Source organism: Cololabis saira, chromosome 15 (assembly GCF_033807715.1).
Source record: "Cololabis saira isolate AMF1-May2022 chromosome 15, fColSai1.1, whole genome shotgun sequence".
NCBI classification, from domain to species: Eukaryota; Metazoa; Chordata; class Actinopteri; order Beloniformes; family Belonidae; genus Cololabis; species Cololabis saira.
In genome coordinates this window covers 46,207,742-46,279,830 of record NC_084601.1, presented here as the reverse complement: position 1 = coordinate 46,279,830, position 72,089 = coordinate 46,207,742, and the positions used below count along the sequence as shown (strand labels likewise).

At 44.1% G+C, this 72,089-nt stretch overlaps 1 protein-coding gene across 3 annotated transcripts; it reads right to left on the bottom strand.

Annotated features, from left to right (window-relative positions):
* Positions 1 to 49,116: 49,116 nt before the first annotated feature.
* On the bottom strand, positions 49,117 to 70,996 carry LOC133461442 (solute carrier family 66 member 2). Of its 3 annotated transcripts, none has more exons than XM_061742354.1 (6): positions 70,874 to 70,996; positions 67,342 to 67,702; positions 66,698 to 66,831; positions 63,409 to 63,459; positions 50,470 to 50,686; positions 49,117 to 49,343 (listed from the first exon to the last, which is right to left on the bottom strand). In XM_061742354.1, exons 2-6 carry the CDS (start codon positions 67,572 to 67,574, stop codon positions 49,133 to 49,135), a joined length of 846 nt encoding a protein of 281 aa, XP_061598338.1. In that variant the 5' UTR covers positions 67,575 to 67,702; positions 70,874 to 70,996; the 3' UTR covers positions 49,117 to 49,132. The 3 variants fall into 3 exon arrangements, with proteins under 3 accessions (XP_061598338.1, XP_061598337.1, XP_061598339.1); XM_061742353.1 differs by having other exon boundaries at positions 67,342 to 67,712; positions 70,874 to 70,990; XM_061742355.1 differs by lacking the exon at positions 63,409 to 63,459 and having other exon boundaries at positions 67,342 to 67,712; positions 70,874 to 70,990.
* Positions 70,997 to 72,089: the final 1,093 nt, after the last annotated feature.

The window sequence follows — 72,089 nt, the reverse complement described above, 5'->3', positions numbered from 1 at the left end:
TTGTGTATGCCATTCATGTTTTCTTCTTGCAGGGTTTCTGTTCCTAAAGCGACGCCGTCTCCACCTCCAGGAACGGGAACAAAGTGACCGCCCTGTCATCATCTGCTTGTCTTGCTTTTCTTTTATTAGAAAACAGTGGACGTTTTTGAATGTGTTGTTGGGCCGCACCCAGTGATCATGTGGACTGTTATAAAGGTTTATGAACATTTTGTGAATGTATACCGTATTCAAACGTTGAAACCCTGGTCAACCCCCCCCCCGGCCTGAAACTGGCTTTAATGTGCCTCATAAAATGGCGACTGCGCCATGAACTACAATCCCAGCATGCCTTGCGGGATGGGGCGGCGCCTGAGAGCGACGCGCACCCAATCCCGAGCGAGGCACTGATGACGTCATCGCAGCGCGCGGAGATACAAAACTCCGTGCTGCACCGAGACTTCTTCTCTTCTCTTCTCTTCAGCCAAGGATCCGGGACGCGCGTTGCTGTCCAGCAGCTTTTAAGAGCTGTGGGGGAGGGGGGTTTCAAGGAGCCGTCGAGGCCCGCACTGACCGGGCGCAAGGTCCGATCCCAGAGCGCTGCGCTGCGCCCTGGACTCTGTCTCCCTGCCTTAACTCCTTTCTTTTTTCCCCGAGCCCTGTCTTCCACTCAGGACGACCGCTTCGGGAGCCAAAAACCCGCCCGGAGCTCCAGCCTTTGGACCGCGAGGCCCTCGCGCAGCCCGGCGACACCACACGGGACGAGCCGACGTTCTGAAGGGAGGAAGCGGCCCCCGTGCGCAACGAGGCGATGTGCTGAGGACGCGGTCAGGACCAGAGAGCCGGTGTGAGGTTTCTCCAGACACTGTTCACTTTTTCTGTGGAGTTAGGAAAGGAGAGAGACCGAGCGGCCGCAGAAACTGAGGATCCCCGTCAGGAAACCCCTTGCAGGACTGAGCCGCCGGCGACGGAGCCTGCAGCCTCAGATCCGGACTCCCGAGGACGCGTGAGCTGCGGTCTGGGCGATCAGTCACTGGTGTAGACCTGAATTTATGTTTAATGAAATTACTGTTTGCATATTACGGTTATTTGTTCATTTGGTGGCGCCGTTTCGCCAGTAGTCACGTTTAAAACACCGGGAGTAACATCCGGTCTAGATTTGCACGTGGCTTAAAGAGGGCGTCCATCTTTAAATACCAGAGTTCTGCCGTCTTTAAACACCGCAGCCATCTTTGTGCAGCCACAATGTTTTAAACCGTAGATGTTCTTTATCATCTTTGTTATTGCTTTGATTCTTTTTTCCATTCCATGCATTTAACTTTCATGTCATATTTTTCTATTGATGTTTTTCTAGTTAATTAATTGTTTTATGATACTTAAGTTCTGCCATCGGGATTTATTGGGTATCCATTTACATCTTCTTTGATACCCGTATGTAAATAAATTCTGATTGATTTTTAATGAGTGGTTGTTATTTCTTGCCAGATTTGGTCACAAATTGATTTGTTTAAGCAGAGCCTAGTGTTCGGATATCACGCCTTCATTGTTATTCTGTAAGATATAGTAAGATTTGCTGTTCTGCAGGATAATTCAAATCATATTGACACTGATTTTCTGCTGTTAAAAGTTATCATTTCCCTAGATTAAGGCCTAGGGTGGTGCCCCGAGGATTTTATTTATCATATTGATCATTCAATTTGATAAATAGTCAACTTTATTAATTATTAATAATTATTAATAAAATTATTAATAACCCTTCGATAACTAATCAGCCAAGCTACCTGAGTTGCACAACAGTGTTTCTCCCTCACAGGTCCAGGTTCTCCAGCCCAAGATTTCTAGTCATTTCAATTCAATAAAATGTATTTGAACAGACAAAAATCAACAGATTATTATAGTCAGTTTTGCAGATTCTCCTTGGGAAGACGAGGATCCTTCTCCATCTCATCCTTGATCTGCAAATAGAAATATCATTTATTTTCCTGCTCCACTATAACAACTAGTCGTCATCATACCATGGTATAATCTGTTCTACATACAATAATAAATGTAAAAAACCTCACCTTGATTACTATTAACATTTCTGATTGACTGAGAGCACTGCAGTTGTTAAATAATAAAATTAAACCTCAAAAATACAACTTGCCTAATAAATTGTGCACACAGTGTAGATGAATACTTTGTAGTGGTGTATATATTTAATAGACACTTTTATTTTGTTGCTATTGATGAATTTATAGACATTAAAGGAGCTGTATGTAAGAGCAATAATAAAAAGAATCATAAAATGAGCCCGATATGTCAACAGACATTTAAAAATCATGTTCATTACAAATAATTATGTCACTGACAACAGCACTCAAGCCAGGATATTCCAGTTTAAAAAGAGGAGTTGCAGCCCTCAACTGATGTTTATGTTGTCATTTTTTGTTTTGGTCTGAAGCTCCACCCTCCACCTATCTCCCAATCACCAAGTCAGTATTGTTTCTGAAGCTCCACCCTCCACCTATCTCCCAATCACCAAGTCAGTATTGTTTCTGAAGCTCCACCCTCCACCTATCTCCCAATCACCAAGTCAGTATTGTTTCTGAAGCTCCACCCTCCACCTATCTCCCAATCACCAAGTCAGTATTGTTTCTGAAGCTCCACCCTCAACCTATCTCCCAATCACCAAGTCAGTATTGTTTCTGAAGCTCCACCCTCCACCTATCTCCCAATCACCAAGTCAGTATTGTTTCTGAAGCTCCACCCTCCACCTATCTCCCAATCACCAAGTCAGTATTGTTTCTGAAGCTCCACCTATCTCCCAATCACCAAGTCAGTATTGTTTCTGAAGCTCCACCCTCCACCTATCTCCCAATCACCAAGTCAGTATTGTTTCTGAAGCTCCACCCTCCACCTATCTCCCAATCACCAAGTCAGTATTGTTTCGGCATCCGGGTTGCCAGCTCGGCTCTAATTATGGCAGCCATGGCAGCCTACGTTCCTGCTGCATTCTGCAGCCTACCTGGCAACCTCTGGTCGGGGGGAGGAGGGGGAGGGTACACGCCGCTCAACAATATTTTGAAAGTGACTGCAGTACCAGTTTTGGACATTTCTTACAGACGGCTCCTTTAAGATAGTGAATGCTCGGATACTAGATTACTTTCTCTCTCTCTTCTTTCTGTTTCCCACAGGTTTGGTTGATATTGCTAGAGGATATTTTAATAAAGCCAAATTTTACACCAGATACGCCTCTTTTTTTCAAATTGTTCCCCTTTGGAGGAGTCAGAGTGGGTCAAACACTACACTGATGAGCAGGACGTGGCGTCAAGCACTTTTCACAGTATTCTAACAAAATATATGCTTATATTCTCTGTAAGTGTGTAAAAGCAGCTTGTGTTCCACTTGTAATGTGAGATATTTCGTAGCCCCACCTTTGTTCTGCTGTCCTAATGCTGGAATACAGTCTCTGTTAAATAAAATTATCCTTCCGTAATGCCAAACATATTTTTCTGTGTTTTAAGAGCCTTCATACATTGTCTTTTAATTAGTTTACTTGTTCTCACAGACAGACACTTGCTCTTATTGTCACATTCATCATTTAAATACATCAGACTGTATTTAAATGCAGCATTAACACACTGACCACAGACTGATAAACATCTGCAGCATCGTACTACAGATAAATACATCTGTATCATCAAATATTTAAGTGAAAACCATAATTTATCATTGTCCAGTGTAAGGGAGTATTAATAAATCACTTACATGAATCTCATGTAGCTACACAAGAGATGCATTACCAGATTACAGTGCAATTGCTAATTTATCTGCAATCCATGAAGCAAAGTTTTCCCTCCCGCCAAAATAACAGAAAAGTTTGTCAAATTACGCTTTTAGTTTAGTCATCCAGCCATTCAATACACGTAACTGACATTTTTGTATTCACAGTGATTCATTATCAGCTGTATAATAGACTAACATGACAGCAGCTTGGTTTGGAACTCGCGGGGCTTCATGAACCACGTGACCGCTCTGTTTTATCCACTAATCTGCTGGAGCCTTTTCACAAATGTTTAACTTTTTTTTAATTTATTTTATTGGTTTATTTGACAGGGACAATGCACATTAATAAACATTGCTGTAAATGTGCCAGAGTCAGCCAAGAGTCTATTTTTCATCTGTAGTCCCTGGACAGATGTTACTGAGTCAAAACAGAAATGTAAGATTAAAAATACAGTTAATTTATAGGCATGCAGAACAATAATAAAAAGAAAAGAAGAAAAACTAAAATAACGTTAACGAAAAAATAAAATGAATATTATTAGCGAGAACATCATTCAGGTCACCTTTGTATTACATTGTCAGGTAAAGTTTAAACATGCAACACGGATGCTCATAATGCAAGACAAGCAAAACAATAAAAATGAGGGGTATTAAATATGCAAAGCAGAAGCTCCAGCATAGTAGGCATGCACAGTATATAATATATACAATACATAAAACATAAAACAGTACATGAGACCAGTGGTAGCAAGACAGCAAGCAGCGATGGAAGTTCAGTAAGGTGTAAAGTACAGAAAGGTGCAATTAAGTTTTAGTGCTGACAGAGCAATGAAGCCAGAGGAACGTGGTACCGCTGCATATCAGTTAAATATCAGTTAAATATCAGTTAAATATCAGTGAAATACCAGTGAAATATCAGTTAAATACCAGTTAAATACCAGTTAAATATCAGTTAAATATCAGTTAAATACCAGTTAAATACCAGTGAAATATCAGTTAAATACCAGTTAAATACCAGTTAAATATCAGTTAAATATCAGTTAAATACCAGTTAAATATCAGTTAAAAATCAGTTAAATACCAGTTAAATACCAGTTAAATATCAGTTAAATATCAGTTAAATGTCAGTTAAATGTCAGTTAAATATAATTTAAATATCAGTTAAATATCAGTTAAATACCAGTTAGATGTCAGTTAAATGTCAGTTAAATATCAGTTAAATATCAGTTAAAAATCAGTTAAATACCAGTTAAATACCAGTTAAAAATCAGTTAAATACCAGTTAAATATCAGTTAAATATCAGTTAAATATGCGTTGTACCATGGTGACAGGACTAACGAAGATCATCAATTCCATCAGCCCCATCAGAACCATGGAGAGCTCCATCAGCTCCATCAGCTCCATCAGAACCATGGAGAGCTCCATCAGAACCATGGAGAGCTCCATCAGAACGCTGGAGAGCTCCATCAGAACCATGGAGAACTCCATCAGAACCATGGAGAGCTCCATCAGAACCATGGAGAGCACCATCAGAACCATGGAGAGCTCCATCAGAACCATGGAGAGCTCCATCAGAACCCTGGAGAGCTCCATCAGAACCATGGAGAGCTCCATCAGAACCATGGAGAGCTCCATCAGAACCATGGAGAGCTCCATTAGAACCTTGGAGAGCTCCATCAGAACGCTGGAGAGCTCCATCAGAACCATGGAGAGCTCCATCAGAACCATGGAGAGCTCCATCAGAACCCTGGAGAGCAAAGACATTGAAGTGGTAAATTAGTTTAAATATTTAGGTGTAACTTTAGATCATCAACTTAAATTTGAAGCACATATAAAGCTGTCTAAAACTGTAAAAACTAGTGTAAATAGTTTCAGACTCATCAGGTCCTGTCTCTCCTTCAGGGCAGCTCATTTATACCTACATGCTATGGTCCTTTCACATATGTCCTACTGCATCACTGCCTGGGGCCACGCCACTGACACAGCAACAACACCTCTATTCTCACTCCACAAACAAGCTTTAAACATTTTAGATCAGAAGATCATGTGGGGGTGACGACATCCACTGCCAATCCAGGAAGCAGGAACACACGGAAACACATGTCAGGCACTGGAAATCTGCAACAAAAAAAAACACAAACAAAACATGAAACCGGCACGGAGCCGACCAAAACATGAACAGCAATCGACCCAAATCTTGAGATCTGATCGCAGTCTGAGCTAAGCTACCGCTACCGCTACCTAACCCCAAAAACTACAGACCAAGCATGCAGGTGAACAAGCCAGTGTGTATGTCTATGTGTGTGTGTGTGTATGTATATGATCATGCGTGTGTGTGTGTGTGTGTGTGTGTGTGTGTGTGTGTGTGTGTGTGTATATATGTGACTGAGTGGCTATATGTGTGTGTGTGTGTGTGTGTGTGTGTGTGTGTGTGTGTGTGTGTGTGTGTGTGTGTGTGTGTATGCGTGTGACTAAGTGACTATGTGTGTGTGTGTGTGTGTGTGTGTGTGTGTGTGTGTGTGTGTATATGCGTGTGACTAAGTGACTAAGTGACTATGTGTGTGTGTGTGTGTGTGTGTGTGTGTGTGTGTGTGTGTGTGTGTGTGTGTGTATATATGTATATGATCATGCATGTGTGTGTGTGTGTGTGTGTGTGTGTGTGTGTGTGTGTGTGTATATGCGTGTGACTAAGTGACTATGTGTGTGTGTGTGTGTGTGTGTGTGTGTGTGTGTGTGTGTGTGTGTGTGTGTATATGCGTGTGACTAAGTGACTATGTGTGTGTGTGTGTGTGTGTGTGTGTGTGTATATGCGTGTGACTAAGTGACTATGTGTGTGTGTGTGTGTGTGTGTGTGTGTGTGTGTGTGTGTGTGTGTGTGTGTGTGTGTGTATGTATGTATATGATCATGCATGTGTGTGTGTGTGTGTGTGTGTGTGTGTGTGTGTGTGTGTGTGTGTGTGTGTAATAAACCAAACAAAGTTCCACCTGAAGTGTATCTATAGTGGGGGGGGGGGGGGGGGGGGGCAACTCCGCCACCCACGAGACCAGAGGCCGACACGGAAGAACCCGGAACCCAGGCCACTGGCAACCCCACAGAGGGGAGAAGCAGGAGGGAGGCAACCCACCGCCTGCGAGCCCCCCCCCCCCCCGGCGGTGGCCGAGGGGGCCCGTGGGCGGGGCCCCCACGGCGCGGGAAGAAGCAGCCAGGGATCCCGCGGCGGCGGACCGCGACCCAGGCAATCCCCGGCCACCCGGTCCGGGCCGGACACACGGCCAGGAGGCCCTCACCCTTCAGGCCAACGACCCCCACCCGGCAGGGGGCCAGCCTGCCCGGAGAGACAGAGCCGCCCCGGCCGCCGACGCGGGCAGGCGCACCCGCCCCCACGAAGTGGCCCTCCAAGACCAGAGGGGCGCCCCCGCCGGGGGGGACCGGAGACGGGCCCGGAGAGAGGGAACCCCTCAACAGGGTGACACCCGCGCAGGCCCGACAACGGAGGGCCCCAGACCCAGGCATCCCATTCATTCATCCATTCACCTATCCGATACCTATACTAATAATGAGATATACTATAATAATAAGTAATAATAATAATAATAATAATAATAATAATAAACATCTTTGTATAATATAATATTGATAAATTATTAAGTTTTGATGTCCTGCCAATGGAGGCCCAAGTCCTCCATGGCAGGACCCTTCCACACCGCATTCTCACCGACACAGACACACAATCACGCACCGTTTCCCCCTCCCCGGGGGGGTCCAGTACCGTTTCCTCCTCCCCGGGGGGGTCCAGCACCGTTTCCCTCCCCGGGGGGGGTCCAGCACCGCCAGAAGGCACCCCAGGCTGCACGGCGAGCCCCGCCGGGCCCGGGTACCCCGACCTACCTATCCCAGGCCGGTGAGGGAACGCGGGTGATGTGGGCCCCCCTCCCGCCCCTGGTGTTGAGTGCATGTGATTAATGCCATAAAAACAGGGAGGGGGAGGGCCAAGTATCGATTTGACACCGACCCCCCCCCTCCCGAACTACGTGTCCTTGTCAAATGTATTTATTAAGTGTTGAATGTGCAGTGTCTACTTTGCTGTTAAAACCGTGAGGCGGGGAGTGCCAGGCCACGCGGGACAATGCCCCCCACGACCCGGGCCCCCCGCCCTTCGCCTATGTGCGTATGAATCGTGTAGGGGGGAAGGAGGGGGAGCGGAGGCCGAAGCCAGGAAGCAGGACCAGCAAAGCCGGCCCTGATAAGACACCCGCGCCCCCCCACCGGCCATCCAGTGGACGGGGGCCGGCCCTCGGAGCCGGGCCAGGGCCCCACCGTACCTCCACGGGCGCCCCCAGACGGAGGGGGGACCGGTCCAACATCCTCCCGCAGGGGCACTCGGCCCGGAGACGCCCAAGCCACAGCCCCCCGCCCGAGCCCCCCCCTATCCACCCCCCCCCCCACCGCCATGAGGTAACTCCCCCCATAGGCCCCCAAGGCCCCCACCGGCCAGGGACAGGGCCCCACGGCCCCACCCACCGCCCCCCAGGGGCCACCAGAGGCCGGCGCCCCAGACCCCCCAAGCCGACCCCCAACCCCAAGGGCTACGAGATCACCACCCCCCCGCCCCCACTAGGTAACGAAGCCAATAATCGGGGACCAGAGAGAGTGCAATTCAGCCGAATGTTGTTCAGTGGAAGCAGACATGGGCCGGGTTTCCCAGATCCGACCTCTCTTAAGGACTTAAGAGAGGTTCAAAGAAGGTTTCACTTAAGAGAGAACCCTAAGATACGGTGTTTCCCAGATGACTTCTTAACACCGTTCTTTAGTTTCGCTCTTTCAGAAGCTCTTTGGAGCAGCTGTCCGGTTCTGAAACCAAATCAATCGATGCCAGGCAAATCGATCACCGATCACTATCAGCGCATTTTCACATGCAGCACTGCTGCCTAACGCACTAATTCACTGCTGCCTGTGCGTTATAATGCAAAATTAAGATGATAAATATAATTCAATGACCCTTTTTCATCCAAACGGTGCGTTACTCCGTTATTTCTGGCTACAGTGAGGCTTTTTTTCCCCACACGCAGAGACCGGGAGGAAACGTGGTGGGCGTGTGTGTGCGTTCAAAAACATGAGCCAAGAGAAGGCGAGTTTCGCAAATCGCAACGTGGAATTACAGCAATCCCTGGTTTTTCGCAGGGGTTATGTTCCAAAAAGAACCCGTGATAAGTGAAATTCTTTTTACAATTATAGAAGGCTTCTAATTGCGGAGATCAGCACCGCCTCGCACGTATTCCTCCTCTTCTGAATGATGCTGCATCCCGACTCGCGCTGCAGGTGGGTTTTTTCAAGAGAAGAAAATAGTTATGGGTCGTTGTCTTCGCTCTTTTTTCTTCTGGGCAAAAAGATTCTTTAATATAAACCGACACCATTGATTATATTTGAGACTGTAATGAACGATTCATCAAAGGCTCCTGTTCTTCAGCTGCTGCTGTCATCACATAGGTGCGCTCGGGCTCGGACTCGGTGCAGGAGGATCGGTGTGAAGGCTGCCATGACAGCCCGGTCCGACAGCACGTCCAGGGGATTGAAGTGCTGATGCACGAATGCGTTCATATAAACAGTTCTGCTTCGCGCACGGTGACGCGGTTGATTTGCAGCGAGAACATGCTGTATAGCAGCCAAATTATCAAATAAATGATATTCATGATGATCGTTTTATTTGTGCGTAATGCATAAAGCATATACAGGAACACACTTGTTATTCCTTATTTTTCTTTTTTTTTCCCCTTTGCTGTCACCAATAAATGCTAAACAATATAAATCTAAAGTATAAAATAGATCAAAATTTGTGCGGGGTGCATTGTTTTAATATCTCATTACTTGGTGTGATATTGATTTGCCTGACGCGGCTGGATCTGTGAGTCTTTGTTCACTAAGATGGTTGTAAAGACTGGGTCAGCAGCATCTTTCATTTCCTTCTTAATGAAAGAGATACTTAAGCTAAGAGCGACTCTGGGAAACGCGATTTTCTTTCACAGGCTCCTTAAGAAGGTTTGAAAGAAGTCTTTCGCTGTTAAGAACTACTTAACGGATCTGGGAAACCCGGCCATTATCTCACTACTAATATGGTCTGATAAAACAGTGATTCTTAACCATAGGGCCGCGGCCCACACTTGGGCCGCGAGCGCCATCTAGTGGGCCGCGAAAAAAAATTCAGTTTTGGACTTGTGGGCCGCGAGGGCCGCGGGACTGCATAGTCTCCCGACCAAATGAGGAGAAAAAGACCCTCAGCTAGTTGTACGTGTAATAGTAAGAGAAATGGTGTGTATTTATAGTGAAAATCCTTCATTCTGCACAGAGTAGGTTTAGATCCGCCAGGATCAGGGATCGATTACTTGGGTCTGCGCCCAGAGCGAGCGAGCGCGGCGTGATCATTCATCCCGACGCGTCCCCGCGGCCGGGGCGGTCGGTGCCGCTCGGGCGGCTCCGTCGTTACTGCTGAAGGATTGTACATGTAGATGTGTGGGCTGGACTGTTGTTCGGGCTCGCAAAAGCATCGGAAAGTGACACGGCTGCAGCGCAGCCAGAGAGCTGCGGGCCCTGCCCGTCTGAGCTGATCAGGCTCGGATGAAATCCGACACGCGCAGTCCTGACAACTTATTAATGTAAATAAAACTTAGTAAGTTACTTAGTAAGTAATTAGCTTGACTCTTACAGAGATGAGAAGCTAAATAAAACTAAATATCGTTCCAGGCTCATCAATGAGCACCTTCTCATGAGAACCTGACACCATCCGGCCCAGATTTAAAGTCCTGACAGGAGAAATTAGAGCTCACTTCTCTCACTGAACGACAGAAAGTGGGGACATATAAGATTATAAGGGGAAGAAAGAAAAACTGCAAAACTGTTAAGATGTGTTTATATTAATTTATTATAAAAATGTGTTGAGACAATTAACAAAGAAAAGGGGAAATTCAAACTGCTGGTAAAGAAATAAAATAAGATAGCATTTGAAAAATAAAATAAAATAATTTTATTTTTAAGAGAAAAAAATATGTGTAATTGAAGTTACACATGTTAATGGGCAAATACCGGTATGTACTTTTTTAATATAACAGTCAGATGCAGATGTTGATACAACTATGAGGTTACTTGAATATATATATACATATATATATATATATACATATATATATATATATATATATATATATATATATATATATATATATATATTTATTGTGATGTTCTGGACCTTCGCTTGAGTACATTTTCTCTAAATGATCCTCTTAAAGTTGAATACCCCTGCTATACAGTGTTAATATTTAACGGGCCCCGGGCCACTCTGTACTGAAAAAATTGGGTCCCAAGGTCAGAAAGGTTAAGAACCCCTGTGATAAAAGATTCCTAAAATGGTTGATACATAAACTAGATTTTTGTTTCCAATTTACTAGAATGGTTTTCTTTGCGATACATAAGGCAGTGAGAACCCGGTGTGTCCAATTAGGTTCTATTTGAGTGTCTCCCAGGTGACCTAATATACATACCGTGGGGCACACTGGGATTCTGTGGTTGATCCATGTGGATAAATCCTCACAAATCTCCTTCCAGAACCTCTGTACCGGTGTACAGAACCATAAAGCATGCATATAATTATCTGGGGTGTTCTCTGTGCACTGTGAACAGATATTAGAGGTGACAAAGCCCATCTGGAACATCCTTTGTCCAGTATAATGTATTCTATGAAGAACTTTGTACTGTATAAGTTGTAAGTTTGGGTTTTTAGTCATAGTAAACGTATTTAAGCATATTTGTGACCAAGAAAACTGGTCGGTATTAAGAGAGAGATCCGCCTCCCACCTGGAGATCGGGAGAGATACTGAATCGTCCAGTTTAGACACTAACCTGTAGAGTTTTGATAACAACTTTAAAGTGCTTAGATTCAATAAATATATTATCTTAGCGGGAAGTTGTAAGTCTAATTGGCTAATTTTGTATGTTTTATTTATTATGGCCTTAAGTTGTTGATACTCTAAAAATGTATTCCTGCTAACTCCGTATTGAACAATAAGTGTATTGAAAGGTACAAACTGTCCTCCTACAATTACGTGCTGTAAATACTGTATTCCTTGATCTCTCCATTGAACGAAATTAACCATCTTTTTATCATTTTTCACGATGTCTGGGTTGTTCCATATGGGTGTACGGTCACATGGGAAAAAATTTTAGCTACTTTAAGAAATTCCCACCAAGCTGATAAAGTTGTGCTAATATTAATGCTTTTGAAACATTGATGATGTTTGATACTTTGACTAATGAATGGTAACTCTGAGTTTTGAATGAAATGAATGAATGAAAATATATTTATTTCGGTCAGGTCATTCATAATGTAGTCACCACTGAAAGCATTAGTTCACATAAAAAAACAAACGAGACCTAACCGAAAAGGAATAGGCTGAAGCTATTGCTTATTTACGCCTACCCTTCTCACATGATCAACTTATTCAGATCAAACATACAAAACATAATATAAAAAAATAAATCATATTGTTTACACAATCCCAAAACATAATTCCGTAATAGTTTCATCTACTGGATCCCTCATATTTTTCAAACACTTTAAACTTAAACAAACGTTTGAAAGCATAAATCGACTGGCACATCTTCAATTTATCATCAAGTGCATTCCATATATTTACTCCCCTTACAGTAATACATTGATCTTTAATTTTAGTCCTAGACTTTGGTTTTTCAATCATACGATTCCCTCGAAGCTCATATCTACTTATCCTTATTTTAAACATGCTTACAATTTTACTAGGTAACAATCTGTTGAACACTTTGTACATTATCAGTGCTATTTTGTATTCCACTAAATCCAAGAATTTAAATGCCCTTAATTTAATAAATAATTCATTTGATGGTTCTCTATAATTTGATTTTGTGATAATCCTTACCGCTCTTTTTTGAAGAATAAAGATCGGTTTAGTATGGGTAAAATATGCACTCCCCCATATTTCTAAACAGTATGTAATGTATGGAAAAAACATGCAATACAAAATATACAAAGCACGCTGGTTCAACATATCTTTTACCTTATATAATATGGCTATCGATTTAGCTAATTTAGATTTGACATGATTAATATGCATCTTCCAATTTAATTTATGGTCCACGATGACACCTAAAAATTTTGTCTCAAACACCCTTTCTATTTCTTTATCTTCTATTCTCAATTTAACTACCTTATCTATTTTACGGTTCCCAAATATCATAAACTTTGTTTTACTTATATTTAAAGATAACTTATTTACATCAAACCATTTCTTTACGAGTTTCATCTCATTTTCAACAGTAGCTATAATTTCAGTTAACTGGTCCCCAGAACAAAAAAAATTTGTATCATCTGCAAAAATGATACAATTCATACTTTTAGACACTTTGCAAAGTTCATTCAGATACAAAATAAATAATTTTGGCCCCAGCACAGACCCTTGCGGGACCCCGCATGTAACCCTTAATGACACAGAATCAGTTTTATCACAAGATACATGTTGCCATCTGTTACTTAGGTAAGAACACAACCAGGAGTAAGCTACCCCTCTGACGCCATACTTATACATCTTTTGCATTAGTAATTCATGATCGATCGTATCAAAGGCCTTTTTAAGGTCAATAAAAATTCCTATCGTGTGTAATTTATTATCAATGGCGGTAGTTATTTCATCCATGAGTTTTATAAGTGCTAATCCAGTAGACTGATTTGCTCTAAAACCGTACTGATTCTCACTCATGATGTTATGCTTTTCTATAAAACTATCCAGTCTTGTGACAAATAATTTCTCCAAAATTTTTGAAAATTGCGGAAGTAAAGACACTGGTCTATAGTTTGACAATAGTTCTTTTCCACCAGACTTATATAAAAGGAATTACTTTTGCCGTTTTCATTTCATTTGGAAATATTCCAGTTCTGAATGTAAGATTAAAAATATAGGTCAGAGGTTTAACCACACCTTCTATAGTGTCCTTCATTAAGGCCATGTCAAAACCATTATTGTCAGTGGACCGTTTTCTTTTAAATGCTCTGACAATCCCCTTAACTTCCGTTTCGTCAGTGGCTGTAAGAAATATACTATTTACATTAGTTTCTGTCAAATTACTTACTAGATCTGTATTAATTGGTGCTGCAATATCACTTGCCAACCTCGGTCCTACATTGACAAAAAAACTATTAAATTCATTTGCAATATTTTCCTTGTCATAAATATGAGTATCTCCCTTTAAGATGGCTTGGGGAAAGCCAGATTTACCTGTGTTCTTTTTAATCAAACTGTTAATTACTTTCCAAGTCTCTCTTATATTGTTTTTACTATCCTCCATTAGTTTACTATAGTAATTCTCCTTACTTATCCTAATTATCTTTGTCAATCTATTCTTGTATAGCTTGTATCTTCTTTCATTTTTATCTGTTCTACTTCTTATAAATTCCCTGTATAGTATGTTTTTTTTCTTGATTGCATTCTGTAGGGATTTGGATATCCATGGCTTATTTTCTTTTTTACTTTTCTCACTACATGCTCTCAGTGGGCAATTTCTATCATAACATTCTTTAAATATACTCAAAAATGAATTATATGCGACATTTACATCTTCAACATAAACAGATTCCCAGGTTTGTCTCATCAAGTCCATTTTTAATGACTCCACTGTTTCTGCATTTCTCAATCTAAATGTTGTTTGCTTCCCTCCCCCAGGATTTCCCCTTAGATTGTACTGAAATGTTGTAAAAATTGGAAAATGGTCACTTATATCTTGGATGAACAATCCCCCAACAGTTGCGTCTATGATGTTAGAATAAATATTGTCAATTAGAGTTGCGCTGGACCTAGTAATTCTACTTGGTTTAGTGATCCTAGGGAAGAGACCAACACTGTACATGGTGTTAATGAAGTCAGTTGTTCCCATATGCCCCTGTGGGTTTAATAAATCAATGTTAAAATCCCCACATACAAAAACAGTCTTCTTATTAATAATTTTTTCATACAGGTCAATCATTTGTTCCTTAAGAATTTCTATTCCACATACAGGAGCTTTATAAACACAACTTATGATTATGTTTTTAGTTTTTTCCATTTCAATTTCTACTGTTATGAATTCCAACATGTCATCCATCCCTTTAGACATGTTGTAGGGGCAAAAACCTAAATATGAGTTTTCCATTAGCTCATTCATTCCTATTTGTTTGCCCCATGAGAAGGCTTTAACAGGTGTCAGACTCCCAGCTGTCCTTTAAACAATCCAAAAGAGCGTGTTGATTTATGCTTATTTATTGCAAAATAACAAAGTTCAAAGAAAAGGTGACATAGAGTCCTTGAGTTCTATCAGCAAATATCAGAGGCCATTCCCCTGCTCATCCTGCAGCCGCAGTCAATGACAGTGTCGCTGCTCTCCGCCTTCTCGCGTCATACGTCACCACCACCAACTTAAAGACTAGCGCCAGCCTCCCCACCTGAAGAGGGAGGAAGGCGCACACTTAATATTTTACTAATAAACAACACAAATTGTAAATAAACTTAAATGCGGCTCCTACACACCGGCCCCTAATTGTTCTTTACAGAATCAATTATTCAAATTAATCACAAAAGGGAGCCGTAAGCTAACAATTAATTACACTAATAAATGAATTAATTAAACTAATTAATGCATTCAGGAAAATAAAGTAAATACATTACACCCCTTGTAGATGTCTTTAATCTTCAAGGTGAAGACTTGTCACTCTTCAGTCTCTAGGAGGCGGCACAACTTGGATATGGGCCTTTCGATGACTGAAGTCTTGGTCCGGAGCTTTACTGAGCGGGTCAGACCTCTTGCGTCAGGTTTGGTCTCCAGTATTCTGCCTAATGGCCACGACCCCCGAGGGGCAGTGGGGTCAACCACCAGAACAATATCCCCAGTGTTGAAGTTCTTCCTCACTTCTGTCCATTTCTGCCTCTCTTGGTGTAGTAGAAGGTATTCCTGTGTCCATCTATGCCAAAAAAGATCGGCCATGTACTGGACCTGTTTCCAGCGGCGTCTGGCATAAAGATCAGATCTGTGAAAGGTTCCAGGGGGTAGGATAGGTTGGGTTCTTTGCAGGAGGATGTGATTTGGAGTTTTTCCGGTCACTATTATGACTTTTCTCTTTCCGTTCTCCTTTCTTCCAGTCCTCCTCTTCCTTTTTCCACAGATCCCACTTGTCTTCCTACCTCTTCCAGTCCTTGTCCTAGTTTTCATTTTTGCTCTTAGAGTCATAACTGTTCCACTGTTTTCTCTGACCAATCTTGTTCTCCATCCTTTCTTTACCATGTGTGCCATCTCCCCAGTGCTTTCTTTCACCCTTTCCTTTTCCTTCTTTACCACGATCTTTGTCATGTTTATGCTTCCACTCATACTTGCTTTTAAATATTTCTTATCCCACTTCTCTTTGCCAACTTCCTTGAGCACATCTCTGCATTTCTTCCATTCTTTCTTTCCCTTCCATTCCTCCCTGCCCTGGTGCCTCTCACCATGATCCTTTCCTTTCTGCCAGTTCTTTTTATCCTCTTTACCCCTCTGTTGAGGTTCTTTTATTTTCTCATGCTTTCCCCTTTTCTTTTTCCTTTGTAGGCTCTGAAGTCGCTGTTCAGCCATTTGGCGGTTGTTTGACATGCTGATATTGGTTAATCTGAAAGGTAGTTTTAAATGATAATGCCCATTCTGCAGAACAGCCTCACTGGCTATTTCCAAAACCCTTTTGTCCTCAATTGATGTTTCGGTCTTTTCCTCTGATGATAACTCGTTGAAATCCTGCTTATACTGTGAAATCAGAAGTTCTTCCAAAGTTGCAACTGATATCCTATTCACAGTCACGCTTGCTGCCGTTCCACCATCACTGCCGTTTCTGAGTGGCCCGTTTACTACCCACCCCAATAGGGTTCGTACTGCGTAAGGGCCCTCGCCTTGGCTATTGATAACCTCCCATGGCTCCAATAGCTTTGGAGCATTTGTGCCAACCAACATCTCCACTTTAGCACTGATACTGGGAAGTTTGACTTTGTTCAGGTACGCCCACTGCTTTACATCATTCTGCTTGGCAACGTTGCTTAGAGTGACTGGCATTTCTTTCTGAGTGAAAACGTCAGGAAGAGGTAAGAAGTTGTCGCTGTCCAGTGCTGAAACTTCAATTCCAGATATAACATGGGATGGAACAAGCTGTTTCTGATTCATTGTGCTTAATAGAATATGCGTTTTTCTACCTTTCAGATTGAGTTGAGACATGAGTGCCTCGGAGCAGAAGGTAGCAGTGGACCCAGGATCCAGGAGGGCATACACTTGCAGGACCTGGCTGCCTTTGGCTGCCTTCACTTGAACTGGGACAATGGAGAGCCCATTCTCTTGTTCTCCGGCCCCTATATGGCCGCATAACTCTGCTGATGCTCCACCTACTACACCAGAGGACCTGTCAGTCTCTTTAGTTGCACCATCTTTACTATAAATGTGCAGGACACTTGGATGGGCTAGCTTGCACACTTTGCAGATGAGACGTCTTTTGCAGTCCCTGCTAATGTGGCCTTTTGAGAGACAGCCAAAGCATATGCCTTTGGTCTTTAAAAAGTTCAGCTTATTCCTGTGTGTCGTCTCCACAAACTGTTTACACAACTCCAAAGTGTGCTTGCAGCTGCAAAGGGGACAGAAGGGGTCAGGTTCTTTTTCCGTTGGAGCAATAGCGACACCTGTGGCGAAACTGCTGCCATACGACTTTGAAATCTGTGATTTTACAGTAGATTTATCCTTTACATCAACCTTTCCTTTAACAGCTGACTGGTCCTGAAGGTCACCAAAAACTGGGTCAGCTGCTATCCGAGCCTGCTTTTCAATAAAAAAGACAAGGTCCAGGATCCTAACTCTACGACCGCGCTCCTCTTGCAGTTCGTAAGCTTTGTTGCGCCATCTCTCCCTGAGCTTGTATGGCAGCTTAAACACAATGCTTCTCATGTTGGACACCGTGTCTAGTTCCTCCATATACTCCATTTCCTCCATAGCATTGCAGCAGCTTCTAAGGAACATGGCATAATCCTGCAGTGATCTTGAATCCTCAGATTTAATTTGGGACCAGGATAGTGCCTTTTCCAGGTAAGCACAGGAGATTTTATATTCGTTTCCAAAGTTTTCCTTTAACAACCTTTTTGCTTTCTGGTAGCCCCTGTCTGGAGACATGTACTCACAGCTTTTAACTAGTTTTTGAGCTTGTCCTTTTGTAAACTGTATAAGGAACTGCAATCTGTCTCTGTTGTTGTCTGTTTTATTTTCAATCATGTTTTTGAAAGAGTGAATAAAGGACTTGTATTCCAGGATTTGTCCATCAAAAGGTGAAATGCTTCCTTGTGGCAGTGTTGACAGAAGTTGCTGTTTTACAAGAATCTGTGTCAAATTGTTTTGATTTTCCAGTATTTTTATCATGTGGTTATCTGGTGCTGAACTGAACGTAGGAGGGATTTGCGTTAATTGTGTGTTTTGGGATGGGGGTATGACAGAGGGAATTCTGTGCACTGAGGTTGGGTGTGGTTGTTGTTGGGAATCACTGCTGGTGTTAGGCAGAACAAAAAACTGATTTTGCTGATCATCCCCAGAATCAAAAAGGGGAAATTGAACCTGGGCTCCTGACTTGCTCCTAGTTACTGGAGCATTCCTATCAAAAATATGACATAAACCTTGTGGCTTTTCATCAAGCTGCACATCTGCGGCTGCTGATGCCCCAGCTACAGTTTCCTCTGGCTCTGCACCTGCATCAGACTGGGCAGGGTTGAGCGTTGACATTTCAGCCTCCTTTAGACAGTTAATTTTGGCTGTAGCGGCTGCTATTTCAGTCTGTAGTTCCAATGTTTCTCTCCTTTTTTTAAGCATTTGTTCCTGTTCTTCAATGGCATGTTTTTCCTGCAACATTGCAGCTTTGGCCAGTAAAGCTGCTCTCTCCGCCTCCGCACCGATACGTAATGAGGATGACGAGGAAGAGGCGCTAGATTTGACTGACTTCTCTGAGTGTGTATCGACATCATCCAGATCACTGTTTGCATTCTCACCCTCCACCTGAGCAACAGAATAAGAGGCTTCAGCCAAGCTGAGGGAAGTGCGGGCTTCCATGCATGAAATCCATTTTGTAACGGTGTCAAGAAAAGCTATTATTTGCGCACATCTGGGTTGATACCATTTATCATCGTCTTCCTTTTTTGCGTCCTCATCCAATATTTCAGTGTAAGAGATATGCAGCATTTTAAAATCATTCAGAAGGTCGTTAAACTTCATCATATTTCCTTTCACTTCCTCAAGATATTTGTCAGCCATTAAACTATTTACAATGTTCATTCTTCTTGTTAGATGCGAAGCTTTTCCTGCTCTAGATGAGCGCAGACGCGCCGCAGCCTCATTCATGTCTTCAACAGGACTCGTTTCTGCCTCGTCGGAACTTGCCATTTTATTCACAAATAAACTTTCAAAAACTTAGTCAAAAGGTTTAGAAAACAGTTCTTATTCTTTCCGATGTCCTTGTATTTAATTATTAAACTCAGGTTCATTCATATAAGTTTGTTCACGCAGGTGGGCGTCGCCCCGCTCCCAATTGTTTGGCCAAGTCGGCGAAAAGTTGATAAACAAAAAGATCACAGTCCATTAACACAAAATTCAGCGGTGAAGTTGGCTTCAGAACACTTCAGGCATTTTTTCCAAACTTATAATCTATCCAAAAAAGTTTGATTTGAAGCACGTACCTCCTCCAACGTGTTTCTTTGTTTGCTCCGCCTGGCTCCGCCGCGTCCGCCGGCGTTTCCTTTGTCTTATGTTTCTCTTAATCCTCAAAACAGTCCTCCAATCCAGACTCACAGCTTGTCATTGACAAATTGTAGGGGCAAAAACCTAAATATGAGTTTTCCATTAGCTCATTCATTCCTATTTGTTTGCCCCATGAGAAGGCTTTAACAGGTGTCAGACTCCCAGCTGTCCTTTAAACAATCCAAAAGAGCGTGTTGATTTATGCTTATTTATTGCAAAATAACAAAGTTCAAAGAAAAGGTGACATAGAGTCCTTGAGTTCTATCAGCAAATATCAGAGGCCATTCCCCTGCTCATCCTGCAGCCGCAGTCAATGACAGTGTCGCTGCTCTCCGCCTTCTCGCGTCATACGTCACCACCACCAACTTAAAGACTAGCGCCAGCCTCCCCACCTGAAGAGGGAGGAAGGCGCACACTTAATATTTTACTAATAAACAACACAAATTGTAAATAAACTTAAATGCGGCTCCTACACATGTTATTCACTTGTTTACACTGAAGTGTCTCATCAACATATAGGACCACACCCCCACCCCTTTTTTTCCTCCTATTTACATAAAACATGCGATACCCCAGCAATTCATAGTCTTTTACTATTTCATCACTTAACCAAGTGTTGGGCTCAGCCCATGTGAAAGTAGGAGGATGAATTCATACTATGTGTGATCTGAGAAAAATTACATTGCCATCAAATTCCAGCAAAGCCAGACCCGGCCTCCCCCCCTGGAGTTTATGGTCCCGCTGCTATCTTCTCGACCAGGCCAATTTATAACCCTGGTGGCCTGGTTCGAGATGGCCTGTATGTGACCCACGATACGGCCCCACATCAAAGGGGCGCCCACGGAAACAGAACTCAGGTTTATGACACCTAGAGGGGGGTCAAAAAAGCGAATCAGCAGGATTTCTGCCAGGTACAGACTCCCCTAGGGTTTATGGCACCTGGGGGGGTCAGACCCCCGGAGCCCGAGCGCCAGGCCTCGATCGGCCAGGAGGATTGGTTGGCACTGCCTGTGATCAGTCCCACCCCCAAAGAGACTACAAAAAGGAGCAACCACCTGATGCTCCTCTGCTTTTTTTTTCCGTCTCGTTCTTATTTAGTTTCTCCGCTTTTTCTTCGTTTTCTGCTTTTTGCGTTTTTCAGTTTGCTCATATTTTTTTGGCATCAGGCCAAAACCTGGAGTGTGGCTCCAAAGTTTTCTTTTTCTTCTTTTTTATTTTTCCCTGTTCACTTTTCCGTCTGCCCGGCCTTTTTGCCTGCTGGCAGAGGTGAGACTTTTCCTAGCCCGACTCCCACATCCAACCAGCGCAGAATCCGCTCCGCGGACCCTGCCAGCCGACTCAGTGGACGCCACCGCGGTGAAACGGTCTTTCCCGGAGCATCCCGACATCGGGGCCCGGCGCCGACCGCGACAAAGGACCACTGGAGATCTCACGCTGGTAATAGGGTCGCCGGTCCTGCAAACCTGCCCTGTGTTCCTTTTCCTCAGAGTCGGACGGGGTGAGACGGAGTCCCCCCCCTCCCGGGTGCGCGCAAGGAGCGTTTATACTGCACCCACGGGCTGGACGAAACCCCCCTCCTCCTCCTCCTCAAACAGAGCGGCTCTCTCACCTACTGCAAAGTAAGAGGCGATTTTAGTGTCTGGGCAGATTAGTTTAAGGTTTATTTCGGTTGTTTTGACCCTGTTTATTGAGTTTATGCATTGTGTGACGTGTTGATTGTATTAAACTCCTGTTTACGTGAGCTTTCACCGCCGAGTGATCGGACCGCGGCTCCCGACGATCTCAGAGCGGGTGGGGGTTACTCCCGACCCGGTTCTCGAGTGGGACCTGCGGCCGTTATCTACTAAACCGGCCGTTAGAGCTCACAAAACCCCTTTGGGTTCCCCCGGCTGCGGTGACCGCCTGCAGCCGCGCGTCTGTGTGAGGCGCCGGAGGTCCCGCAGGCACGTCGGTGCAACGTCCGAGCGCGGTCCGCTGACACGCTCCTCCGCCCCTCCCCTTTCCTTCACTAAACCCGGTTGCGCGTCAGATCCACGTGGTGTTTCACCGTTGTTTAGCCGTGATCTGCTGCGCTTTCCGTTACATTTCCTTCACGGCTGTACGGCCGTGGGTCGCCTTCCGGGAGGCGTGTTCACGGAGCGCGACGTAGCACGCCCCTTCTGGCAACGTGCTCACGTACCGCAGCGTGACCCGCCCCCAGAACGCGTGACGCGCAGCGTAAGCTGCTCTGACGCATACACGCACACACCCACACACACACACCCACACACCCACACACACACACACACACACACCAGTCCCAGCCCGGAGGATCCCAAGAACCCCTTCCTTTCATCGTATGATTTTGTATTTCTTGTTGTGTGATTAAACGATCAGAATTTATGAGTGTTGCTTACCAACTGTTTGACACTGATGTGAATAAATTTCTGATCACAAAAGCCGTCTTGTTTATTCTGTGCATATCTGCCGCCAAGGCTGGGTGACGAAGTGTGTGTTCGGATCTCACCTCCTTCAACTAATAACTAGGTATAATAATTACTCTGAGACTGATTTTCTGTTGTTTTAGTTATCGAATTCCACCGGAAGTAAGGCCCCGGCGGTGGTGCCCCGAGGATTTTTATTTATCATATTGATAATACGATTTGATAAATAGTCAACTTTATTAATTATTAATAATTATTAATAATATTCATCATTAGCCTTGATAACTGGACAGCCAAGCTACCTTGAGTTGCACAACATAAATGGCGCCCCAGCGTGAGGCTCTCGAAACGATATTTGTGACCAGGTTGTATGAAATAACAACATTAATTTTGATCGGGAAAGAAAATATCTTTATTTTTCTTCCCCTCTCATTATCTGATTACTACGGTTATTTTAAGTTGTTCTAATGGCAACCTCGCTTCACTAAGGGTTGGTTGCTTTGTTAAGTTCTTTAATTTTATTAGTTTGAACTTTTATTTTTCATCACACGATTATTAATCTTGTGATTGATTTCCTCTGCAACCTTACTTCACTGAAGGTAATGGTTGGGGTGTTTTAAGTTCGGTTAGTTTTATTAACCTGAACTTTTTCTACCACTCAATTTTTGTGAATCTGTTTGAGTAATTTCCTCTTGCAACCAGGTTCCATGGAAACTAATGGTTGGCTCGCTGTAAATTCCTGATTTTTATTAATCTGAACTTTTATTGAGGGATCACTATTTTATTAATCTCTGATTAATTCCCTTTTGCAACCATACTTAACTGAAGGTAATGGTTGACTTAATTTCTTTAATTCTATTAATTGAACTGTTGCTGATTACCCCATGTGAGTTATTAATCTTCTCAGATTAATCTCTACTGTGTTTTAAATTGAATCTTTAATTTAAAGTTATTTAAAGATTCCTCCCTGTTAACTCACTTTATTAATTCCTTTCAGTTGGTTCTTGCTTCTAAGGTTATAACCAATACCCCAGTCTCTCAGGGTTTGTTATCGGTTTAATTTCTTCTAATCTGGGTGATAACGTGAGCTGACTTCGTTAATAAGTGTAATCTCTTGCCAGAATCCCAAGCGAAGCGCTGGGGCCTGGACTGTGAGCTGAGGTGTGGTTATTAATGGCAGAGAGCTCATCGCAGTGGACGGAGAACCAGCAGAGGTGACCAGGCTGATGGAGATGGACCGACAGGCAAGTCTGTTCTTAGGCTGGACCCAAAAGTGGTGAGCCCGGTCATCTCATCCCCTGAGCCCCCCTGGTCAGACGCCACCATGAGTAAGCCGAGAAATTAATTACCCGAAAGGAGCTGCGGCCCTTCCCAGTTTTCACTGTTACTGACGCTGAAGAAGCAGCTCAGCGTCTTCTTAAAGTAAACCAGAGGAGAACAGATCACGATTAACAACCAAGGCGCAGACGCCGTACCTCAGAGCGAGGGGGGTCCCATGTTTGACCTTTTTTTAGCAAAAGAACACTGAACAGCTGCATTACCTTGTATGCAGCGGCCCCCTCACAATTTTTCTGACCCAGAAGTGGAAGCCCGCTCCACACCTGAAAGGGGGGTAGGATACTTTGGGGCGTTAAAAAAAAATTCACGCCTACAAACAATTTCCAGGCTTCCATAGCCGACATAAGTTAATTTGTGTGTTTTTGTCTCCTAGCAATTAATCAAAGAGTGGTTAAATTGTTGGTTTTTGATTTTAGGTACAGTGTACATACTGAAACCTAACTAACCCCTCCTTTTATCTTTCATCTACCGCACTTTAAGAGTGATATCACTGTGTTAGGTAAATGAATGATGTTATTGCTTTGAATATGTTTTTCTTTTCATATTTTTGTGCATTGCTCGCCTAGTGGACTAACCAGGCTAGCCTCACGCCCCCAACCAGAGTTTATGACCACATGGACTGGTGCACCGTTGTTAGATTCGACAACCAGACCCTGCATTCCGGTTTTCGATTCGAAGGGGGGATGTTGTGCCCGACCATATGCCCATCTGAACTTATAAAATGTATGAACATTTTGTGATTATGAATTCCAGCAAAGCCAGACCCGGCCTCCCCCCTGGAGTTTATGGCCCGGCTGCTATCTTCTCGCTCAGGCCAATTTATGACCCTGGTGGCCTGGTTCGAGATGGCCTGTATGTGACCCACGATACGGCTCCAGATCAAAGCAGGACAGGAAGGTTTCTGCCAGGGAAAACAGACTTCCTTGGGGGTTTTATGACACCTAAGCAGGGGTCGGGATGCAGCGGAGCCAAAACCAGACCTCAAAATGGTACTGCTTCTTTGAACCCCCCTTTTCCGCTTTAATGTGCCTCATAAAATGGCGCCGTTGCCTGAACTACAACCCCCAGCATGCCTTGCGGGGGGGGGGTGGCGCCTACAAGCGCGCGCATCCAATCGCAATGAGGCACCGATGACGTCACTGCAGCGCGCGTAGGATCAAAACCCCTGCCGCTGCTTCTCCTCTTTTCTCTTCCGATCACCCTCTCATCCGAGCTGGATCGTTTGGCTCTGGGCCAAGATCCCATCTCCCTTTCTCCCCCCGGCTGGGGGGAGGTGTAAGGCCCCATCGGGCCGCTCCGTTGGACCTGCAGCCCGTTGAAGCCGCGGTGCACGGAGCCGCCCCCATCAGCTCTCGGTCTCAACTTTTCATCCAGAGTCCTGCTTCACGTGTCCCCGGTCCCTGGGAGCTGGAAAAGGGGGGGAAGCCGCTCCGAAGCTCGGCCCCGCCCCAGGGTGAGACCCGTTCCTCTTTCCTAACTTCTCTCTCTCTGCTCTTAAACTTCACCTGAAAGGACCTGTGGACAGCCTGCCCCGCGCAGAACCGAGACGCATCTCGCCGCCCGTCCCGGGGCCACGCGCTCAGGCCGACGGGCACCAGCACTCAGAAGAAGTAGACTGGCCCCGCGCGCCCCCGAGACGACGTGAAAGCCTTCCGGACCGGGGCTGGAGCGCCGGCTGCTTCAGCTGTACCCCCGTCCTCTCGTGATTCCAGAGTCAGGAGGAGGAGCGGGAGAGGCGGGAGGACTCTCTGGGATCGGACTCCGACCAAAGACCCGGCAGGAACCCCTGATCGGCACCCGGAGACCCGAGGAGGCGTGAGGTTTTGAGACCTGGGTGTATGAGTTTAACTGGGAGTGTTACAGAGCTAAATCTGTGTTCAGAGCTGAGATTACACCACCATCATTATAAGGACTGTTTTCATTAATTTGTAGTCACTACTTTCTGCTAGTCATTCATGTTTTAAAGCGCTGTTTTCTGCAGTTGATCACGGTTTAACACCGGGATCACCATCCGTTCTAATTGCACGTGGCCAAGAGGGCGCGTCCATCTTTAAAAGACCACAGGAGCCCCGTTTGAACTGTAGATGTTCTGTATCTTCGTTATTATTGCTTGATTTCTTTTCTTTTTCATTCCATGCATTTAACGTTTATGTTTCATTTTATTGATTGTTGTTTTTCTAGTTAATTAATTGTTTTATGGATACTTAAGCCATTTCTGCCATCAGATTTATTTGGGTGTTGCGTTTATCATCTTTTGACACCCGTATGTAAATAAATTCTGATTGATTTCTTTATGAGTGGTTGTGTTATTTCATGCAAGATTTGGTCACAAATTGATTTGTTTAAGCAGAGCCTAGTGTTCGGATATCACGCCTTCACTGTTATTCTGTAAGATTTGCTGTTCTGCAGGATAATTCAAATCATAATGAGACTGATTTTCTGCTGTTAGTTATCGAATTCCACCGGAAGTAAGGTCCCGGCGGTGGTGCCCCTACGAGAATTATCATTTTTGATAATACAATTTGATAAATAGTCAACTTTATTAATTATTAATAATTCTTTAATAGAATTATCATTAGCCTTGATAACTGGACAGCCAAGCTACCTATGAGTTGCACAACATAAATGGTGCCCCGTGTGAGGCTTCAATATTACCAGCTGGTGTCAGATTTGTGTAGAATAACCAAAGATTGATTTTTGTTTGAACAGGAAATAACTTTGCTTCTCCTCCAAGCAATATCTGTGTTTCTCTATTGTTGGTTTAAGTTCTGTCCAGCAGCAACCTCGCTCCGCTAGAGGTGATGCGTGGGTGGTGTTATTTAAGCTCTGTGAATGTATTAGACGGACGTGTTGGTGTTATCACTGTACTATTTCACTAATCCATCGGATTAATCAACTTCGATTGGGTCTAATCGGTTTGAACTCTGAGTTTGATTTCTTCGTGATTACTGGTCCAATTAATGCGATTTGTCTCGGTTAAATACCTCCCGTTCGATTTAATTCGATCAGTTTAATCATTTCTATTATCATTATTATTATTAATATTTTTTTTTTTTTAATTAATAATTTTTTTTTTAATTTTAATTTTTTTTTTTTTATATAATTTTTTTTAATAATAATTTTTTTTTTTTTTTTTATAATTTTTTTTTTTTATATAAAATTTTTTTTAATAATTTTTTTTTTTCCTCTCGATTATTTAATTTTTTTTTTTATTAAACTTTTAATTTTTAATTTTTTTTGTGTTTTGGTTCGGGTTCTCTTCATTCCCCCTTCCCTGCTTTGCATTATGGTCAGCGTTGCTGCTTCCACATAGGTCATGCAAAGCTCGTCGATAGTAACCAGGATCTCAACTCCTCTCAGGCATAAATCCGAGTGTGTCCGTCCCCTCATGGTCTGTTGTCAATCCAGTCTTGTCTAAACTGGGTGAGAACGTAAGCTGACTTTGTTACCGAACGGTAATCTCCTGGCAAACTTTTGAGCGTTATCCGGTCTCTCGCGGTCCCTCGTGGTCTGTTGATTGGTCTAAGTTCTTCTAAACTGGTTGAGGACGTGAGCTTGCTTCGTTACTAAGCGTTAATCTGGACTGTGAACTGCCGTGTGGTGTAGAGGTCAAAGGACTCATCGTATTGGACGCAATAGCCGGTTGAGGTAATAAACGGTTGACGAGAAGGAACATTAGGCAAATTCTATATTCGGTCGAATAAGAAGTACTCGCCCGGTTCCCTTCCGTCCCCGAGAACCCCCCCGCTCTAAGACGCCACGATGAGCAACCCAGGTACCCCCGCTACTCCCGGTTGCAGGCACCCAGAGGCGCAAATGATAGTAGCAGGTTTGAGTGAGATATCCAGGGAAGAACTGAGGATTATAAATAACTATGACCTCCCGACCTGCGACGAGAAGATAACGTATTTTCTTAACTTTGCCAAAAACCCAGATAGAAAAGCCCGTATAGCCGACGTTTTGGGTAAACTAGCCTTGCTATGGCAACGTATGGCAGACTTACAGGCTGAGGCTGGGGAAAGCAGTATCAAGTGGCGACAAAAATTCGAGTGGGAAGTGTTGGCACACCGAGATTCAAAACAGGAGAATGAGCGCTTGGTGGGAATGTTAGCAGAGGCCCGGGTACGACTCGAAGATGCTCTTAGAAGCGACTCCGACCACGAAGGGTCGGATCCGGTGGAGGTGGTGGTTGAGACCCCAACGCCCCGCCAGATGACCCCGCGCACCCCGCCGGAGGCTCCAAGGGGAGGTCCGGCTGCAACAGCTGGGCCGCCTCCGAGACCGACCGCTCGCCCGCGATCCCCAGAATACGCTGACGGCCGGCCCGCCGGTCAGCCGGCAGCGGAAACGCGCGGTTCCCAGGGAAGTAGGCGGTCTCCGCTGGACCTCGACGTTGGCCCCTCGACCAGAACGTTCCGACGCACGGTCAGCGCAGAATCGGTCGTTCCGGACCGAATCCGCGCCCAGGTACTGTCCTACCCCGAAGATTTCGAGACACCACCGCGGCTGAGTCAAGGCCGTCGCCGCGTCTCAGACCGCGCGCAGCTCCTCGAGCTGGATCTCAGCCGGGCTCCCCGCTCGCAGTTTCTCGAGCCAGATCCCGGCCGGGCTCCCCGCTCGCAGTTTCTCGAGCCGGATCCCGGCCGGGCTCCCCGCTCGCAGTATCTCGAGCCGGAGCCTGGCCGGGTGCCTCGCCCGCGTTTCGACACACGGCCAAGAACCCCGTCGCCGCCGTACCGGAAGGAGCGCTCCTTCACATCGCACGTGGACCGCCGTCACTGGGATCACTCAGATGATGAGGATGACGCACCTGCTCCGACGTACGGGTACGGCCTCCGCACTCGCCAAATAGAGTCTCTGGCGAGAGATATAGAGCGTTTCGACCCCAATAGTAAGGAATCTAACATCGATGATTACTTACGGGAGATCGAACGGTGTCTGTACGACCTCCCGGGAGCAACCTCCCGGGAGAAAATGAAACTAATCTGGAAGACTACTTCCAGGAGCGTTCACGTATTCCTAGAGACCCTGCCGCCCGGAACCAGAGACCATTATTCCGCTCTCTGTCAGGCTCTGCGGGAGGAATACTCACCGTATACCGATCAGGCGTCCGCTACCTTAGGTGCTTTTGCCATCATGCAAAAGAAGGGAGAATCGCCAAGGGATTATTACTGGAGGCTCCGGGCAGCCTACTTCCAGGGGCGTAACGCGCCTGGGTTGGAGGAGGAACAGGCCTTCAAGTCCCTGTTCCTTCATAACCTTCACGAAAGCCTCAGGTTTGATGTAACTATGTATTGCAAAACCAGGAACTTACCGATGCGAGAAATCAGACGGTTTGCACAACTCGCCTGGGAAGCTAGAGCGCGGCCCGCAAGGGTACCGGAGAACAGCCCCTGGGTGCTGGGGATCCAACGAAATGAGGATAGCCACTTAGCGCTCGAAGGCGACGAAGCCCCCCACTCCGGGTCCAGACCCGAGGCGGGGGCCAGGGACCAGCACCAGACTCGGTCCCAAAACAGGCAGCAAGACCAGGGAGGTAAGCCCTGGCGTCGGTCACCAGATCGGTCGGCGCATCAACCACAGAATAACCGTCGGCAAAATGAAAAAGGGTGGCTGGATCGCACGCCCAAGCACCACACGAGGTATGAGAACCCCGAGTCGAAATATGCAAAAAAAGGGCAATTCCGGGAGAGGAAGGAGGAAATAATTGAGAGTGTGGTAGAAGCCATGAAGAGGTTGAACAAAGAGTCCAGTTCAGCCGCCCCACCTGGGCCCCCTAAGAAGGACCCAGGTGCTGGGCGTCCGCCGGCATGACTAGCCCAGACCGACCCCACGGCCGAGGTCTACCTGGTTGGGTGGGACCGGAGCAAAAGGGAGCCTAGTGGGGGGGTGGAGAAGACAGCACCTGCAGCTGCACGCACCCCTTTTCTGACGTTCCTGGGGGGGTTAGTCCATAAAGGACCCGGTCGGCGTGTCTACTGTTCAACGGTTCTCGGCGGTTGCGTCCGCGTTCTCGCGCTCCTCGACACCGGGTCGGAAATCAGCCTCATTAGCCCCACCACGTTTGCCGAGGTTTCCAGGGCTATGTTAGCCCTCGGTAAACCCCTCCGCGCCGAGCCTTGCGACATGAGCATAACCAGCTTCACGCAGGATAGGTCCCCCATCACGGAAAGGGTCTGGGTGGACATAACCTTCCAGGGTATGGCCCTGGTCCACCCCCTCTACGTCTGCCGCCTGGACACCGAACCCTTTCTGGTAGGTCAGGATCTCCTCGACCGGTTGGCCCCTCTGATCGATTGTAATCAGGGACAGTTGTGGGCCCAGGTCGGGGCACCGAGACCACTGGAAGGTCATGAGGGTTTTCGCCCCTCAAGTGGGCAGGCCGGCACCTTGCCCAAAGTCATGCCCCTCGTAGGACCGAATCCGGGTTTAGAGCGTTCGCCCCCCCCGGGACGAGAGGGGGACCAGGCGCCCAACCTCACCCCCCTGTGCGACCACCCCTCCTTCCTGTGCTCATTGGAAGGGGGGGGGTTGGATCCTTACAGCCCCCGGGTAGTGGAGACCGTGTCGCTCGCAGGGACTGTCATCCCGGAAGCGCGCGTGGCTCTGTGGTCTGAGAAGACGGTGGTCAGCCAAGTGGTGTATGACCAACTGTGCAGAAACGAGACTCCACTCGCGTTCGTGAACCATAACCATCGTATCCGGTCCCCAAACTCACCGCAGGTGTCACTGAAAGCGGTTGGAGTGTGCGCCATATCCGTGCGAGTCGGGAGGAGGCAGACGCCCCACTTCGTCAGTGTGGCCCCTCACCTACACACCCCACTCCTCATAGGCGCTGATTTCCTGGTTCGGTTGGGAGCCAAGCTGGATACCATTAACCAGGTTATATGGTCCCAAGCCCAAGGGGCAGCACATACTCTCGCTGCAACCCCCGAACTCATGCGGTCGGGTCAGACTATTCCCCAGGCGTGCCAGGTAGCTAGCGAGGTCGACGTCACCGTCCCTCCCCGCACAGCGGGGGCGCCTGTCCGCCTCGTAATAGCCAGGGACCAACAACTGGCATCCTCCACGGCTTTCTTTAGCCCCCTGCCCCGTCTCGCGAATCTGAACCTAGCCGTTTGCGGTACGCCCCTCCTGGAGGTGGACAACCGCTCGACTTACGTGCTCGTTCAGAATCTGACACGGGTACCCGTCCTGATTAGGGCCAGACAGGTGCTGGGACTGCTGATAGACAGCTCGTTCCATGATTTCGAGCTGACGATCCCTGTCATAGGAGAGCTGCCAGCCTCCTTGGCCAATGGCCCGGACCCCCAAAAGGTATTGTTCACACACCCCCATCAAATGATCACCGTTAGGCGACACGAGCTGCTCCCAGAGGAAACTGTCTGTAGCGCCGTGCTGGGGGCCGCCGGGGATATGGTAGTGTACGCGCTGGTGGCTGATCCGAAGGATCAAGGCCAGGAGGGGGGGGCAGAGCCCCCGCCCCGAGCGGAGCCGTATCCCGGTTTCGAAGCGGAAATAGAACAGCAACTCGGGAAAGCAGACGCATTGACGAGTGACGTAGAACGACAGGCCCTCCGGAACCTGTTCCTCGAGTTCCAGCCTATCTTCTCCAAAGACGCTCACGATTGCGGCGTAACAAATCTCCATACGGTCCGCATCCCCACAGACCCATCCGCGCCCCCCACGTTCGTGCGCCAATACAAGATTCCTTTAGCCGCGTATGAGTCTATCCAAGGGATCCTCGACCAGCTTCTGGAGAAACGGATCATTCGGGAATGTAATTCAACATACAATTCCCCCATCTGGCCGGTTCTGAAACCCTCCGGTAAGTGGCGTCTCACTATTGATTACCGCCCCCTGAACCGACAGGTGCCACTCTCGCGATGGCCGATGATCCATCTCGACCAGGAGTTAGCCAAGGTTCGGGGCGCCCGGTTCTTTTCAACGGTAGACGTCGCCAACGGGTTCTGGACCATGCGGGTCGACCCCGCCGATCAGTATAAACTGGCGTTCTCTTTCAGTAACCGCCAATACACTTGGAACCGCTGCCCTTTCGGCTACTCCAACTCACCGTCGGAATTTAACATATTCCTACACAAGGCCATGAGCGACGCCGCCGCCCGAGGTAATCTCATTTATGTGGATGACATCTTAATGAGGAGTCATACCTTTGAGGAGCACCTAGTCGAGATCCGACATGTGCTCGGCCAGCTGTCCGCGGCTGGAGCCAAGCTTGCGTTGTCCAAGGGCCAATGGTGCCGCTCGAAAGTCGATTACGTGGGTCTCACGGTTGGTCCGGATGGTATCGAGCCTCAAGCAAATAGGGTGAGAGCCATCCAGGACATCAAGGCCCCGACCAACCTGTCGGAACTTCGCAGCTTTCTGGGGGTTTGTAACTATTCCCGACAGTTTGTCGAGGATTACGCAGAAATAGCAAAACCGCTATACGAACTACTCCGCAAGGACGTGCCGTTTAGCTGGGGACCGCCACAGGAGGGGGCCTTTCGCCTGATGAAGCAGAAACTTTGTGTAGCTCCTTGCCTTGCCTACCCCGACAAGGATAAGGAGTTCTTCCTCGAGGCCGCATTCTCGTCGCAGTCCCTTAGTGCAGCCCTGATGCAGCAACACGACCGAACCAAACGGGTAGTCGCGTACGCAAGCCGGCCCCTCAGGGATGTCGAGCTCAAGTTCTCAGACTGTGAGAAGTCGCTTCTTTCCACCGTTTGGGCGGTGGAACACTTCCGCAGTTACGTCGGGGGCCAAAAGGTGGTCATCGAGACCTGCCACCAGCCAGTCGTGTTTCTGAACAATCAACGGCTGAGAGAGGGTAGGGTGACCAACAGCCGCATTGCCACCTGGATGATGGCACTCCAGGGCTACGATGTAGAAGTAAAATACGCAAAAAGTCACAAAATGCTGTTAGGTCGGGGCCTAGCAGAATGTCAACATTGTGAATGCGAAGACCCGCCAAATGACCTCGCCGTCCAGCTCGCCTCTCCGTCTCTTCCCTCCAACCATCGCTATTACGACGAGAACGTCTGCGTCGGGCTCCCCACGGCGTACATCGATGGGTGCTCGTTCCACCACGAAAACCAGCTCCGGGCAGGAGTGGGCGTGGTCTGGGTTGGGGACCGCATAGGTGAGCCTAAGCACTACCAGTTGGGGCAGAAGTCAAGCCAGTACGCAGAAATCGCCGCAGTACTCATCGTTCTCCAGCAGGCCAGTAACCTGGACTTAAAACAGCTAGTGATCTGCTCGGATTCCAACTACGCGCGCCACAGCTTTGTCTCTCACTTTCCAACGTGGAAAGCGAACGGTATGAAAAATGCGAGGAATAGAGAGGTAAAACACGTCGAACTATTCCTAGCATGCGACCACTTGGTGGAGAAGGTCGGCCTGATGGTGTACTGGAGGAAGGTCAAAGGTCACTCTCAGCTCCAGGGCCCGGATAAGGACGGGAACGACGAAGCCGACCGGTTGGCTAAGCTGGGTGCAGGGAGTGGAACCCCCTGGGTTTTCCAACCTGAATGGTTGCCGACGCCGCAGACCCGAGCGGTAAACGCCGTAACGCGGCGCCAGGCCAGAGAGGGAGCGGAAGATACCTGCACCGCCAAGCAGAGCCTACACTTGGGACGTGAGGTCGGTGACTCGGACCTAGTAACCATGCAGGAACGGGACCCCGATGTCAGCCTTATCCGGGGTCTGGTCGCAGACCCGCTTACGGTGGGGGCCTCACAGTCTGCCCCCACAGAATCCCCACAGCTTAGGACTCTCCGTCGCAGGCTTCCAGCCCTGCGACTGGAGAAAGGGCTGCTAATATACCACCCGGACGATCGGGCACCACCCCGATGGGTGGTCCCGTCAGACCATAGGGGGGTAATGTTGACCCACGCACACGACTCCCCGGTGGGGGGTCATCGGGGCTACAAAGCCACCCTCCAGACCCTCCAACAGGTGGCCTACTGGCCATCGATGGCCCGCGACGCCCGGGATTACGTCAGAGGGTGCCTAACGTGCTGCCAGTTCCAGCCCTCGCACCCACTTGACCGCTCCCCGCTCCAGCGTAAGGGGGTAACATTTCCATGGTCACACCTACAAGTAGATTGGGTGGGACCGGTCCCGAAATCCTCAAAGGGAAACCGCTACCTCCTCACCATCACCTGTGCGTTCACGAAATGGGTCGAGTGCCTCCCGGCGCCCAACGACACTGCAGTCACGACTGCCGTCCTTCTCGTGAACCATGTGTTCAGCCGCTGGGGCCTCCCCCTGGCGGTAGACTCAGACAGAGGCACGCACTTCACCTCTAGCGTCATGACGGCCCTGTTTGATCTTTTAGGAGTGGACGTGAAGTTCCACATCGCGTACCACCCCCAGTCCTCGGGTCAGGTCGAGCGAGCCAATCGAACCATCGTCCATATGCTTAAGAAATACGTCTGCGGCAGTGGGAAAGACTGGGACGTAAAACTCCCCTTGGTCCTGATGGCCATCCGATCCACACCACATCGCTCGAGCGGGGTGACGCCATTCGAGATGATGACTGGCCGACAGATGACGCTACCACTTCATCTGTTGTACCACCCCGAAGATGTCAGCGTCGCTACCGCTTACACCGCGTCTCAATACGTGGCAGACTTACGCGACCACCTTCGGTCAACCTTTGCGTGGGCCCAGAAGAACTTGGAGGCCAGCGCTGAAGGCGCCAAGGCATACCACGATCGCAAAGCAACCGATCGCGAGTACCAAGTAGGGGATAAGATTTTCTACTTCCGGTTCGCTCGGCCAGCAGGGGTTTCGAAGAAGTTCCTTCCAAACTGGGCAGGGCCATTCGAGGTCGTCGGGAAGCTCTCGCCGGTCGCGTATCGGATTAGAGTCTCGAAACCGAAACAGCCTCCGGCCTACAAGTGGGTGCACGCCAACCAAATCAAACCTTACCAGCCAGCTCCTCCTCAGGTTGTGGGAACCAGCCGTATGCCTGAGGGAAGCCAGCAGTAGTAAAGGAATAACCATTAGCTGGCCCTAGCCTCCTCCGTAAAAGCATGTGCCAGCCTATAAGTACCCGTCGTATTTACTCAGGTAACTCAAGGTCTGTTCTGTTACAGATGGAACTCCTCTGGTTTATTTGCCTCCTCAGCCTGCAACCTGCTCAACCCGCCACCGTGATTGGACCTGGTCCTCCTACCGGAATTGTCCTCCAAGACGTCCCGGGATTGCTAATAACAGACTGTGATATATACTCGCAGAGGGTTTACGTGCGCGTAGATCCCTGGGATGTGTACCGCAAACACATCCGGCTTCCCCCTCAGCTGACGGAGGGAAGGCTGAGTGGGACTCGAACAGGCGATACCATAGAACACGCTAAACAAACGAGTATCTACATTCTTGAACAACTGCAAAAGTTCATAGTCACCGAAGAAGATCTGAGCATTAAGAAGCGACCAAAGAGATTCCTGGGCGCCCTCCTAGCCGCAACGTCAGCTTTGGGATCCTTATTCTCGGTAGGCCTTTCAGCTGCGAACACTATCAGTCTGAAGTCACTCCAGAGACACATGGAGGGACTCCAGGACGAGATGCCAGAGATTCAGCAAAAGCTTGGTGTGCAACAACAACAATTGCAGACCTTAAGTAGGACCGTACAGGGCACGATAGTGACGGTAAATGTGCATTCCACGATTATAAACCACACGGTGCATGCCCTCCAGACCCTTACAGAAGTGGTCAAAAACGACATAATGTATGTGCAAGTAGTCCGAGACCTGATGCAAGATCTGGTCAGAGAACTAACCACCTCGGTCAGCAACTTAGGAGAGGGAAGGATCCCCGCCTATCTAGTCCCGCTGGACTTAGTGGAGAAAATCCTAAGGTCCGCCACGACCGGCACCATACAGCGATCACAGGTCCACTTGGCGTATAGTCTCGGTAGTGCAATCCCGATCTCGGTCAACCCCAAAAACCTCGAACTCGGGTTTATCCTTAACCTTCCCATCATCGAACGTAAGAACGTGTACAGGCTCAAATCGGTACTGAACGTAGGGTTCTGGAAGGGTAACACGCACGTCCACCTTCAAACACCGCCCCTTGTGGCTTTCCACGACGATGACCCTTCGCTTTACCTCGTTCCAAATATAGACTTATGCACAAAGAGTAGAGACATCCATTGGGTGTGCCCCAGCAATCCCTTTTTGAAGGATGCAGCGAACTACCTCTGCGGCCTGAGAGCCGGGTCTCCGGAACAGAAATGTGAAGGAAAAATGTCTGCTAAAGACGAAGGGACGGAAACAATTGTAGCCAGAGCCGGGGACCGCTGGTTGGTAAGCACACCTGCAGCAGAGGCTCTCTTAGCGTATAACCGGTATGACACTGCGTCGAGACTTACCCTTCCAAACCAGACCATGTTTTTGAATGTACCCGAAGGGGCCACCATTCACATCGGTAATGTAATCCTCCATCACCTCAGTGCTGACCATCATGAAACAGAGATTGAGGTGATGGACGCCTTCCAGGGTTACAATTTGACTATCGATGACGCCCTAGAGCAACAAATTCTAACTGAGGGAACCCAAGTCGTGAAGTTTAGCATAACCCCAGATGGACTCGACACGATCATCCCGCGCCGCTTTGCCAGGAGATTAGCGAGCAATGACCACCCGGTTAGCATGGCAACCATTACGCTGCTTGTCGGTACTTGGATCGTGATGGTTATCATCACACAAGTGTTGTACAGACGCATTAAGGCCCTGGAGGCCAAGCTGAACTCCATCACCTTTCTGACACCTCGGTTTACGCCAAATGTAGGAAACACCGATCCCTAGAAACCCAACTAACCTCTCCTCCCGTCGTTGGCTACCTCTCGCCCCTTTCTCCACCGACCTCACGTGTCTAGTTATGACACCGCATTACGTAGTTGAACCATTTATTGTTTGAAATGTTTCTCTTTTTCTTTTTTCTTTCATGTTCATTATTATGTTTTAGCCCTACCTAACTCGCGTGTCTAGTCATGACACCGCATTACATAGTTGAACCATTTATTGTTTGAAATGTTTTTTTTCTTCTCCTTTTCATGTTCATTATTATGTCTTAGCCCTACCTACCTCACGTGTCCAGTTACGACACCGAACTACGTAGTCAAATCATTTAGTGTTTAGAAATGTCTTTATGTTCATTGCCATCTTCTATCTCTACCTACCTCCACTTGTTTTAGTAATAACACTGAACGTGTGGTGAATCGCTTATCATTTGAATATGTTGATGTGTGCTGTTATGTTCTTAGCCTCGTATAGCATAGAGTATGTCAGTCTGCCCAGACTCGTGCCTCGATCTGCCCAGACAAGCCTCCAACGCTATGCTAACCTCTGAACTTTTAGGTACTGTACCCCTCTGCCAAACAGACTGCATCACATGGACTGGTGCACCGTTGTTAGATTCGACAACCAGACCCTGCATTCCGGTTGTCGATTCGAAGGGGGGAATGTTGGGCTCAGCCCATGTGAAAGTAGGAGGATGAATTCATACTATGTGTGATCTGAGAAAAATTACATTGCCATCAAATTCCAGCAAAGCCAGACCCGGCCTCCCCCCCTGGAGTTTATGGTCCCGCTGCTATCTTCTCGACCAGGCCAATTTATAACCCTGGTGGCCTGGTTCGAGATGGCCTGTATGTGACCCACGATACGGCCCCACATCAAAGGGGCGCCCACGGAAACAGAACTCAGGTTTATGACACCTAGAGGGGGGTCAAAAAAGCGAATCAGCAGGATTTCTGCCAGGTACAGACTCCCCTAGGGTTTATGGCACCTGGGGGGGTCAGACCCCCGGAGCCCGAGCGCCAGGCCTCGATCGGCCAGGAGGATTGGTTGGCACTGCCTGTGATCAGTCCCACCCCCAAAGAGACTACAAAAAGGAGCAACCACCTGATGCTCCTCTGCTTTTTTTTTCCGTCTCGTTCTTATTTAGTTTCTCCGCTTTTTCTTCGTTTTCTGCTTTTTGCGTTTTTCAGTTTGCTCATATTTTTTTGGCATCAGGCCAAAACCTGGAGTGTGGCTCCAAAGTTTTCTTTTTCTTCTTTTTTATTTTTCCCTGTTCACTTTTCCGTCTGCCCGGCCTTTTTGCCTGCTGGCAGAGGTGAGACTTTTCCTAGCCCGACTCCCACATCCAACCAGCGCAGAATCCGCTCCGCGGACCCTGCCAGCCGACTCAGTGGACGCCACCGCGGTGAAACGGTCTTTCCCGGAGCATCCCGACATCGGGGCCCGGCGCCGACCGCGACAAAGGACCACTGGAGATCTCACGCTGGTAATAGGGTCGCCGGTCCTGCAAACCTGCCCTGTGTTCCTTTTCCTCAGAGTCGGACGGGGTGAGACGGAGTCCCCCCCCTCCCGGGTGCGCGCAAGGAGCGTTTATACTGCACCCACGGGCTGGACGAAACCCCCCTCCTCCTCCTCCTCAAACAGAGCGGCTCTCTCACCTACTGCAAAGTAAGAGGCGATTTTAGTGTCTGGGCAGATTAGTTTAAGGTTTATTTCGGTTGTTTTGACCCTGTTTATTGAGTTTATGCATTGTGTGACGTGTTGATTGTATTAAACTCCTGTTTACGTGAGCTTTCACCGCCGAGTGATCGGACCGCGGCTCCCGACGATCTCAGAGCGGGTGGGGGTTACTCCCGACCCGGTTCTCGAGTGGGACCTGCGGCCGTTATCTACTAAACCGGCCGTTAGAGCTCACAAAACCCCTTTGGGTTCCCCCGGCTGCGGTGACCGCCTGCAGCCGCGCGTCTGTGTGAGGCGCCGGAGGTCCCGCAGGCACGTCGGTGCAACGTCCGAGCGCGGTCCGCTGACACGCTCCTCCGCCCCTCCCCTTTCCTTCACTAAACCCGGTTGCGCGTCAGATCCACGTGGTGTTTCACCGTTGTTTAGCCGTGATCTGCTGCGCTTTCCGTTACATTTCCTTCACGGCTGTACGGCCGTGGGTCGCCTTCCGGGAGGCGTGTTCACGGAGCGCGACGTAGCACGCCCCTTCTGGCAACGTGCTCACGTACCGCAGCGTGACCCGCCCCCAGAACGCGTGACGCGCAGCGTAAGCTGCTCTGACGCATACACGCACACACCCACACACACACACCCACACACCCACACACACACACACACACACACCAGTCCCAGCCCGGAGGATCCCAAGAACCCCTTCCTTTCATCGTATGATTTTGTATTTCTTGTTGTGTGATTAAACGATCAGAATTTATGAGTGTTGCTTACCAACTGTTTGACACTGATGTGAATAAATTTCTGATCACAAAAGCCGTCTTGTTTATTCTGTGCATATCTGCCGCCAAGGCTGGGTGACGAAGTGTGTGTTCGGATCTCACCTCCTTCAACTAATAACTAGGTATAATAATTACTCTGAGACTGATTTTCTGTTGTTTTAGTTATCGAATTCCACCGGAAGTAAGGCCCCGGCGGTGGTGCCCCGAGGATTTTTATTTATCATATTGATAATACGATTTGATAAATAGTCAACTTTATTAATTATTAATAATTATTAATAATATTCATCATTAGCCTTGATAACTGGACAGCCAAGCTACCTTGAGTTGCACAACACAAGTTTCTGATACCGCTACAGCACTGAATTTAGTTTTCAACGCCCCCAAAAAATCATATACCTTTGAAAATTTTTTAATTAAGCTTCTGCTATTAATATGTATAATTGAGAACACACCTATCATTTTAATATCAGCATTGAATTGTTGATCAGTATAATATCTGCATTCATTTTGCATGGTATGAAAAAAATTTGTTTCTGGGTCACAGTCACAGTCCATATCATGTATTTTTTTCCCAGAGTAATCAAATGTTTCATAATTAAAATCTAAATATTTATTTATAAGGGTTGTCCCGTCGTTTTCTTCTTTCATTTCATCTTGATCGTCACTCTCATAGTCCATCATTAATGAAAAAATAAGTCATGAATAGAAAAATAAAAATAGAAAATCCAAAATACAGAAAAAAGTGTTCACTCATGTCCATAGTTCCACTTGATTGTATCTTCATAATGTCCCTGATGTCCCGCATCACAAAAAGAAAAAGGAGAGAAAGGAAAGAAGAAGAAAAAAGAAAAAGAGGGAGAGAGAGTGAGGGAGGAAATGGCAGACCAGAGCACACTTCCTTGTTGTTACTCACGACAGGCCTGCATCTCCAGGTTGCTCCAAGTCCCCAGTTCACCTTCACTGTGCATCTCTCAGTTAGTCCCTTCCATCTCATTGGAATTTTTCCAGGTATCCAATCTCCCGAATAACAATGGATTTCTCCTCCTCTGTGGATGATCCATTCGTGCGTATCCATATTTTACAGTCTCTGGTCCACGTTGATTTAATTTTTTTCTGTTTCCTCAATAAACGCGCACATCTGGCAATGTCCGCGTTCTTTTTAGTTAGATGCTCGTTCATAAAGACATTTGTCCCTTTGAGCTTGCTTCCTTGTCTCAGAAGATCCGTCTTGTGTTTCCGATTTGCAAACCATATGATAATGTTTGGTTCTGTTAGCCCTGCTCTGTTGGAGGCTCGCTTTGGCAATAGGTGACAGGCTGATATACTTTCCTCTTCAATGGCTATTTGTTTACTGTGTAAGAAAAGAATCACCTGTTCTTCAAGAGTCTGCAGCTCGTTCAGCGGAGCGTCCTCTCCTCCTGACTCCCCGCTGGCAACCCGTGCGTAAGAGCGGTGTCTGGTTTTCAATCCACTAATCACCACATTATCCTTGCGTGTATATTGCTCCAAGTCATCCACTCTCCGCTCCAGGGTAGCAATCTTGTCATCTTTTTCCTTTATCAATTTCTTCAGACTCTTCACTTCTTCCTTCACCAGATCTTTCACCTCTTTCAGCAAATTCACTAGTGTTTTATCCTGCATCACGTTGATTTTCCCCGTAAGGGCGTCCAGTGATTTCTTGATCTCATCCATCTCGGCTGTTGCGCTTGCCGTGGGATTTCGTCGTCAATAAAGATATCCCCCCTAACCAACAGGTCATTAAGGGAACTCTAATGTTTTGAAAAGTTTGATCTGAAAGTTTTGATCATCAAACAAAAGGAGTGGAGTCCGCGAGGCATCCACTCAACCGCCATGACAGGTCACAGCTGATCGTGACGTCTTTTTTTTGTTTTATTTTTCCACAGAAATGTTGATACATATGAGTCCAACGATTTAAACCAGGAAAGAGGGGGTTTGCATGGTATCATTGAGAAAAAATAATTTACTTTGGTAAAACCATCATTTTAATGGTGGCTATTCTACCCATGAGCGAAATGGGGAGAGAGCTCCATCTGGAAAGATCATCTTCTATTTTCTTTATAAGCTGAACATGATTTAATTTTATTAACTCTGACAGCCTAGGGGAGATGTTTATGCCTAAATATCTAATGTTCCCTGATTGTAATTGAGTATTGGTTATATTCCTAAAATTGCAGTTAACACACAAAACAGTGGATTTAGACCAATTAATAGAATAATCAGACAGAGATGAAAATCCCTCTATAAGTGCAATTGTCTGTGATAGTGAAGATCGTGAGTTCTGGAGGAAGAGGAGTACGTCATCCGCATAAAGACTTATTTTGTGCTCTAATATTTTGCATTGTATACCTTTAATATTTTGATTTTGTCTAATAGCTGCTGCTAAAGGTTCAATAAATATTGCAAATAATGAGGGAGAGAGAGGGCAACCCTGTCTAGTGCCTCTTTGCAAGGTAAAACTTGTAGAGATTTGATCATTTGTCCTTACACGTGCCTTGGGAGAGCTGTATAATATTTTTATCCAGTCAATGAAAGATTCGCCAAATCCAAATTTATGCAAAGTTGCCAATAGAAACTTCCATATTACCTTATCAAATGCTTTTTCCGCGTCTAAGGATATAATAGTAGTCTCCTGTTTATTGATACTCGAATAGTCTATAATATTTAATAGTCTGCGAATATTAGTAGAGGAATGTCTACCTTTAATGAAGCCTGTTTGATCCGGATGTATAATAGAAGGGGTGACTCTTTTCAGACGTTCAGTAAGGGCCTTGCTAATTATTTTAAGGTTTACATTTATCAATGAAATTGGGCGGTAGCTCGATGGGAGCAAGGGATCTTTGTCCGGTTTTAATAAAAGACTAATATTAGCAGAGTTCATATTTAAGGGTAAGCTTTTATTCTCCCTAGCATTTAGAATCATTTTATAAAATGTTGGTGCTAATATGCTCCAGAATTCCTTATAAAATTCAGCTGGGAAACCATCTGGGCCCGGAGCTTTATTTTTGGGCATATGTTGAAGAGCTTCATGGAGTTCTCCTATTGAGAGCGGTGAGTCTAAATTCGTAACCTGTTCCTGATGTAACTTTGGCAGATTAATGTCTCCAAGAAACTCATTAATGGATTGATCAGATGGTTCAATTTGTGACGAGTATAATTTATAGTAAAAGTCTCTAAAGACTGAATTTATTAAACAGGGATCATGTGTAACTTCCCCTGACTGGTCCTTAATGGATGTTTTTTCTTTGTTTATTTTTAATTAATTGGCTAAGTATTTTCCCGATCTGTTAGCATGTGCAAAGTTTTCCAGGCGAAGCCTTTGTACTAGAAACTGTGTTTTTGCGTCAATTATTTTATTTAATTCTATTTTAGTTTTCCTTATTCTGTTAAGGATATGTTCGTCTGCAGAGGTCTGGAAGGCCTCCTCTAGCGTCTTTATTTCACATTCTAATTCTTTTGTTTTTAAGTTGTCTTTTTTTTTCTTATTTGAGGAAAAGGAAATTATTTTGCCTCGCATTACTGCTTTTCCTGCTTCCCATAGGACGCTCGCTGATATTTCCGGCTGGTCATTATTTTGTAAAAATATATCCCATTCTTTCTTAAAAAAATTAGTAAAGTCGGGGTCTTTGAGCAATGATGTATTAAATCTCCAAATTTTGGAGGATGATACGCTCCCCCTCTTCCCCAGAGTGAAAGAAACAGGTGCCTGATCGCTAATAATGATTGGGTGAATTTGTGATTCTGAGATATCTCTCATCAGAGAGCTACTGACTAAAAAATAATCTAACCTAGAGTATGAGTGATGAACGGCTGAGAAAAAAGTGTAGTTCCTAAGAGTTGGGTGTAAAGAGCGCCATGTATCGCAAAGACCCAGGGGCCTCATCTATAAAGCTTGCTTGCGCAGAAAAAGCGCCTGAAAGTTGCGGAAGCCGCCATCTACGCAAATCCTCGGATCTAAAAAGAAAAAACTAACCGAAAAATCTGCTTATCTTTACAGCAACTCGGACCCTCCCGTAAGAATTTACTTAAGGCACGGGGAACTGGCGACGCAGGCTGTGAGGTGGTGAAATGAAGCCAGATTCATGTCATACTCTTAATAATGTCATCACGTATCACAACATATATCAGACTTAAAATAATAAAATAATAAAATAAAATAAAATAGCGCTGATCGTGTTCCTCTGTGTGAAGCTCAGTCAGTCAGGACTCTGGTGCTGCTGGAGCTGCAGCCTCTTCTTCACCCGCTTTAGGACAGAACTGAGGGGCTGCGTTTAGGGAGCCCCACGGAGCCCCTAAAGGGACTCAGATTTTTTTTCATATATATGAGTTTTGCGCGCGCGTGAAACCTTTAGGTGCTGCTTGTATATGGTGCCTAAATTATGGTCCCGCGTTAAAACGACGCAGACCCTACGGCGTAGGGTACGCGGCGACGCACACCAACGCCGTAGGCTCTGCGTCGGTGACGCAGAACCATAAATCAGCCCTGAGCAGCTCTGAGGGGAGACGGGAGAGGAGGGGGGGAGGGGTGAAGCGGGGCTGCGGAGCCGTTCTCGTATCGCTTTCATACAGTGTCTTGATCATTTGCAATTTAAGGCTGATCCTACCGTTAGTTTTTAAACTGTAAAAAGTAAGGGGAAAAAAAACATGATTTTGAAAAGACGGGGGGACGTGTGTCCCCCCTGTTGCGCCGGGGAACTCACAGCGTTTAGCGCAGCAACGGCGTGCTGCCACTCACTCTCTTTATTTTATTGTATACTATTTATATAGTTATTCTAACATTTACTGTGACCACCAAATAATGTGGTTTTCCTGTCCTCCACATCATCTACAACATCTCTGTCTCCGTGAAAGTCAGTGTCACGGTGGCTGCTACTTCTAATTCATTCTGACGCACAAACAGGCTGCAGGAAGCCACTGCGCATGGCTCATCCATATGCATTTATGGGCGTGTACAGGGCGGGGATTCAGCTACGCAGCCTTCCAGCTGGACTGTGATTCATGAAGGAACGTTGCGTGCAAATCTGCGTGCACATGGTTTTATTGATCCGGATTTTTTTTTGCGCCCGGCATTTTCGGCTTTTGAGCGTACGTGCACTTTTAGTATGAATCCTACGCAGTCCATTTTAAATGAGGCCCCAGATCATTCATGTATTGCTTAACACTACTTGCTGACTGCCAACTCCTGTGTCCGCCTGCATTACTGAGCCTGTCCACTCCAGGGTCCAGAACTATGTTGAAGTCTCCTCCGATGATGACTGTGTTGTCTAGGTGAGCAGAAAGTGAGGTGAAAAAAGAGTGAAAAAACGAGAAGTCATCAACATTTGGACCATATTCATTAGAAATACATAAATTCAAGCTTTGAATTTGCAAGACTAAAATTAAATATCTACCCTATGAGTCAATGTGTGTGTCCTTTACAGTGACATTTACTCTTTTATTAATGAGAATTGCTACCCCTCTTTGTCTGGAGTTGTAACAGGCTGAGAAAACATGCGGAAATTGTGCCGTGGCCAATGCATCTGCTGAAGCTTTAACTAAATGAGTTTCTTGCAGTAGGACAATGTCTGCTTGCAGAGTTTGTATCTGTTTAAGAAGTTTTAATCTCTTTGCCGTGTTCCCGGCTCCGTTTACATTCCAGGTGACAAACTTTAATTTATCCATAATCCAATCATTGAAAGTAACAATATATGTAAGTGGTAATGTTGCATGAGAAGCTGTTGTATGTGTGTGTGCCATGTTATTCTAGATGTGTGAAATGTGTGTTTGTACCAATTTACCAAACCGAGAAAGAAAGTGCAGCAGAGTGGGACATAGAGGGGAAAAAAGAAAAAAAAGGGGAAAGGGAGTGAGGTGGGGGGGAGGGAGATAATTCTAAACATAATAGAAAAAAAATAGAGAAAATAAAAAAAAGAGAGAGAAAGGCAATCACCAGTGTGAGCCTATAACTTACCGAGACTAGCAGAGCAAGAATTATTAGTACATTAATATATACCAAGAATGTTTTATGAAACTATATCTAATCTAATCACCAAGTGTTTATGTAACTATATCTAACCTAATCACCAGTTAGTGAGAAAGAAAGAGAGGAAAAGAAAGTAAATTTTGTACTCATCCTTTTCAGAAGAGCCAGGGCGTGATGTTGGGGTCGCGGTACAATTTTCCGTTCATGAACAGCTTGTCCACGGTGATGACAGCACGAGCTCCCTCCGTCATGAGCCTCCTCCGGACCGGGAAGAGGACTCGGCGATGGTCCAAGATCTCCCGGGGGAACTGGTCGTTCACGGAGAACGGCAATCCGCGTAGCTGTGGCCCCCGTCTTCTCACCTGCTCTATGTGTTTGTAGTGTTCGAATTTAGCAACAATGGGCCTGGGTCTCTGGGCTTCGGATCATCTTCCTCCTAGGCGATGGACGCGGTGAAACGTGATGGAGTTCGCCATATCTTCCGAAAGTTTAAGGTGGTCCCGGATGAAATCCTGGACGGATTGTTCAGGATCTTCATCTGGTTTCTCCGGGATCCCTGAGAATACCAGGTTGTCCCTCATGGACCGCGATTGAAGGTCTAAAACGGCCTCCTTTAAAGATTTATTCTCATTCTGGAGCCGGCTAAAACCCTCTGACTTACGCGTTTGTCGGTAGACCAGTAGACCCCCTCCTCCTATCATGAGGATGATCAAGAGAAATCCTGCTATCATAAATCCAATTATGAAGCATCTTCAACGTCCTCAACAGACAGGATCTAGAGACACAATGGCTTCCAGTATTTGTAGGAATCAATTGTGTATCCAGCAAAAAATGTCCCATCGGGGCAAGCGGGCTCCCTTACCCCCTGTCTTCAGCAGAGGTGGAAAAAGTACAAAAATATTGTACTTAAGTAAAAGTACAAATTTTCTGCTTGAAAATTACTTAAGTAAAAGTAAAAAGTACCCATTAAGAAAATTACTTAAGTAAAAGTATAAAAGTACCTCAAATTAAATATAATAAAGTACCAAAAGTACATGGTGTAAAATCTACTTAAGTACAAAAGTAAAAAGTAAAAAGTACAAAGTACAAAATTCAAAGTACAAAATTATTTTCAAAAGGATTGCAAAGAAATGAAGAATCCAAGAATTTGCTATCGTGAATATATTCTAATAGTATATAAAAAAGCCATTCACAAAGCCAGAACAGCTTATTATTCAACGTTGATAGAGGATAACAAAAGTAACCCACGTATTCTGTTCAGCACTGTAGCCAGGCTGACAAAGTCACAACTCTGTGGAGCTGTGCATTCCTGCAGCTCTCAGTAGTGAGGACTTTATGGGCTTCTTCAACAGTAAAATCACGAGAATTAGAGAAGAAATCAACCAGCCGGTTGTAGGTGTTTCTTCAGCTTTAGCGACTTCCCTAGGCTCTGACTTGTCTCTAGACTGTTTTGATCCTATAGACCTCCCTGAGCTGACCTCACTCATCAATAAGTCAATCAAGCCAGTTATGTGATTATTTGTATAGAAATTATCTGTTTGAAGTCTTTCAGTCAGGGTTCAGAATGCATCATAGCACAGAGACAGCACTGGTTCGAGTCACGAATGACCTCCTTATGGCCTCAGATAAGGGATTAGTGTCCATACTGGTTCTACTGGACCTCAGATAAGGGATTAGTGTCCATACTGGTTCTACTGGACCTCAGTGCTGCTTTTGACACTGTTGATCAGAATTTTACTCTTCCGGCTCTCAGCCTCTCCGGTCACAATCTCCCTGGAGGAATGTAAACAAGACGACTCTGCCCAACCCTCCCCCTCTCCCACGAACACCTGCGGATCTCCCTCCCAGAACTGTACCGAGCTGCCTGATAAAACCAAAGACATTTTGGCTGGGAGCAGCTCTGGGCGAAGGTTCACGGACTTATCGCACACACACACTCACTGACAACCACGCGTTTGCGGCGCTCACTTGGATAAACTGTGCCGGGACCCCCCCCGACTTGCCCACCCCCCCATCACCCACATGCAAGTCCTGACATCTGTGCTTTGTGTGCTGCGAGGGTTTTTTTTGCAACTTGATACTGTGTATTGTATGATATTCAGTGTTAAGATGTATTTCCAAGATTTGATAGAGCCTTATGTTCCTGGCAGAGCTCTCCGCTCTCAGAGTGCAGGTTTACTCGTAGTTCCTAGAGTATCTAAATGTAGATTTGGAGGGCGGGAATTCTCCCACTAGGGAAGTTTTTACCTGCCATTGTTTATGTAATAATTGCTCGGGGGTTTATGTTCATGTTCTGGTTCTGGAAAGATCCTGGAGACAACTATGTTGTATTAGACGCTATACAAATGAAATTGAATTGAATTGATTAAAATCTTGTAACTCTATTGTGGTTATTTCTTTAAAAGTGACGTAGGCCTATTGTTTCTGCACACGCACAAACAAGTAAATCCAGACACAGATGTGTCAAATCAACTCATCAACTCAACTCATCAACGACTTGTTGCTTCTCATTGAATAATTTGTGACAGAGAAAAAGGTCATCAAAATACTTTTATTACAAAACTCCCCGTGTTGAAAATCTCAACCCCCTCAAGTCTCAAGGTCACCGCTGTTTCTGACCAGTTTTATTAAACCGGTTTAGTTCAGTGAGATTCCTCTTCGTCTTGGTTTTCATTCAAAAGGAACTCAGTGTCACATGACCATCATGTTTTTTGGAAACAGTTTCTCCAGCTTGTACAGTTCATTCATACGTATGTAGCAGAAGGTCCATGTTTTAAGGCAGAAGGTCCAGAACAACAGCTCCTTCAGTCTCTACACTTTTACACATTTATTGCATTTTTATATAACACATTCTGTGTTTTCCACATGAACAAACTGATTCAACATCTTTTGAGAGTTTGTGTGCATGCGTTAAGAACAGTAGGATAATAAAAGTGAAAAGTAGATTGTTTGTAACAAGCGTTTTCTCCAGCAGGACGTTAGTGGTGGCTGAGACGCCAGATAGATCGATAAATCCACCGATCGATCGATAGATAGATAGACGGAGAGATAGATGGATAGACAGATATACGAGGGCTGCCATCCTGCATGTTTTAGTCGTTTTTCCAGCTTCATCACTTGATTAAAAACCCGTCACCAAGGTTTGCACAACTCCGTTAATGACACTTATATCACGGTGGTTTAACAGAAGATCTAAACGTAGGTCTGGAGGATTGTGGTTAAACTGAAGATCTATAGATCTGGAGGATTGTGGTTAAACAGAAGATCTAAACGTAGATCTGGAGGATTGTGGTTAAACTGAAGATCTATAGATCTGGAGGATTGTGGTTAAACAGAAGATCTAAACGTAGATCTGGAGGATTGTGGTTAAACAGAAGATCTAAAGATCTGGAGGATTGTGGTTAAACAGAAGATCTAAACGTAGATCTGGAGGATTGTGGTTAAACAGAAGATCTAAACGTAGATCTGGAGGATTGTGGTTGCAAAAACTCACAATCTTAACAAGAATATTTGTCTTATTTCTAGTTAAAATGTCTCATTTTTAGTCAAAAAATCTCATTCCACTTAGAACAAGAGTCATCACTGGAAAAAACAACAATTTTCACCTGTTTCAAGTAAATTTTCACTTAAAATAAGTAGAAAAATCTGCCAGTGGAACAAGATTTTTTAGCTTGTAATGAGAAGATAAATCTTGTTCCACTGGCAGATTTTTCTACTTATTTCAAGTGAAAATTTACTTGAAACAGGTGAAAATTGTCAAATAAGTTATTTTTCTGGTAATGACTCTTGTTTTAAGTGTAATGAGATTTTTTTGACTAAAAACGAGACATTTTAACTAGAAATAAGACAAATATTCCTGGTAAGATTTTGAGTTTTTGCAGTGAAGATCTAGATGTAGATCTGGAGGATTGTGGTTAAACAGAAGATCTAGATGTAGATCTGGAGGATTGTGGTTAAACAGAAGATCTATAGATCTGGAGGATTGTGGTTAAACAGAAGATCTAAACGTAGATCTGGAGGATTGTGGTTAAACAGAAGATCTATAGATCTGGAGGATTGTGGTTAAACTGAAGATCTATAGATCTGGAGGATTGTGGTTAAACAGAAGATCTAGATGTAGATCTGGAGGACGGTCTTCTGTAATCAGGAACCAGAACTGTGGAACCAACTTCCAGTTTGGGTTCAGGAGGCTGAAACCAGTTCCCTGATCCTGATCCTCCAGGTCCAGGTCCAGGTCCTCCAGGTCTCAGAGGGCCTTGGTGCCGGAGCCGTGGGCCACCGTGTGGGGTTTCTGCGGGTAGCGGCCGTAGTAGTAGACCTGGACCAGGATGGTGAGGTCCACCAGGACCTGCAGGTCCAGGTCCAGGTCCAGGTCCAGGTCCAGGTCCTCCAGGTCTCAGAGGGCCTTGGTACCAGAGCCGTGGGCCACCGTGTGGGACAGCGGTTTCTGCGGGTAGCGGCCGTAGTAGTAGACCTGGACCAGGATGGTGAGGTCCACCAGGACCAGGTCCTCCAGGTCCAGGTCCTGCAGGTCCAGGTCCAGGTCCTCCAGGTCTCAGAGGGCCTTGGTACCAGAGCCGTGGGCCACCGTGTGGGACAGCGGTTTCTGCGGGTAGCGGCCGTAGTAGTAGACCTGGACCAGGATGGTGAGGTCCACCAGGACCTGCAGGAGACCACAGGTCCAGAACTGGACCGGGGCCTGAGTCAGCAGGAAGTAACCGGTCTTAAAGGTGTCGCCGCTGGTCCACATGAGGACCATCTTGATGCTGCAAGAACCAGAGAGAACCGGTTACACAAACTATTATTATTATTATTATTATTATTATTATTAAACCAGAGAGAACCGGTTACACAAACCATTATTATTATTATTATTATTATTATTATTATTATTATTAAACCAGAGAGAACCGGTTACACAAACCAGACAGAACCGGTTACACAAACTATTATTATTATTATTATTATTATTATTATTATTATTATTATTATTATTATTATTATTATTATTATACCAGAGAGAACCGGTTACAGAGACCAGAGAGAACCGGTTACACAAACTATTATTATTATTATTATTATTATTATTAATAAACCAGAGAGAACCGGTTACACAAACTATTATTATTATTATTATTATTATTATTATTAAACCAGAGAGAACCGGTTACACAAACTATTATTATTATTATTATTATTATTATTATTATTATTATTATTATTATTATTATTATTATTATTATTATTATTATTATTATTAAACCAGACAGAACCGGTTACACAAACCAGACAGAACCGGTTACACAAACTATTATTATTATTATTATTATTATTATTATTATTATTATTATTATTATTATTATTAAACCAGAGAGAACCGGTTACACAGATACAAACCAGACAGTTCCGGTAGTTGCAGTACAGCTTCAGTATTCTACAGTATTCTACAGTATTTTACAGTATTCTACAGCGTTCCTACCTCATTCCCTCGGTGGATTTGTTCCGGTAGTTGCAGTATTCTACAGTATTCCTACCTCATTCCCTCGGTAGATTTGTTCCGGTAGTTGCAGTACAGCTTCAGTATTCCTACCTCATTCCCTCGGTGGATTTGTTCCGGTAGTTGCAGTACAGCTGTAGTATTTTACAGTATTCTACAGTATTCCTACCTCATTCCCTCGGTGGATTTGTTCCGGTAGTTGCAGTACAGCTGTAGTATTTTACAGTATTCTACAGTATTCCTACCTCATTCCCTCGGTGGATTTGTTCCGGTAGTTGCAGTATTCTGTAGTATTCTGCAGTATTCTACAGCGTTCCTACCTCATTCCCTCGGTGGATTTGTTCCGGTAGTTGCAGTATTCTACAGTATTTTACAGTATTCTACAGCGTTCCTACCTCATTCCCTCGGTAGATTTGTTCCGGTAGTTGCAGTACAGCTGCGGCGTTCCCAGCATGGCCTCGGTGAACACGGCCAGGAAGCCCAGAGTTTCCACGAACAGAGCCGAGTCCAGGAGCAGGTAGGTGACGTACGCTGCCGCCAGCGTGAAGGCCAGGACGCACTGCAGGTAGTCCACGAAGCGGCTCCAGCACCAGAAATACTTCCAGTCAAAGTCTGGAGACACGAGGAAAACATCATCAAGGTGAAGGACCAGAAATACTTCCAGTCAAAGTCTGGAGACACAGACACGAGGAGAGAATCAAGGTGAAGGACCAGAAATACTTCCAGTCAAAGTCTGGAGACACAGACACGAGGAGAGAATCAAGGTGAAGCGGCTCCAGCTGCAGCAGCAACTCCACTTCATGTAAAGGTTTTAAAATCTATACACCAAAAATAATAAAGTATTACTGTAAGAATGGAGGATCAACATTACAGTTGTGGGGACATCACATGACCTCAGAGCTGAAATGTTACAGGATCTAAGTGTAGATTAAACTGCGGCTGCAACGGTAGAAACAAAAGTCCTTTATTAATTAAAATCACTGAAAACAAGAATCCAGAACTCGGTGCATCAAAAACAACTTTAAACAAAAAGACTGAAAGAACCCAGAAACCAGCTCGGGATGGGAGGGTTGGGGTTTATTATATTATCATTATTATTATTAACGACGGAAGGACAAGACTATATATGTATGTTTGTATGTGTATATATATAAATATATACATACATACACACACACAGATACAGACTGGGCTGACGAGACACGTGTGTAAACTCAAACTCAACTGAACACCAAGACTATCAGAATAAAACAGGGAAAAAATAATGTTATATTGTATTTTATTCCAGTGATTTTTTAGCGTACTTCACTGGGTGAATGTGTGTGATTGTTGTTGAAATGTCTTGCTTTTCTCCCTATAGCTGTCGAGTCCAAGACCAATTTCTCCAAGTGGGAAACAAAATCTACCGAGTTGAACCAGTTGGAATGGAGACGGTGATAAAGTCCAACAGAAACTTCATTTAACCAGTTGGAATGCAGACGGTGATAAAGTCCAACAGAAACTTCATTTAACCAGTTGGAGACGGTGATAAAGTCCAACAGAAACTTCATTTAACTAGTTGGAGACGGTGATAAAGTCCAACAGAAACTTCATTTAACCAGTTGGAATGGAGACGGTGATAAAGTCCAACAGAAACTTCATTTAACCAGTTGGAGACGGTGATAAAGTCCAACAGAAACTTCATTTAACCAGTTGGAGACGGTGATAAAGTCCAACAGAAACTTCATTTAACCAGTTGGAATGGAGACGGTGATGAAGTCCAACAGAAACTTCATTTAACCAGTTGGAATGGAGACGGTGATGAAGTCCAACAGAAACTTCATTTAACCAGTTGGAATGGAGACGGAGATAAAGTCCAACAGAAACTTCATTTAACCAGTTGGAATGCAGACGGTGATAAAGTCCAACAGAAACTTCATTTAACCAGTTGGAGACGGTGATAAAGTCCAACAGAAACTTCATTTAACCAGTTGGAGACGGTGATAAAGTCCAACAGAAACTTCATTTAACCAGTTGGAATGCAGACGGTGATAAAGTCCAACAGAAACTTCATTTAACTAGTTGGAGACGGTGATAAAGTCCAACAGAAACTTCATTTAACCAGTTGGAATGCAGACGGTGATAAAGTCCAACAGAAACTTCATTTAACCAGTTGGAGACGGTGATAAAGTCCAACAGAAACTTCATTTAACCAGTTGGAGACGGTGATAAAGTCCAACAGAAACTTCATTTAACCAGTTGGAATGCAGACGGTGATAAAGTCCAACAGAAACTTCATTTAACTAGTTGGAATGCAGACGGTGATAAAGTCCAACAGAAACTTCATTTAACCAGTTGGAGACGGTGATAAAGTCCAACAGAAACTTCATTTAACCAGTTGGAATGCAGACGGTGATAAAGTCCAACAGAAACTTCATTTAACCAGTTGGAGACGGTGATAAAGTCCAACAGAAACTTCATTTAACCAGTTGGAGACGGTGATAAAGTCCAACAGAAACTTCATTTAACCAGTTGGAATGCAGACGGTGATAAAGTCCAACAGAAACTTCATTTAACTAGTTGGAGACGGTGATAAAGTCCAACAGAAACTTCATTTAACCAGTTGGAATGCAGACGGTGATAAAGTCCAACAGAAACTTCATTTAACCAGTTGGAATGGAGACGGTGATAAAGTCCAACAGAAACTTCATTTAACCAGTTGGAGACGGTGATAAAGTCCAACAGAAACTTCATTTAACCAGTTGGAGACGGTGATAAAGTCCAACAGAAACTTCATTTAACCAGTTGGAGACGGTGATAAAGTCCAACAGAAACTTCATTTAACCAGTTGGAGACGGTGATAAAGTCCAACAGAAACTTCATTTAACCAGTTGGAATGGAGACGGTGATGAAGTCCAACAGAAACTTCATTTAACCAGTTGGAATGGAGACGGTGATGAAGTCCAACAGAAACTTCATTTAACCAGTTGGAATGGAGACGGAGATAAAGTCCAACAGAAACTTCATTTAACCAGTTGGAATGCAGACGGTGATAAAGTCCAACAGAAACTTCATTTAACCAGTTGGAGACGGTGATAAAGTCCAACAGAAACTTCATTTAACCAGTTGGAGACGGTGATAAAGTCCAACAGAAACTTCATTTAACCAGTTGGAATGCAGACGGTGATAAAGTCCAACAGAAACTTCATTTAACTAGTTGGAGACGGTGATAAAGTCCAACAGAAACTTCATTTAACCAGTTGGAATGCAGACGGTGATAAAGTCCAACAGAAACTTCATTTAACCAGTTGGAGACGGTGATAAAGTCCAACAGAAACTTCATTTAACCAGTTGGAGACGGTGATAAAGTCCAACAGAAACTTCATTTAACCAGTTGGAATGCAGACGGTGATAAAGTCCAACAGAAACTTCATTTAACTAGTTGGAATGCAGACGGTGATAAAGTCCAACAGAAACTTCATTTAACCAGTTGGAGACGGTGATAAAGTCCAACAGAAACTTCATTTAACCAGTTGGAATGCAGACGGTGATAAAGTCCAACAGAAACTTCATTTAACCAGTTGGAGACGGTGATAAAGTCCAACAGAAACTTCATTTAACCAGTTGGAGACGGTGATAAAGTCCAACAGAAACTTCATTTAACCAGTTGGAATGCAGACGGTGATAAAGTCCAACAGAAACTTCATTTAACTAGTTGGAGACGGTGATAAAGTCCAACAGAAACTTCATTTAACCAGTTGGAATGCAGACGGTGATAAAGTCCAACAGAAACTTCATTTAACCAGTTGGAATGGAGACGGTGATGAAGTCCAACAGAAACTTCATTTAACCAGTTGGAATGGAGACGGTGATGAAGTCCAACAGAAACTTCATTTAACCAGTTGGAATGGAGACGGAGATAAAGTCCAACAGAAACTTCATTTAACCAGTTGGAATGCAGACGGTGATAAAGTCCAACAGAAACTTCATTTAACCAGTTGGAGACGGTGATAAAGTCCAACAGAAACTTCATTTAACCAGTTGGAGACGGTGATAAAGTCCAACAGAAACTTCATTTAACCAGTTGGAATGGAGACGGTGATGAAGTCCAACAGAAACTTCATTTAACCAGTTGGAATGCAGACGGTGATAAAGTCCAACAGAAACTTCATTTAACCAGTTGGAGACGGTGATAAAGTCCAACAGAAACTTCATTTAACCAGTTGGAGACGGTGATAAAGTCCAACAGAAACTTCATTTAACCAGTTGGAATGCAGACGGTGATAAAGTCCAACAGAAACTTCATTTAACTAGTTGGAGACGGTGATAAAGTCCAACAGAAACTTCATTTAACCAGTTGGAATGCAGACGGTGATAAAGTCCAACAGAAACTTCATTTAACCAGTTGGAGACGGTGATAAAGTCCAACAGAAACTTCATTTAACCAGTTGGAATGGAGACGGTGATAAAGTCCAACAGAAACTTCATTTAACCAGTTGGAATAGAGACGGTGATAAAGTCCAACAGAAACTTCATTTAACCAGTTGGAGACGGTGATAAAGTCCAACAGAAACTTCATTTAACCAGTTGGAGACGGTGATAAAGTCCAACAGAAACTTCATTTAACCAGTTGGAGACGGTGATAAAGTCCAACAGAAACTTCATTTAACCAGTTGGAGACGGTGATAAAGTCCAACAGAAACTTCATTTAACCAGTTGGAATGGAGACGGAGATAAAGTCCAACAGAAACTTCATTTAACCAGTTGGAATGCAGACGGAGATAAAGTCCAACAGAAACTTCATTTAACCAGTTGGAATGGAGACGGAGATAAAGTCCAACAGAAACTTCATTTAACTAGTTGGAGACGGTGATAAAGTCCAACAGAAACTTCATTTAACCAGTTGGAATGGAGACGGTGATGAAGTCCAACAGAAACTTCATTTAACCAGTTGGAATGGAGACGGTGATGAAGTCCAACAGAAACTTCATTTAACCAGTTGGAATGCAGACGGAGATAAAGTCCAACAGAAACTTCATTTAACCAGTTGGAATGGAGACGGTGATGAAGTCCATCAGAAACTTCATTTAACCAGTTGGAATGGAGACGGTGATGAAGTCCATCAGAAACTTCATTTAACCAGTTGGAATGGAGACGGTGATGAAGTCCAACAGAAACTTCATTTAACCAGTTGGAATGGAGACGGTGATGAAGTCCAACAGAAACTTCATTTAACTAGTTGGAGACGGTGATAAAGTCCAACAGAAACTTCATTTAACCAGTTGGAATGGAGACGGTGATGAAGTCCAACAGAAACTTCATTTAACCAGTTGGAATGGAGACGGTGATAAAGTCCAACAGAAACTTCATTTAACCAGTTGGAATGCAGACGGTGATAAAGTCCAACAGAAACTTCATTTAACCAGTTGGAATGGAGACGGTGATGAAGTCCATCAGAAACTTCATTTAACCAGTTGGAATGGAGACGGTGATGAAGTCCAACAGAAACTTCATTTACTGCTGCTGAAGTTGGATGGTCATGTTCTGGGTATGGATCTCTGTAAAGCGTCTAGAGACAACTCTGTTGTATTAGACGCTATATAAATAAAATTGAATTGAATTGAAATTGAATATACAGCTGATGCTTTGTGATGTTTTGTTGAGGTTTGGAGTTATAAAAAGGGAATATTCAGAAACATATCCAGCTGAAACGTTATGGTGACGGAACACCAGCCATTAAGGTCCAAGATGAAGCTCAGCTACCAGCATGTGCTTTATTTCAGTCTGACTCTCCAGTTTTATCTTTATTTCAGTCTGACTCTCCAGTTTTATCTTTATTTCAGTCAAACTTTCGACTTTTATCTTTTATTTCAGTCAAACTCTCCAGTTTTATCTTTATTTCAGTCAAACTCTCCAGTTTTATCTTTATTTCAGTCAAACTCTCCAGTTTTATCTTTATTTCAGTCAAACTCTCCAGTTTTATCTTTATTTCAGTTTTATCTTTATTTCAGTCAAACTCTCCAGTTTTATCTTTATTTCAGTCAAACTCTCCAGTTTTATCTTTTATTTCAGTCAAACTCTCCAGTTTTATCTTTTATTTCAGTCAAACTCTCCAGTTTTATCTTTATTCCAGTTTTATCCCCAGGATTAACTGTTTCTGGTCTTAGATCAACAACCAGCCACAACCTGCTGATCCTGGAAACAGATGAAGGAGCAGCCGGTGGAAACGTTTCTCATTTAAAGTTTGTTCCTGTTCATGACGGAAACAATCAAAAACCTTCAAAAACAAAGACTAAAACCATCCCAACAGGAGAACTTTCAGTCTAACTTCTCATCTGAAACTGAGACAAATGTGTTTCCTGCTAAATGTGGACGTTAATCATCTTTTAATCCCAGATTCAGAAACATAAACCAGTTTCCTCCTGTTTCCTCCTGCCATCTAGTGTTCATAGCAGGAACTGCAGCATCTAGTGTTCATAGCAGGAACTGCAGCATCTAGTGTTCATAGCAGGAACTGCAGCATCTAGTGTTCATAGCAGGAACTGCAGCCATCTAGTGTTCATAGCAGGAACTGCAGCATCTAGTGTTCATAGCAGGAACTGCAGCCAAACTCCCATCTTTAAACCTCTAGATTTAAACTTCTAGATTTAAACTTCTAGATTTAAACTTCCATCTTTAAACTTCCATCTTTAAACTTCCATCTTTAAACTTCCATCTTTAAACTTCCAGTTTTAAACTTCCATCTTTAAACTTCTATCTTTTAATTTTTAGCTTTAAACTTCTATCTTTAAACTTCCATCTTTAAACTTCCATCTTTAAACTTCCAGCTTTAAACTTCCAGTTTTAAACTTCCATCTTTAAACTTCTATCTTTTAATTTTTAGCTTTAAACTTCTAGCTTTAAACTTCTAGCTTTAAACTTCCATCTTTAAACTTCCACCTTTAAACTTCCAGCTTTAAACTTCTAGCTTTAAACTTCCAGCTTTAAACTTCCAGTTTTAAACTTCTATCTTTAAACTTCCATCTTTAAACTTCCATCTTTAAACTTCCAGCTTTAAACTTCCATCTTTAAACTTCCATCTTTAAACTTCTATCTTTAAACTTCCAGATTTAGGCCACGTTTACACGTAGCCGGGTATTTACAAAAACGGATATTTTCCCCTCTACGTTTTCAAAAAAATCCTCGTTTACACGGACCCGCATGAAAACGCTGGTAACGTCATGCCAGCCAATCAGAATCCTGGAAAAAACATCAACAAATGACACGTGTGTAACTTCCAGTTAAGGCTGATTTATGGTCCCGCGTTACACCAACGCAGAGCCTACGGCGTAAGGTACGCGGCGACGCGCACGTACGATGCGCGTCGCCGCGTACCTTACGCCGTCGATTTAACGCGGAACCATAATTCAGGCTTCATGCTGCTGGCTGACAAGCTCACAGGCTTGAATGAGCAGGAGGCTGGGGGGGGGGGGAGTTACTTTTAAGTGTGACTTTAGAATATAAAACAGGTAAAATACAAGAAAATATTGACGGTGGCCAAACTAATTGTAACCACAGGTGTCACTCATGACGCTGGTGAGTTTCTGGTGCATAATGTGACGTTCTGAAGCCTAAATCTCCGTTTTCCTCCGTTTTCCTCCGTTTAGACGCAAACGTGAAAACGGAGTTTTTGAAAATCTCCACTTTGGCCGGAGTTTTCAGAAATGATCGTTTTTGGGGGCTTTGAGCTGCGTTTACGTGTAAACGAACGAACAAAACGCATGAAAACGCCTCAGTTTTTGCCCTGTGTAAACGGGGCCTTAAACTTCTAGTTTTAAACTTCCATCTTTAAACTTCTAGTTTTAAACTTCCATCTTTAAACTTCCATCTTTAAACTTCCATCTTTAAACTTCCAGCTTTAAACTTCTAACTTTAAAGCAGCACAACTTTCAGCTTTTGTTGAGTTTGGCGGCTCCTTTGGACAAAAGCGGTAGTGCTTTATTATTATTATTATTATTATTATTATTATTATTATTATTATTATTATTATTAGTGCTTTACCAGAAAGAACTACATTTCCCATGAGCACCAGCGGTAAAGCGGTAGTGTTTTTTGATGAGAGAAGACGGGACGGACTTTCAAAACTACTTTTCTGTTTCCAGCGGTCGTTTGCAGGATGGATACTGAAGAGGTAATGATCTATTTATGGCTAAATAATATAATATGATGAAGTTGAAAATCACTGAGTTCAACTTGGTTTTATTAGAGAATTCCCCCCGCCCCCCTGTCCTGTTTCAGCAGATAATGCTCCCCAAACTGCAAACGTTTTTTAGAGGGACTTTGTCATAAATTAGTAGTCCAACATACTTACTGACAAAATTAAAAAATACTTTATAACCTGTGAATAACTGAATGTTTTGCAGATCAGCCCTGCACAATTTTACAGTTCTCAGGAAAAATACTAGAACCCAAGATGAATATGTGAAAACATTCTAATGTTGATTCTTATTGAACATAGAACTCTACATTTACATTAGTATCTTAACTGTCTCTCTTGTCGGACATCCCTCCTCGTCTTTCAGCTCACGCCAGCGAGTGAACGCCGGGCCAATGTTTATTCTTGTCCGGGTGTTTAGCTTGTTACTCTATCACCTCCTCCGATAAAACTTCTGCTTCTGCTGAGCTCTGCTCCACGCCCCGCCCAGCTGTGGTCTGGATGGGTTACCATGGTTACCATGGTTACCATGGTAACGGGTTACCAGCTTCTGCTGAGCTCTGCTCCACGCCCCGCCCAGCTTTGGTCTGGATGGGTTACCATGGTTACCATGGTTACCATGGTTACCATGGGTTACCAGCTTCTGCTGAGCTCTGCTCCACGCCCCGCCCAGCTTTGGTCTGGATGGGTTACCATGGTTACCATGGTAACAGAATAACCCACACTGAGCTCTGCGCTCCACGTCCCGCCCAGCTTTGGTCTGGATGGGTTACCATGGTTACCATGGTTACCATGGTTACCATGGTAACCATGGTAACGGGTTACCAGCTTCTGCTGAGCTCTGCTCCACGTCCCGCCCAGCTTTGGTCTGGATGGGTTACCATGGTTACCATGGTTACAGAATAACCCACACTGAGCTCTGCTCCACGCCCCGCCCAGCTGTGGTCTGGATGGGTTACCATGGTTACCATGGTTACCATGGTTACAGAATAACCCACACTGAGCTCTGCTCCACGCCCCGCCCAGCTGTGGTCTGGATGGGTTACCATGGTTACCATGGTTACAGAATAACCCACACTGAGCTCTGCTCCACACCCGCCCAGCTTTGTCTCCACTACGAATGGGGAAGGAGGGGGAAGTGACGTATGCCGTAAAGCAGTCAAAGCCGTAAAAATGTGTAGTTTTTTAGTGTTTAGGGTTCCTACCATGCTCCTCAAAGTTACATAGTAACTAAAGTAACTATAACATAGTAACTGTATGTAAAGTTACAGACCCCTCAGACCAGGACAGAGGTTCATTAAACCTGTTGGAAGTTAAACTTCCAGCTTTAAACTTCCATCTTTAAACTTCCAGCTTTAAACTTCCATCTTTAAACTTCCATCTTTAAACTTCCATCTTTACACTTCCATCTTTAAACTTCCATCTTTAAACTTCTAGTTTTAAACTTCCAGCTTTTAACTTCCATCTTTAAACTTCTAGCTTTAAACTTCTATCTTTAAACTTCTATCTTTAAACTTCTATCTTTAAACTTCCATCTTTAAACTTCCATCTTTAAACTTCTAGATTTAAACTTCCATCTTTAAACTTCCATCTTTAAACTTCCATCTTTAAACTTCCATCTTTAAACTTCCAGCTTTAAACTTCCATCTTTAAACTTCTAGATTTAAACTTCCATCTTTAAACTTCTAGATTTAAACTTATATCTTTAAACTTCTAGCTTTAAACTTCCATCTTTAAACTTCTAGCTTTAAACTTATATCTTTAAACTTCCATCTTTAAACTTCTAGATTTAAACTTATATCTTTAAACTTCCATCTTTAAACTTCTAGATTTAAACTTATATCTTTAAACTTCCATCTTTAAACTTCCATCTTTAAACTTCCATCTTTAAACTTCTAGATTTAAACTTATATCTTTAAACTTCCATCTTTAAACTTCCATCTTTAAACTTCCATCTTTAAACTTCTAGTTTTAAACTTCCATCTTTAAACTTCCATCTTTAACCAAGCCACCCACGTGGCCGTGGGTGGCTTGTAGCTTGCATTACGGAGCACAAGTCTTTTCCTGACCCTGCACCCCAACCTGGGACTTGCTGATTGGGCCGGAGCTTCGGGAGCTGTGTGCTGGCCTGCGGTCCCCACCCCCGGTCATCCCGTTGCTGCTTCCACCTGCCTGCTGTGCTGTTGCCGTCCCTGACCCACCAGTCTGGCCCTCGGCAGGAGGGTCCCCCCTGATGAGCCTGGTCCTGCTCAAGGTTTCTTCCCTCCTAAAGGGGAGTTTTTCCTTGCCACTGTTTGGCTTAAGGTTTTTCTCCCACTAGGGGAGTTTTTTTACCTGCCATTGTTTATGTAATATCTGCTCGGGGGTCATGTTCTGGGTATGGGTCTCTGTAAAGCGTCTAGAGACAACTCTGTTGTATTAGACGCTATATAAATAAAATTGAATTGAATTGAATTGAAATTTAAACTTCTAGATTTAAACTTCCATCTTTAAACTTCTAGATTTAAACTTATATCTTTAAACTTCTATCTTTAAACTTATATCTTTAAACTTCTATCTTTAAACTTCTATATTTAAACTTCCATCTTTAAACTTCTATATTTAAACTTCCATCTTTAAACTTCCATCTTTAAACTTCCATCTTTAAACTTCTATCTTTAAACTTCTATCTTTAAACTTATATCTTTAAACTTCTATATTTAAACTTCCATCTTTAAACTTCTATATTTAAACTTCCATCTTTAAACTTCCATCTTTAAACTTCCATCTTTAAACTTCTATCTTTAAACTTATATCTTTAAACTTCCAGTTTTAAACTTCTATCTTTAAACTTCTATCTTTAAACTTCCAGCTTTAAACTTCCATCTTTAAACTTCTATCTTTAAACTTCCAGCTTTAAACTTCTAGATTTAAACTTCTATCTTTAAACTTCCATCTTTAAACTTCCATCTTTAAACTTCCATCTTTAAACTTCCAGTTTTAAACTTCCATCTTTAAACTTCCATCTTTAAACTTCTATCTTTAAACTTCTATCTTTAAACTTCTATCTTTAAACTTCCATCTTTAAACTTCTATCTTTAAACTTCTAGCTTTAAACTTCCATCTTTAAACTTCCAGTTTTAAACTTCCATCTTTAAACTTCCATCTTTAAACTTCCATCTTTAAACTTCTATCTTTAAACTTCTATCTTTAAACTTCTATCTTTAAACTTCCAGTTTTAAACTTCCATCTTTAAACTTCCATCTTTAAACTTCTATCTTTAAACTTCCATCTTTAAACTTCCATCTTTAAACTTCCATCTTTAAACTTCCAGTTTTAAACTTCTATCTTTAAACTTCTATCTTTAAACTTCCAGTTTTAAACTTCCATCTTTAAACTTCTATCTTTAAACTTCTATCTTTAAACTTCCATCTTTAAACTTCTATCTTTAAACTTATATCTTTAAACTTCCATCTTTAAACTTCCATCTTTAAACTTCTATCTTTAAACTTCCAGTTTTAAACTTCTATCTTTAAACTTCCAGTTTTAAACTTCCATCTTTAAACTTCTATCTTTAAACTTCCAGTTTTAAACTTCTATCTTTAAACTTATATCTTTAAACTTCCATCTTTAAACTTCCATCTTTAAACTTCTATATTTAAACTTCCATCTTTAAACTTCTATCTTTAAACTTATATCTTTAAACTTATATCTTTAAACTTCCATCTTTAAACTTCCATCTTTAAACTTCTATCTTTAAACTTATATCTTTAAACTTATATCTTTAAACTTCTATCTTTAAACTTCCATCTTTAAACTTCCATCTTTAAACTTCTATATTTAAACTTCTATCTTTAAACTTCCATCTTTAAACTTCCATCTTTAAACTTCCATCTTTAAACTTCCAGCTTTAAACTTCTATCTTTAAACTTCCATCTTTAAACTTCCAGTTTTAAACTTCTATCTTTAAACTTCCAGTTTTAAACTTCCATCTTTAAACTTCCAGTTTTAAACTTCCATCTTTAAACAGGAAACATCATTTTTACTCCGTCAGACTTGGTTAGCGTTAGGTTTTTCAGGGAAACCACAACCTTTTCTAAAAACACAACTGCCTTTGGAAATACGTGGTTTTGATACGTTATTTTTTTTTTTTTACAATATTATGGGATATTTTATTGTTTAAATTCCAGATAATGATGACAGAGACAGATAAAGTAATAGAAAACAGTAGATTACGTACATTATTAAAATGCTGTACTGTCATGTTTTCGGACTGTTGAAAACTCCTAGAGATCATTTCTATGGGAATAGATAGATATGGTAATAGGTAATAAGTGAAGATTGAATTGAAATGACGGTTAAGGCCAACGACTCTACACAGATACACAGATGTTCATCCCTAGAGATTACTGAGCCTCCCTTTAACCAGCTGGGACTGCAGTTAGAAACATTTTAAGTTGTTTAGAAGCCCAGTTTAATTCAGAACAGCTTTGCATTAATCACTCATTCATTTGAAACAGGTTTGTATCCACATGCAGAGCGTGCAGCAGGAAACGCAGCAGGAAAACGCAGCAGGAAAACGGTTTTACTTCACGATTCACTTCACAAGGAGGTTAGAAGCTTCAGTGCAACATGCCAGTGAATGAGTGAAAACTGCAACGACAGGTTCGTCACCATCACTGCAAACTAACGTCTTTAGCACATCAAAGATTTCTGGCAGTGCAAACAAAACATGCAGAGAAAAGAGAAAACACACAAATACACAAGTTTCTGCTGAGTAAAAGTGATGCAGAGCAACATGCACTTTAGGGCTAACGGAGGCTACGGTGGCAGCTAACGGCGGCTACGGTGGCAGCTAACGGCGGCTACGGTGGCAGCTAACGGCGGCTACGGTGGCAGCTAACGGCGGCTACGGTGGCAGCTAACGGCGGCTACGGTGGGAGACGGGGAATAGCAGGGCATGATAACATTAATGTTCAACTAAAGATGAATGGAAGGAAGTTACAGAGGCTCATGCTTCACTTAAACATGATGGTTGTCATGGTAACGGAGGTGTTAGCTCCGGTCGTCATGGTAACGGAGGTGTTAGCAGCTCGGTTGTCATGGTAACAGAGGTGTTAGCTCCGGTTGTCGTCATGCATGGAGGATGAACAGGAAACAACACCGCTGAGCGAGTACGTACCCAGAAAAAGCCTCTTAGGGATTCTCACATCCTCGTCCTTAAAGTCTGTCGCTACAAAACAGTTAGAGGAAGAAAACAAGCTCTTTAACCAAAACTAGAGGAGAGTTTTCTTTGACTGAACTGATGTTTCAGGTGAAACCTGTTCTGACGACTTAAATCACTGATTAACAAAACCTTTAAGGGAGAAATCAGTCCAGAAAAATCCTGTTTCTTTTCAGTCACATATTTGTTTACTTGGTGATTGATTGGGTATCAATACAATAACTGAATTGAATTGAAATAAGTTAAAAATACTAGTCTAATTAACTACTAATTCAAATTCCTAGTCCCTGATCAGCTGATCAGACTGGATGAACCCGACACGCTGAGTCCTGACACCTGATTCATGTCATAACTTAAATAAAGTACAATCAAACTCAGTTTTGCTCCCGCTCGATTTTTAAATACGCACACTTGTGTGCTTATGCTTATGTGTGTGTGTGTGTGTGTGTGTGTGTGTGTGTGTGTTGTGCGGCGCGTGTGTGTGTGTTGTGCGGCGCGTGTGTGTGTTGTGCGGCGCGTGTGTGTGTTGTGTGTGTGTTGTGCGGCGCGTGTGTGTGTTGTGTGTGTGTTGTGTGGCGCGTGTGTGTGTGTGTTGTGCGGCGCGTGTGTGTGTGTGTGTTGTGCGGCGCGTGTGTGTATTGTGTGGCGCGTGTGTGTGTTGTGTGGCGTGTGTGTGTGTGTTGTGCGGCGCGTGTGTGTGTTGTGCGGCGCGCGTGTGTATTGTGCGGCGCGCGTGTGTTGTGCGGCGCGCGTGTGTGTTGTGTGGCGTGTGTGTGTGTGTGTGTGTGTTGTGCGGCGCGTGTGTGTGTGTTGTGCGGCGCGTGTGTGTGTTGTGCGGCGCGCGTGTGTGTTGTGCGGCGCGCGTGTGTGTTGTGCGGCGCGCGTGTGTGTTGTGCGGCGCGCGTGTGTGTTGTGCGGCGCGCGTGTGTTTGTTGTGGTCAGAGGTCAGAGGTCAGAGGTCAGAGGTCGGTCTAGTTTCATGACCAAACACAGCTCTGCTGAGACGAGCTCGTGAGCTGCGAAGACGAGGAGAATGAAGCCGTTTTTACCGACAAAAACTTGGCAGAAAAAGGAAGAAAAAGTAAGATTATCCAAGTGAACGGGAGGGAGAATTCTGTTTTACTAACGTGAGAGAAAACTGTCTCGTTTGCAGCGACGGCCGAGCGGCTCAACGTGGAGAGAAACTTCAGTACAACAAGAGTCCATTTTTGTTAAATCTTACATGATTGATCATTTGTACAAACATGGTTTAGAGTTCATGATTTGATAAAAACTGTTAGTGGTTTGTGAAAATTGAAAAAGATTTTATGTTGTGGAAGTGATGATTTGAAAATGAAACTCTTGGAAAGTTAAATAAGAAATTAAATAGTGCATGTTGAAATGTATCTGTTTCCTACCTCGTTGAATCATTCTGAATAATTATTTTTGATGAATCATTAACGATTAGTGTCTTCATTGATAATAATGTTAAATTAAAGGTAAACTGTGTAACTTTGTTATTTCAGCAGTGTTTTATCAAAGCCCTTTGCTTTACTCTCAGTTTCTAGAAGGTTGGAGATTCCTGTCGTGGATAATAAGGATGAAACTCACAGCTACCAGTTCAATATAGAAATACAACAATGTTTCTCAGTAACCTGCATTACTGCAACTTTAACCGTCTGATTTTATTGTCTAAAAGCTGGAACGTGTTTGTGCAGCAACGTCTCAGTGAAACATTTACTGATCTCTGGATTCTTCCTCATCGGGGCTTCGGTCTATATGATTGATTGCATTTGCAATAATATCACAATATGATAAAATCAAAGTTTGTAATTGCAACATGAGCGATCCCAAGGTTGTCACATGACTGAATGAGGGATCACTCTTTCATCTGCTGCAACAGAAGAGTCTGAAACTTCAGTATGGAGCAGGAACAGGCTGGACAGTGTTACATTATTTGGGTTTTTATAAAAGATGCTGCACAACATCAGGTGTGCAGAGCACGCCGTGCTAATGTTGCTACTTCACAGAGTAAAAAACTTTTAGCACTTTAACTGTTGTTTAGCTAAAATGTTGAGGTCTAATGAGATAAGCCAAGAAGCAAAGACAAAATCATCGCCTGAAATGTTTGAAATTGTCGCTCCATAATCTTACAATGACAGTTTCTTCCCCAAGGTTTCTGATCTGTGGAGGAGTTTCTGATCTGTGGAGGAGATTCTGATCTGTGGAGGAGTTTCTGATCTGTGGAGGAGATTCTGATCTGTGGAGGAGTTTCTGATCTGTGGAGGAGTTTCTGACCTGTGGAGGAGTTTCTGATCTGTGGAGGAGTTTCTGATCTGTGGAGGAGATTCTGATCTGTGGAGGAGTTTCTGATCTGTGGAGGAGTTTCTGACCTGTGGAGGAGTTTCTGATCTGTGGAGGAGTTTCTGACCTGTGGAGGAGTTTCTGACCTGTGGAGGAGTTTCTGACCTGTGGAGGAGTTTCTGATCTGTGGAGGAGTTTCTGACCTGTGGAGGAGTTTCTGACCTGTGGAGGAGTTTCTGACCTGTGGAGGAGTTTCTGATCTGTGGAGGAGTTTCTGACCTGTGGAGGAGTTTCTGACCTGTGGAGGAGTTTCTGACCTGTGGAGGAGTTTCTGACCTGTGGAGGAGTTTCTGACCTGTGGAGGAGTTTCTGATCTGTGGAGGAGTTTCTGATCTGTGGAGGAGTTTCTGATCTGTGGAGGAGTTTCTGACCTGTGGAGGAGTTTCTGACCTGTGGAGGAGGGTTTCTGATCTGTGAAGGAGTTTCTGATCTGTGAAGGAGTTTCTGACCTGTGGAGGAGGGTTTCTGACCTGTGGAGGAGTTTCTGACCTGTGGAGGAGTTTCTGATCTGTGGAGGAGTTTCTGACCTGTGGAGGAGTTTCTGACCTGTGGAGGAGTTTCTGATCTGTGGAGGAGGGTTTCTGACCTGTGGAGGAGTTTCTGACCTGTGGAGGAGTTTCTGATCTGTGGAGGAGGGTTTCTGACCTGTGAAGGAGTTTCTGACCTGTGGAGGAGTTTCTGACCTGTGGAGGAGTTTCTGATCTGTGGAGGAGTTTCTGACCTGTGGAGGAGTTTCTGACCTGTGGAGGAGGGTTTCTGACCTGTGGAGGAGGGTTTCTGACCTGTGGAGGAGTTTCTGACCTGTGGAGGAGTTTCTGACCTGTGGAGGAGGGTTTCCTACCTGTGGAGGAGGGTTTCCTACCTGTGAAGGAGGGTTTCCTACCTGTGGAGGAGGGTTTCCTACCTGTGAAGGAGCGTCTCTTGGTGCTGACCTCGGCCGCCGTGCGGACGTTAGTGCAGAGGTTGAGCATGATGAGCATGGTGACGATCATGATGATGCTCTGCCAGAGCAGCGGCGCCTCGAAGTGGTGGCCGAATCTGCAGGGAGGAAGTCAAACACTGTACACCAGTATTGGAGCGTAATAGGCGGGACAAATGTCGACAGATGGGAACAGAAAAAGTCATATGTATGCGCTAAATTGTACACATATACCAGTGATGTCATAGATGTAAGGGCTTGTAAGGGCCTGTTTGGGTTTGAATTGAAGGCAGAACCTGTCTGATGGAGCGTAAATGAGACAGATTGGGCATAACGGAGAAAGACTGGTGAAGTTGGGGGGCAGTATAAAAGAAGAGTAAAAATCTACAGGTTTTCAGAGTCGGTCACCGGGAGCCGGCTCTCCTGTGTTGGTTCTGGTTGTAATTCTTACAATAAAGGCCTGCACAGTATTTGGAAGGAACACCAGCCGAAACCTGACTCGGGTGTTTTTCTTCAGTCCATGGATGAAGGTGTTAGTACTTATAGGAAACACTTAGTTTATGTGGGGGTCCAGGTCCAGGACCAGGACCAGGACCAGGTCCAGGACCAGCACCAGGACTAGGTCTCACCTGAACAGGATCCGCAGGACGTTGGCCACCAGCAGGACCAGGCAGACGTAGGTGGAGAACCCCTCGGCGTTCTGGGTCCGGTTTATGTCCCGGTACTGGGGGATGTAGGGGACCACCCCCCCGAAGACCATGGCCCCCGCGGCCGCCCACGAGACCAGGACGTTGAGGACCAGGACCACCTGGTCCAGGACCGCCTGGTCCAGGATCATCGGGTCCAGGACCTCGTCCTCCATGCTGGGCTGCTGGTTCCAGGGGGACCAGGACTGGGACCAGGACCCTTATAGGGAGACCAGGACTAGACCCTCGTAGGGGGACCACTAGTCCAGACCCTGGTCCTGGACCACTAGTCCAGATCCTGGTCCTGGTTGAGCCTGGAGGCAGAAATGCAGTTAGAAGACAGTAGGACACCTGGGAGTCTGTCCAGTAGGACAATAATGGGACAATAATAGGACAATAGCAGGACTTCTTCCGGCTCTCGGCAAAGGCGGACGCTTTTCTGCTCCTCTCCCTCCCTATCTTCTGCTGCTTTTGTCCTGTCTCGTCTTCAGAGTCTCTCCTTTTCACTCCTCCCAAACTCTACAATCATGGAATTGATTAACTGGTCTCTCAGCACAATTGACCACATTTTTGCGACCAGAAGTCAGGGGGTAAGGGAGCCCTCCTGCCCCGATGGGACATGTTTTTTACTGGATACACAATGGATTCCTGGAAACATTGGAAACCGTTGTGTTTGGTGATTCTGTCTGTCGAGGACGTTGAAGATGCTTCATAATTGGATTTATGATAGCAGGATTTCTCTTGATCGGAGGAGGGGGATTCCTGGTCTACTGACAAACGCGTAAGTCGTCGACAGCTGTTCTGGCTCTTTCAGAGCTGCCGGACGTGGCTGAAGGATCAAGCAAGGTGATCAACACTCAGACTTTAACGTTGGGGGAGCAAAGCCGTAAGCTGGATGTGATTCTTGAACAGAATCGCAGGCTGGCGGCGTCTTTGAGCTCATTGGCAAGATGGAGAAGACCTTGGAGAAGTTGAAAGCTCGGCTTGGCGGGAATTGATCACAAATTCGTCTGATTGGAGTCGCCATTGATGAACCAGAGACTGAAGGCAGACGGAAAATTACTGAGTCTGTCTGTTTTCAATATAATTGTTGATTCTATAATCTGGCCTTGACAGAGCGGTTTGGCCGATCGCTCTGGTCACAATCTCCCTGGTGGAATGTAAACAAGGTGACTCTGCCCCCACTAACCCTCCCCTCTCAGGAACATCTGTGGACCTGGATCAGAACTGACCGAGCCGACTGATAACATCAAGGACGTTGGCTGAGGAGCAGCTCTGAGCGAAGTTCACGGACTTACCGCTCACACACACACTTGCTGATAACCACCTCCCTCATTCTCAATGCTTTCCCGCCCCCCCCCCCCCCCCCCTCTTATCAGCCCCCCCAACACAGTCTCCGGGTTTCCACGCCACGAAGCCGCGGCGATCACTTGGATGTACTGTGCCCCCATCCCAGTGTTACCCTTGGAAAAACAGGCGCACAATACCATCGTGTCGCCGCCGGTGTATCCGAAGTCAAATACAGTTTTTCTGAACTGCCAATAATAAACCTGATTCTGATTCTGATTCTGATAGCAGGACAATAGCAGGACAATAGTAGGACAATAGCAGGACAATAACAGTATATATAAAATAAAAATAAACAGTAACATCTTCTAGTTCCTAGCCCTTTATAACTCTATGGGCCCGATTTACTAAGATCCTAAATAAAGAGTACTAAATTGCGCGTGCTGTTTGCGTGTGGTTTGCGGGTGATCAACTAAGATTGCGTGCGCAATTGATAACAGGTGCAAACAGCAGTATTTAAATGAGGTGTTGCGTGTCTTTGTGAGCGCAGATCTGCGCCATGGAGAGTGGATGGAATGCACAGTCACAAGTCACAAGCGCAAAATGAAATTTGACGAGTTGGAGTTAGAGATATTAGTGGAAGAGGCAAATAAACACATTCATGAACTACAGCAAAGAAATTTAAACATTACCAAAAGAAACGCAATATCGGAGAAAACCTGCGATAGAATAAATGCAGTTGGTAACACAAAAAACAGAAAAACGTCTGGTTTTTCATATTTCAATTTTAGGCACAGATCAAAAATACGAAATAGAAAAACGGGCCACAGGACTGAATTTGATTTTAATATTGAATTGGTCGGGTTTGCGTGACCCGGCGGTGCTCGGCATGATCTGAGGAGAAAAAGACAATCAGACACAGAGCTGGAGAGCGCTTTGATTAAATCTATTTATGAGTTAAGTTTTTATTCAGATGTCCACAGTATATTGCAAATATTATATATTATATAGCAAACACTGACAGTAAATGTGTGACAGACGGGACCATATGGCCGTCGATTTAACGCAGAACCATAATTCAGGCGAAGCTGCAGTCTCTGCGCTGATCCTGACACAGCGGGTCGGAGCGGATTTGGTCATGATGTTTAACCTGTGTTTTGTGATTAATAAGCACGGGTTTTAATTCAATGTAATTTAATTTGGCAGTTTGGCACAAAGGCTTGGCCTGCTTGTGGGCGAGTGGAGGGGGGCACATTAAAAGAAGGTGGCAAGATATAAGGTGAAGAACTAAAGAAAAAGTGGCCTTTAATAAAACTTGTGCAACCATTTTTAAAATAGCATGCAGCAGAATAAAGACTCTCTCTCTGCGTATTCTTTGATTTTGGATGTCGCCTCCTTGCCACAATAACAGCAGCAGCAGATTAGCACCTTCTTTCAAACGTATTAAATACAGACGCAATCACAATACGCGCAACTACTTTCAGACTTGGTAAATCTCATTGCGTGTGGTAAATTAACTTATTTGCATCTTCCCCTCCCAGTATTTAGCGCTCTCTGGCGGTTATGCCCCATATTGATTATTCATCAGGGCAAAAGTACTAACTGAATTGCGCATTTCAGAGACGCAGTCCTCTTTGCACGCTGTTAGTAGATCAGCTGGCACTTTGGTTTGCGGGTGCTGTCAAGTTTGCACACGTTTTAACACACGCAAACCTTTAGTAAATCGGGCCCTATGAATTTACATTATTGCTATTATTAAATCTACACAATATCCATAAAAATATAGTCTATATAAATACTACGTAAACATATAAGTATATATAAAATATAAATATTACATACATATTATATCAATATACAGAAAATACAAATATTATATAAATCTATATAAATATAGATATTTATGTAGTTTATACAGTGTATAAATATACACAGTATAAACTACATAAATATCCCTATATGTATTTATTTATATATATATATATATATATATATATATATATATATATATATATATAAAATATATATACACACTACATACCTGATAAATATATAACCTATATTACATAATTATAACTTTCCCTCTCAACAGATAATATATACTACAGAAATATCCACATAAATATCTTAAGCAAGTATAATATTTATAATATTATTTGTTAATAGAACAATAGCACTTAATCGGTACCGGCAGGGCGGTGTCGGTTCCGGGTTCCGGGTTCCGGGTCGGGGTTTAACGAGTCCCAGGACTGAAGAGAAGCAGCAGTGTTTGATCCGGAGGAGGAATTAAAATCAGAACTAGAACAAACCCAAACCGATCCTTTAACTGAAAAAAAAACCTTAAACTCATAAAACCCTCTAAGATCCTTTAACTGAAATAAAAACCTGAAAGTTATAAAAACCCTCCCGATCCTTTAACTGAAATAAAAACCTTAAACTCTGAAACTGAACGTTCAGCTGCTCGTGTTGTCATGTGCGCTTCCTCCCGCACTTCCGCATACGTCACACGTCACATGACCGGCCGCCTCCAAACAAAGATGTTAAATTCAGCAAGATGATTCCAACCCTCCACTTCCTGATACCGTTGAACTCCCGCTGAGAATTAGTTTTATATTTTAGATGAAGGGTGACTTTTATATTTTTCATGTTCGAATTTACATTTCGGTTTCATTTGAAGGAACTTTTGATTATTCTCTCTTATAAACAGCTAAATTATGGCACAAAGTCACACACAAGGGAGCAATCTGCTATAGATATATATATAAAGGCCTATATATATATATATATATAGTTTTATAGTTATTTATATATATATATATATATATATATATATATATATATATATATATATATATATATATATATATATATATATATGCAATCTGCTATCATCACGGAACTGTTTTTTGTTAACTGAGTAATTGTAATTGTGCATCTTTTATTATTGTTCAGCTTTGTTTTGACGGAGTAAAAATGATGTTTCCCGTTTAACTAGTTTAAAACTTGAAGTTTAAAACTAGAAGTTTAAAGATAGAAGTTTAAAAATAGAAATTTAAAACTAGAAGTTTAAAGATGGAAGTTTAAAAATAGAAGTTTAAAGATGGAAGTTTAAAGATAGAAGTTTAAAACTAGAAGTTTAAAGATGGAAGTTTAAAAATAGAAATTTAAAACTAGAAGTTTAAAGATAGAAGTTTAAAGATGGAAGTTTAAAGATGGAAGTTTAAAAATAGAAGTTTAAAGATGGAAGTTTAAAAATAGAAGTTTAAAGATAGAAGTTTAAAGATGGAAGTTTAAAAATAGAAGTTTAAAGATGGAAGTTTAAAAATAGAAGTTTAAAGATAGAAGTTTAAAGATGGAAGTTTAAAAATAGAAGTTTAAAGATAGAAGTTTAAAAATAGAAGTTT

Bases quoted from the DNA above. Each gene is read 5' to 3' on its own strand.
- LOC133461442 (XM_061742354.1), bottom strand. From the start codon at position 67,574: ATGGAGGACGAGGTCCTGGACCCGATGATCCTGGACCAGGCGGTCCTG. The intron at 66,832-67,341 runs GTGAGACCTAGT...TCCTCCCTGCAG, and splicing joins GTCCTGCGGATCCTGTTCAG to ATTCGGCCACCACTTCGAGG. The intron at 49,344-50,469 runs GTAGGAACGCTG...TGGTTCTTGCAG, and splicing joins AAATCTACCGAGGGAATGAG to CATCAAGATGGTCCTCATGT.